General features: G+C 37.3%; 2 protein-coding genes and 1 non-coding gene across 4 annotated transcripts; 1 reads left to right on the top strand and 2 right to left on the bottom strand.

The window, feature by feature from the left end:
* Window positions 1–31,885: 31,885 nt before the first annotated feature.
* LOC108992640 (pyruvate dehydrogenase E1 component subunit alpha-3, chloroplastic) lies at window positions 31,886–35,153 on the bottom strand. Its single transcript, XM_018967238.2, has 3 exons — window positions 34,654–35,153; window positions 33,370–34,150; window positions 31,886–32,481 (listed from the first exon to the last, which is right to left on the bottom strand). Exons 1-3 carry the CDS (start codon window positions 34,891–34,893, stop codon window positions 32,204–32,206), a joined length of 1,299 nt encoding a protein of 432 aa, XP_018822783.1. The 5' UTR covers window positions 34,894–35,153; the 3' UTR covers window positions 31,886–32,203.
* A 4,680-nt stretch (window positions 35,154–39,833) lies between these two features.
* Window positions 39,834–39,905, top strand: TRNAC-GCA. The gene has a single exon. It is a non-coding gene; the product is annotated as a tRNA-Cys (tRNA).
* Window positions 39,906–40,885: 980 nt separating this feature from the next.
* LOC108992639 (vacuolar protein sorting-associated protein 8 homolog) lies at window positions 40,886–69,103 on the bottom strand. 2 transcript variants are annotated; one of them, XM_018967237.2, is made up of 19 exons: window positions 67,449–69,103; window positions 66,526–66,837; window positions 66,175–66,414; window positions 65,954–66,062; window positions 65,712–65,869; window positions 64,910–65,543; window positions 64,278–64,342; window positions 64,092–64,193; window positions 63,851–63,993; window positions 62,595–62,650; window positions 54,264–54,919; window positions 53,964–54,154; window positions 53,553–53,859; window positions 51,882–52,169; window positions 51,685–51,794; window positions 42,561–42,891; window positions 41,540–41,950; window positions 41,201–41,444; window positions 40,886–41,116 (listed from the first exon to the last, which is right to left on the bottom strand). In XM_018967237.2, the coding sequence occupies exons 1-19, from the start codon at window positions 69,000–69,002 to the stop codon at window positions 41,091–41,093; spliced, it is 5,937 nt and encodes a 1,978-aa protein (XP_018822782.2). In that variant the 5' UTR covers window positions 69,003–69,103; the 3' UTR covers window positions 40,886–41,090. The 2 variants fall into 2 exon arrangements, with proteins under 2 accessions (XP_018822782.2, XP_035547741.1); XM_035691848.1 differs by lacking the exons at window positions 40,886–41,116; window positions 41,201–41,444; window positions 41,540–41,950 and having other exon boundaries at window positions 42,783–42,865.
* Between the last annotated feature and the right edge of the window lie 2,986 nt (window positions 69,104–72,089).

The following is a 72,089-nucleotide window of genomic DNA, read 5'->3' as shown; positions in this document are numbered from 1 at the left end:
ATTGTCCATCACTGGACATATAGTCGGTAGTCGATGTGGGTGGGGTTGAGTCGAGCTCTACAGTCATGGTATGCTAAGGCATATTGCATGTCCTCATAGAAATTGTAAATCATATTACCAAAATGTCTGGGGTTCAATGTGCTGCTCGACCTCTTTGTCGTCGTTGTCGGCTACATGACCCTGAACGAGCAGTCATCCTCGATGAGTAGATGACATGGATGATCCTAATGTATTGGGTTCAGGATTGATGGCTGCGACGTGCTCCTCAGCTGCTCGACTAGACTTAGCTCTATCCTGTGACATCGTTGCTCTGAAACTATCTCGATCCATCCACATGGTCGGGTGAAGAGGTGGGTAGCGCTCCTCATGAGGTAAGGCCTTCCTCTCATAGCCTAACCCATTCTTATATGTGTCCATCACATGGGTGTGATAGAGCTCTAGATTCTCCATCTCCTGCCAAATAGGTAGCGTTCTGCCTATCTAATTTGATAAGTCGCCTCCAACGGAGTTCTTCTCTCATCTCTCGCACTTGTTGTGCGGAAAAGGTTGATTTCCTAGCGGTCTTATGTACGCGTGCCATGGAAACTATAAAAAGATATAGTCAAATATGGAAGAAAACTCATAGCACAAATTAAAAACGTATCCACAATAGATCTGCAATGAAAAAAACACACTCTTTATTTGATATCCAAACAAATGAAGTACAATGAAGGTCTGATGCAATGCAACCTTGCACATAAGTGAATATAGAAAGTGGTTGAACTAAGACCATAGACAAAACAAACACTTGACTAACATCCAAACAGATGAGGGTACTTGGCTTTCATATCAGCTTCTTTTTTCCAAGTAGCTTCCTAAAAGATATGATTATGCCAAAGTACTTTGACCAATGGAATCTTGCGGTTATTCAATTCCTTCTCTTTCCAATCAATGATTTGCATAGGTCTTTCCTCGTAAGTTAGGTTGCATTGCAATGGCATACTCTCGGGATATATGATTGCTGGTATCTGATCTCCAAAACTCTTTTTCAGTGAAGACATGTGGAATACATTATGAATTCCATGGAACTCAGTTGACAACTCCAAACAATACACAATTGCTCCCACTTTTTCCAATATCTCGTAGGTTCTCACATATCTTGGGCTTAACTTGCCCTTAACACCGAATCTGCTTACTCCTCACGTAGGAGATACTTTCACATAAACCCAATCTCCAATTTCAAACTCTATACTTGTTCTATTGTTAGTGTAGCTCTTTATCGACTCTGTGCTTCTTTCATCATTTCTCTAGTGGTAAGGACTTTGTCTTTTATCTCCTGTAGGACTTCCGGTCCAATCACCATATTCTCCCCAACATTGTCCTAATATAACAGGGATATACCATACAAAGTTTCAGAGGCTGCCATCTGAATGGTGGCCTAGACGTTGTTGTTGTATGCAAACTCTACCAAAGGAAACTGCTTCTCTTAGTTCCCTTTGTGTTCTAGGACATAGACTCTAAGCATGTTTTCCAAAGTTTGAATTGTCCTTTCGGTTTGTCTGTCTGTTTGAGGATGGTAGGCACTACTGAATTTCAAACTAGTGCCCATCAAACTCTGCAAACTTTGCCAAATCCGATACGTGAAATGGGAGTCTCTGTTTGACATGATAGTCCTCGGTACTCCATGTAGTCTGGCAATCTCCTACACGTAAATCCTCATTAAGCTCTCCAAAGAATCAATGTTCTTGATGGGTATGAAGTGGACACTCTTTGTTAAATGATCAACCATCACCTAGATAGTGTTATTCTCGGCTGTAGTTCTTGGAAAATCCACTACAAAATCCATGGAGACATCTTCCTAATTCCATTCTGAGATTGACAGTGACTGCAACACATCTACTGGCTTCTAGTGTGCTTTAACAAGTCTGCAGACATAACACTTGTTTACAAACTTTGCCACATCATTTTTCATTCATTCCCACAAAAAATGATGCTTTAGATCCTGGGATATCTTCCTACTACCAGGATGAGCTATATAGGGAGTATTATAAGCTTCTCTCAACAACCTATCTCGCAACTCTTGATTGACTGAGATAACTCTCTGGTCCTTGTAGTACAATGTTCCGTCTTCATTGACACTGAAGTCTTTTGGCCGTTCCGACTTCTCAACCTTTCTGATGACTTCCACAAGTTTACTGTCTTCTCTCTAATGACTCTTTAGTTCTTCCGAATCCAACGAAATGAACTCCTGAGCTGCAGTCAGAATGAATTCCTGACTATGGTATTCGATCAATAGTTTCCTCATACTGTTTAAAGATATCTCACTTCCGATGATGGAATAGACGAATCTCCTGCTCTGTTCTTGTGACTCAACGCATCAACTACCACATTGGCCTTTTCGGGGTGGTACTTAATGTTGCACTGGTAGTCACTAATCAGTTCCAACCATCTCTTCTACCTCATATTAAGACTCTTTTGCTCAAAAAAGGTACTTGAGACTTTATTGATCTGTAGAGACTTCACACTTTTCGTTGTATAAGTAGTGTCTTCAAATCTTAAGAACAGAAACCATTGCAGCTAATTCCAAGTCGTGAGTAGGATAACTCTGCCCATGATCCTTTAGCTAACGTGAAGCATAGGTGATTATGCTTCTTTCCTGAATTAGCACATATCCTAGTCCTGCTTTGGACGCGTCACTATATACCACAAAGGGCTTATGAAGCTCCGGTAATGTAAGTACCAGTGCTATTGTAAGTCTTTTCTTCAACTTTAGAAATCTTAAGAATAGAAACCACTGCAGCTAATTCCAAGTTGTGAGTAGGATAACTCTGCTCATGATCCTTTAGCTGACGTGAAGCATAGGTGACTACATTTCCTTCCTGAATTAGCACACATCCTAGTCCTGCTTTGGACGCGTCACTATATAACACAAAGGGCTAATAAGGCTTCAGTAATGTAAGTACCAGTGCTGTCGTAAGTCTTTTCTTCAACTCTAGAAAGCTCGACTAGAAACTATGAATCTCGTGCACATTGGTCGGTCTTTGCTAATTTGTTACTGCTTCAATCTTGCTAGGGTCTAGTGCTACTTCTCCACTGGAAATCACATGACCTAAGAACTTTACTTCCTGAAGCCAAAACTTGTACTTACTAAGCTTGGCATATAACTCTTGATCTCTAAGTATGGTTAGCGTGAACTGAGATGAATAAATCGCTTCTCTAACGGTTCCTCTAACTGCACCTTAAGCTTTTTCAATTCTGCGGGAGCCATGTGATATGGTGCCTTGTGCATCGAAGCCGTCGTAGGTTCCAACTCTACTCCGAACTTCGTCCCTCTTCTCGGTAGTAATCCGAGTAACTCATCAGTGAAAACTTCAGAAAAGTCTTCAACCATGGGTATCCCACAGACTTCTTTACCTTCTTCTAACTTCTCAACAACCTTCAATAGAAATGCTAAGGCACCTTCCTCAATGCACCTCCTGGCCTATAAAGCCGAAAATCGGTAGAAGGGTGGCCTTAATAAAGGCTCCTATGTAACTTATCTTGTCTTCACTTGGGGGTTCAAACACAACTTCTCTCTTTCAACAGTCTGCATTAGGATAAAGCTTGAACAACCAGTCCATTCCCAAAATTAGGTCGAACTCTATCTGACCAAATACTAATAAGTCAGCCTCCAATGTCCTTTGTGACGCCCCCAATCCCCCCTTGGGATGGAACGGAGACTTAGAGTGTCAGGACATGCAACACAAGGTTACATACCCCCGTTCAAGACAGTTAATATGCAATGCATCCTAGTTTGCAACTAGCAGTATGCAATAATCACAGCGAAAAATAAAAGGTTAAGGTAAAAAATATACCAGAATAACTAAAACATCCCAACTTCATTAGATAATCATCATGTTTGAAGTACTAAAGTAGCATCGACTTATATCCAAAGTCATATCATTCTCTTAATGCGATGTAAACTATAAAGAACTTGGACTATGAACATTAAAATTAAGTCCAACTTCCTCTCCAGATCCGACTCCTCCTCAATCATGTGAATCCAGTGCTCCATCAATCTCGTCTTGGTTGATTCCTGACACAACTTCTATCATTCCGAGTGGAATGATAGTAGTCTCATAAAATGGTGAGATTTACTCGAAATTTCAGTAAGTTAAACAACTAACTGACACAAAGATAAATCAATCATGAAAAATGATAAATATGCAATGAATGAGATGCAGAAAATTACTATACATGTCTCCCATCCAGATTCCTCAACATCTTTTAAAAATATGAAGGCACAAGTTTTTACTCAGTAAGTAATTTCGTCATCATTTTTTAAAAGACATAACTTCTTCATAAAAATTTCATCATAAATTTTCTTCATCATAGACTTACATCATTATCTTAATTAATAAGATAACGTGTGGTATTGTTACAGTTCCCCATATGCATTATGAGTACCTGCCAGTGATCGTAGTATAACTTGCGTTGAAACTACATTGTCTATAGACTCGTTCTCAATGGATTTGTAAATAACATAACATCATACAAATTCATAACGTGTACACCCATCAGTGTTAGGTGTCATAAAATGTTAGGTGGCCAAGGGGTGAGGGATGTTGGCTTGGGTGCTTGGTGATTGGGTGATGTGATAGGTGCTCAAATTTGGAAACTTTCCAGATTTGCTTGCATGAGCTTAGGTCACTTGTGCAGAATGAAATAGTGCACTAAACCACCATCATTTCCTCTCCACAGTAGCTGCAAGGGTCCTGTAGATGACTCCAAGTCGTAGGGCATCATTTGGATGGCAGAGGATCCCTCAAACCACCCTTGAAAACAAGTGGATGGAGGTGGTTTTGTGGTGACAGAAAATCAGTTCGGTTTTGGATGTTTTTGGGCAGTAAAAATGAGTCAAAATTCTTCATGATGGTCATGGGAATTCTTGGTGATTGGGTAGAGAAGAAGGTGGCATGGGGTGGTGTGCAAACTATGGCAAGAGGCTGGTTCAAATTCAATCCAAATGGTTCCTACACAAACTAGACCAAGGTGCACCCGGTTTGGTTCTTTGAGTTGGTTGATGCAGCCAATTTTATCCAAGGCTCAAACTGAGTTTGGGAGGGTCTCATAAGGTGTTTAAAGACCATATTACCCTTGAGGAAAAACCACAAAAATGTTGGGTCCAACGGCAAAACAGTCCAAGCATTACAAAGGGCAATGCACAAAATCTATTGAAGCATGGTTTGGGTTTGTTATGTCATTTTTCTTAATGATATGTGGAATGGCTTAGCTAGGGTATTAACATGGTCTAATCATGATTTAAAGTAGTATTAATTCAAGAAAATTTGAATTAAAAAGTTTAAGAAAAGATTAAGCATGATTAAACTTCGAAACATAGCTTAAAGTGCACTAACCTCAAGTATGATGGTTAATGGCCTTAGCCAATTTTCAAAACTTAATTTGGGTACTTTGAGTGTGATTTGGGTTTAAGGAAACCAATGGTATGGTGTATTGGACCTTTGGTTTTTGAATGATAAAATGAGTCCAAACGTGGCTTTGGGCCATATGGGCTTGAAAAGGGCCAAGGGTCCAATCTACACTAAAGGCCTTATGCCTTCCTATACTTGGGCAAAGACTAGCCTTGATTTCCTAAGAGCTTGGTTCAAGGTTTTCTTGGGCTAAGCCCATGAATGCGCTTGGGGTCCTAAAAAACCTCACCAAAATTACTAATGGGCTTGCCTCTCTAATTTTTAGCTCATTAACACTAAGTACCAATATTAATGCAAATCCCACTATCAACCTTAATGAAAGTGATTAACCCAAAAATAAAAAACTTAATCTAGAGTACTTAAGAGTTAATCAAGAGTTAATTAGGCGGGGTGTTACATCCTTCCTTCTAATTTAACGGGGCAGTCCTTAACTAAACGGGTACAAGCCACTGTATTCCCGTCAGGAATAATTACTATAACCTTACAAGCTAATAGTTCGGTTTGCAAACTACAAAAGCAAACGCTACAGACACAAAAGGCTGCGACGCGCCCTAATCAAATAGTGCATAAGCCGTGAACCTTAATAGGTTAACGTTTCCTAATATAGATAAAGGGCGATACTACTATCAATAACTATCCTATCATCTATACTAAAATAAATGCACAAAAAATATAAGAAAATACTAGTGATTCCAACTTCCTCAGTTTCTAATGCGCCAGTGTCAACATCACCTGGAGTTACAACATAAACTTATGCTAGGACGTGGGGCCTTGGTTTGTTGTCACCGTTATAACCAGCTCCACTGCTTTCCGCGACTTTGGGACACTCTTTGATCATTTGTGCAGGTGTTCCACATCTGAAGCATAGGCCATATCCACAACGTCACTCTCCAGCGTGAAGCTTGCCACACTTTGCGCACTACGGGTTGAAAGACAACGTCTATCTCCCCCGTTACTACTCATTTGCCTTTAATCGGACTAGGAAAATATCTCTTATTCTTAGCACTACCGCTTGTAGTAAACAACATGGTCCTCTTCAGTTCAGGATTGATCTGGATGGCCAGACCTCTCTGTTTAGCCTCTGCTATCACAGCCACATTTACCAATTCTTGGTAATTCTCTATTCTGAAACAAGCCAATTGGTTGTGAATCCTCGTCTTAAGTCCTCCCTAGAAATTCTATGTTTGTATCCTCTCTGTAAAATTAGGTGAGGTGTGAACCTCTTTAATACCATAAACATGGTAGCGTACTACTCCACAGTTAGACTACCTTGACAGAGTCTGAAAGGAATTTGTTGTCAACCTCCTCTTTAAATCTTCCCTAGGTCAAAGTGGCTAGGGTTCCCAGCTCCCTCACTAGAAGTTGTTTCTGTGTATCCCACCAAATGCCAACTTCTCCTCAGAAAAGGTACTCAGCGTACAATACCTTTTGATCCTTAGTGCATCTGCAGATCTCGTATGTCCTTTTGAGATCGATAATCCACTTTCTGCCCCCAAGGGCCATTCATTACCAGAAAAGTTCATGTAATGGTGAATCAGAAATTTCTCATACGAACAACTCCTAATTTCGAGTCTAGGAACATGCACTTTCTACTGTTGTTGTCGTCTGAGCAGGTTTGTCAATAGGCGAAAGGCTTTAGCTATCCCTTGTCCATTGGGTTCCAATCTTCTTGATGGTTACCTTCACCATGATTTAGGGGTACTCTACTGCGCGTCATGTGTTACTTCCTAAAACACATGAGTATGTGTATCAGCTCCATATGCTAACTCTTATATTCAAGAAATTCAAGCCTAAGAAAGACTAAAAATTCAATTCTATAATCTGGTACAATTCCTAGGGACATGTGGGTTTAACTTAGACACTTATTGCTCTGATACCACCCTGTAACACCCTTTTCGCTTAGGATTCTGTGAACTTTGAAGCGTTAGGATATGCAACACAAGATTACCTACTCTCATTCATGATAAATAAAGATGCAATGCACCAAGTATGCATCTAATAATATGCAATACTATGCACTAGATATGAAGTATCCCAAATTAACATAAACAAACTTTATAAAATCAACATAACAGATATTCAAAAGTTACAATGTATGTCCAAAGATCTATAACATTAGGAGTACTGGAGACAACGCTCCTTAAGTACATGTAAAGACTACTAAAATATATTAGGCTAGTCCTTCGAGTAGTTCATTCAACTTAACCAAGGAAGCCAACATACTATTGATGAAATGGAGCATCGAGGCTATAAGCTCTGCGTTGTTGCATTGACGCCCAATCGATCTCTTCCAATCGACCCTCGGTTGCGCCTCCTGATCCTAACACATGATCTACCATTTCGGAAGGAATGATAGTTATGACTACTAAGTGAGATCTAATTATAAATTTTAGTAGGTTAACAAATAACTTTAACTAGCAGTGTATAGATGCATGCATGATAGTAAAAATATGAATACTGACGTGAGCATGAATAAACATGATGTGACTTGGCAAAAAGCATAACATGAGCTAACATAAACTGGAACTGATGTTAACTAAACTGACATGACATGAACTTAGATTGTACGTAAAATAATGTGACATAAAAACTGAACATGGCGTGAACTGAAACTGAATTGATCTTGAAACTGAATATGAACTTGGAATCTTGTTCCCATAATAGCTGCTTGATTAAACATGAACTATGGATGCTACACAGGTCCATTTGAGCCATGTGCCTCTATCGATACTGCATCATATCATAGGTATCTACACCAGATGCGAGTGCGATAACTTACGCATCACACCACGAGGATCTACACTCGCTGTGAGTACGTAATGTATGCATCCCATGACAGATAACTGCACTTGCATGAGTGCCTATAACATGAGCATGAACTGTGGTTGGCACCTGATTTCGCTACGACGACTATTTACTTAGGCCCCATTCGAAGTATGTTGATGGTATTTTGTCAACCAAATATTTCACACCAATTTAAACACTCTAGTGTGAACAATGGAGTTCCACCACGATATTTTTCCATCCTAGCACTTAGGGTTGTGATAAATATAAAAGACTCAGCTGACTTGAAAATACTATTTTTTCATAATGAACTCCGTACTCATGACATGAAGTGACGTGAAATGGAATGATAGATGATATGACGTGTCATTACATGTAAGTATGACTAATAACATGGCATAATATGACATGCAACAATTAAACATGGCATGGCATGAAAGAACACATAACAGATAATTCGTACTTGAGAATGAAACATGGCATGAAGTAACCTAACATGTAATTGATAATTTCGTACTTGAAAAAAAAAAGCATGACATTACATAACTTAACATGTATAAATATAAAATCTAACCAACATGAATGATGATTTCTTACCATCATACATACATAAATACCCTAAGAGTAAGTTAGAGGCTAACCTACAGCGATTGACGCATGACGCAATTAAGCATGAAATAACGGAAACTGTAAGGAAACATTTCTAAAGATTAGAAAATCCTTACTAGTATACTTAGAAAATGATAATTTTACCTCTAATTTAGGGATTTCATATCCTAACTAAAAACCTCACAAAAACTTACATTTCTCATGTAAATTTTATCTTAAATCCAAATATCTAATTAGAAAAATTTTAAACATGACATAGCTACAAGAACCAAGCGTAGGCTGAAACACACTAAGGCTAAAATCCTTTATTTTTGTTGCAATTTTTCAAACTCCAACTTTCATGCTAAAATGGAATCATGCAACATACAAAATCCTAGTCTATGCTTTAATATCATGCTAGGATGTTAACAAAACACAAATAAGAAAAACCATAATCTTCTTCATGCCAACATATTAAGTCTTTTGACAACGAAGAACAACTATTGGTGTTCTTGGTCTATTCTTCTTCAAATTAACTCCAAGAACTCCAAGGACTCCAAAAATTTAAAAAAAAAAACATTCTTAACATAACCATAAATTAATCCTAAGAAATAGATACTGGAATAAATAAGTCAAAGATCACAAAAATCCCAAAATTTCAACCAATACGTTTAGTTTGCACATGTTCTCCAAAACCGAGTACCAAATATTTCGGCCTTTTTTCAAACCACTAGACCTAACTTTTTCCATGAACTAAACCATTAATAAACAAGCACAGATGCTTCACATTCAAGTCCTAAGATTGATCTAAGAACTAATTCAATATCACATGGCAAACATTACATAGAACACAACATAAACCCCTGAGCCTCAAGTTTGTGTTTCAACCGGACGTCAACATGCATAAAAATTCATTCCCTCAATATCACAACCATAAATATTCAAAATAAATTACTAACACATATATCAAAGTCTTAAGAATAACATATGTGAATATCAAGACCATAGGAACATGCTTTCATAACAAAATATCCAAACTTACTAAAAACTGAAACTTTTTCACACCTCTAGTTTCTAACTTTCTCATCTTATGCAAAACTCTTAGTAAAAACTCTCAATATACAAAAAACATTAAATCCAACTTGCATGCTAATATGTTAAATATAAACCATAAAAATATTGGACCTAGATCTTACCATAAACTTTATCAAAACAATCAAAGAATCACAGATTGTCCAGATTATCGACTACTATGACCTTTGCATGCTTAAAAAGGCTTTTCACTAGTCAAAACCCCATCCGAAATCATAAAAAATATACCAATGGAAACTAGACTCAAAGAGAAACACATTTTTTAGATAGAGTTTTATGATAATCTACTTACAAAGACTTCAAAATATAAAAAAGGTTAGAAAAACTATCTAAAGTTTCTCCTTGAGTTCTCTCCAAAAGTGACAAAGTCTAAGGAACAAGCCATGGAAGACTCATATATTGATGGAGGGGTTCAGAGGGGATGTGCGAATGAATTTTTGGTAATGGATTGTCAGCCAAAGCCATGCCCAAAGCCATGGGCTATAGTACATTGTTTTGTGCCTTGAAGTTGTCGTGTGATGGGGTGATGGTGAGGTGGTTGATTGCCCTCCCATCAACCACTATTTGGGGCTTACATGGGTAGTGAAATTACAGTCATGGAAGTGGGGAAACTTCATGAAGGAGCCTTGCATAGGTGGTGCAATTCAGTGGGTCTTAATAGGCCTAAACCAATTGAGCCTCATTTGGGGTTTCAATAGGGTTTGGTTTGGGGTTTTGGTTTCTATCAAGTCCAAATCTAATTTTTCTTGACCCAGTGAAAATAAAATGGTATAAAAGAATGAATAATGGTGTAATAAAATGAATTTGAATGGTTAATAACAAGTGAAAGTGATTTAATCAAGTGATAAAACACTAAGCTAAAATTGGCTTCATTTAGGGTTTGGGAAATCATTTAGGGTTTCAATTTCCACAAGGTATTTGGGGTTTTAATTGGATTGCAAATATTTGGGGTTTCACTAGGGTTGAAACTTTTTTTGGTCTGGAATAAAAATGAATGGTTGGGTGGAATAGTGTATAGCTTAGGTGGCATGATCACAAAACTTTATTTTTCTTCCTTTCCTTGACAATTCCATCTCATGGTTTCTCTTGATGCCAAATGTCTTATACTATTCACCATGTGTGGCTAAGATCTTGCCAAGTATCTAAATGGAACTTCTCTAGACTGATTTGGACATTCTACACTATGATCTAAAAACGACTAGACTACGTGCCACATGGTTCTAACACACAAGTTACTATTCACTACAAGAATGGTGAAAATAAATTTGCACCATAAAATTCAAAATATTCTTACAAAATTAGAAGTGCACTTCGTTTTGCAAATTTTAACTCCTAAGTGCCTCGAACAAATCAAAACGAGTTTTCGAACAGTTGTCTAGAAAAACAAAATCGTTTTATTGTGCCATCAAATTCAAAATATTCATCTGAGACTAATGAAGTAGACCATATCTCATTCTCACACTCCTAAGTACCTAAAATAAATCAAATCTTATTTCTGACACTTGAGTGGGCCAAAAACTGACTATGCTAACAAATTCAATTTTACGTGATTGCTTGATTCATGAGACCTTTCCGGAATGTTTAGGACGTTCCTAAAGCATAAATAAATTCATCAACTGAATTTCTGATGGGATGTTACACCCGTGTTGACCTGTTTAATAATTAATTAGAAATGAGTTAAGAAGACAAGACTTATTTCAACCCATTTAATGTAAATGTGTTGAACTAATCCGGATAACTCGTTTGACCTAATTAACATAATTTCAAATAAAAATTAAAATCTATATTTATTAGTAGCCATTATATCTCAAAACAAAAAACAATAAGATTGTCTACTAATAAAAAATATCAATATTTTTCAGATTTTAACCAATAATAAAACTATAATTACAAACCCAACAATAATAAATATGTGCATAGTTCCAGAATTACAATATCAACAATGAAAACATAAGTGTATTGAGAAATACCAATATTACAACCCAACAATGATAAAATTGTAGGTTTGAAATAAAATTTAAACAGGCTATTGCCGGTTGATTTTGGGTTGACCTGTTATTGACCCGTTTATTAATCGATCAACTTGTTTTGACCCAAACTCATTTATAACAAATCCAGACCTGTTAATTCCATATTGTGTTCATGTTAAGTTCACAGGTCGTATCACATATTGCCACCCCTAGAAATAATTACAACATTTGTATCTGAACCACCCTAAAAAAAGGGGCTTTTGAACAATTATTTCTTTTTCTCCATTTTGGAGCCCTATAACTATTTATTAATACATTAAATAGGATAGAACTATGGGGAGGGAGCTTCAAAAAACACCTCAAGACAATCAATGCAATGCGAGAAAAGAGAAAACAAATGGAAAATGTTTGTGATGCTTTTAGTGTCGGCAAGATTCAGTGTCAAGAACCATGGTTATCAAGTTTTTGTTAGGGTTTGTTTGAGCTAGAAATTTACCAATTTATAACATATATATAATTTTTGGAGCATAAGTTTTGTTCCTATTTAGCTATGCAATCCACTCATGCAAGAGTTTAGTTATTTGAGTTAAATAATTTAAAAGGTCAAGTAAATAAATAGTAGATAATTTAATATTTAAGTGTGGTACATTTTGTATTCTTTCCTTCATAACATTGTTGGGGTGTAGGTGAAGACTGATTTTGGAGTTGAAAAAGGTGTTTGCTTGATGTGCGCTCGAGCGAAGCTCAACCCGTGAGTTCGCTCGTTGTGAGCTCGATAGTGGGCTCAAGTAAAGCTCAACCTATGAGTTCACTCAAGTCCCACTCGACAGTGAGCTCGAGCGAGACACAAACTCTAGTATTCGCTCGAGTTCCGCTCGACACCCCACTCGAGCTAATGTTGTTTTGGTTGTTTGCTTGATATGCGCTCGACATGTTGCTCAAGTGAAGAATGCTGATTTTGCCAGATTAGGGTTTCCAGCGCCGTTTGCTGTATATTTGTCATATTTGACTTATTTTATACAACTTTCAACATATTTTGATAGAGAACAATTGTCAAGTGAGTGCATATTGTGTAAGAGAGCAAAAATTCCTAGAGAGTGTGAGTTGAGATTGAGTGATTGTAATCTCCTCTGTAAATAAGATTTTTGCAGATTTGTGGATGTAGGCAATTTGATGAACTACACATATTGTGCGTTGTGTGCTTAATCGTGATTACTTTTACTTTATTTACCATCGTTGGTGTGTGTGTTTTACACAAGATTTCACAACAACTGGTATCAAGAGCCAAGGTTGGATCTCAAGGAGAATGATGGCTGGAGATAAAGTGAACGCACCCGAGATCGAGAAATTCGACAACACGATTTTGGGTATTGAAAGATGCAGATCGAGGATTATCTCTATAGAAGAGGCTCCACCTTCCACTGTTGGGAAAGAAGCCAAATAGCATGGATGATGCTAAGTGGACCCTGTTAGAACGACAGGTTCTGGAAATTATTCGGCTGACCTTGTCTGAAATAGTGGTACACAATGTCAGTAATGAGAGAACCACAGTGGATCTCATGGCGACTTTGTCAGGTATATATGAAGAGCCGTCGGCAACCAATAAAGTACACTTGATGAAAAAATTGTTCAATTTGAAGATGTCGGAAGGTATATATGTGGCTCAACACTTGAATGAATTGAATACAATCACAAATCAACTGTCTTCTATAGAGATTAAGTTTGATGATGAGATCAAAGTGTTGATTCTGTTGGCATCGTTGCCAAATTGTTGGGAGGCCATGAGGATGGTTGTGAGTAGTTCAATCGACAAGACGAAACTGAACTAGGACGACATACGTGACATGGTCCTTGCTGAAGAGGTATGTATGAGAGACTCGGGTGAATTCTCGGGTTCAGGATCGACCCTGAATGTTGAAAATAGGGGCAGTGGATATGACATGTCAAGTTCCAAGAGCAAGGGGAATAGCAAGATGATATCTGGATAGCAGATCACATGCTGGAGTTGTGGCAAGTCGAGCCACATCAAGAGAAACTGTAGGAATCAAGAAAGTTTTGAGGATGATGCTGTGAATGTAGTGGCAGAATAAACTCATGATGCTGTACTTCTTGCAGTGCACAGTCCGATTGATAATTAGGTGTTGGATTCAGGGGCTTCGTTCCATAGCACCTCACATCGAGAAATCATGCAGAATTATGTTGCTGGTGATTTTGGGAAGATGTATGCAGCTGATGGAGAGGCACTGGATGTAATGAGAATGGACGATGTGCACATGACACTTCTAAACAAGGGTGTATGGACTTTACAGCAAGTCAGACGAGTCCCAGATCTGAAGAAAAACCTTATCTTTGTAAGACAGCTTGATGATAGCAGTTTTGCAGCACCGTTCTCTAGAGGAGCTTGGAAGATCACTAAGGGTGCGCTGGTTTTAACGCATGGTAAGAGATCTAACTCTTTGTATTTAACATTACGGTCCAGTGATGTGCAGGGAAATATAAAAGTGCAAAATGGCAGGCTTGATCATGCGAAATATATGAGGAAGCCAAAAGGAGTCAGCTTTGTCGTTCCTCAAGAAAGCCTAGGAAAGTTGGCTGAAGATGCCAAGATCAGTTTAAGACTGGATACTCCTAGTGCAGTGGGAGTTGTGAGTCACCCATTGGATATGCTGACTAAGGAAAATATACGTGGAAGACTAAAGTCGGGTTTGACCTCAATGCATTTTCTGGCTTGAAGACGAAACAATAGGGCTTGGTTGGAAATAGTGGCTGCCATGTGGAGACCCAGTCTTCAAGTGGGAGATTGTTGGCATGTATCTGGAGACTGATTTTGAAGTTGAAAAACGTGTTTGCTTGATGTGTGCTCGACGTGCGCTCAAGCAAAGCTCAACCCTTGAGTTCACTCAACGTGCGCTCGATAGTGGGCTCGTGTGAAGCTTAACCCGTGAGTTTACTCGAGTCCAGCTCGACAATAAGCTAGAGCGAGACACAAACCCTAGTGTTTGCTCGAGTCCCGCTCGACACCCCGCTCGAGCCAATGTTGTTTTGGTCTTTCGCTAGATGCACGCTTGACACGTCGCTCGAGCGAAGAACGCTTATTTTGCCATATTAGGGTTTCTAGCGTCGTTTGCTATATATTTGACATATTTGACTTATTTTGTACGACTTTCAGCATATTTTGAGAGAGAACAATTGTCAAGTGAGTGCATATTGTGTGACAGATATTCGCATAAAAATATATCTATAAGTGCACATAATCGTAACAAGTAGTAAAGTGTTTTAAAGAAAACGGTTATCAAACTCACAGGGAATACTTATGCTATTGAGTATTGCAATTGATTAAATTAATTACTATTTGGAAAATCAAAATTTGAAAAATGGTTTATCTAAATTAAACTGAAGTTGAGAACATTCAAATTAAGATTTTAGAAATAATAAGAATAAATCTAGAGCGTTTGACTTCACCTAGCAAATCCTACACAATTTAATCTTCCTTGTTATAAAATCCCAACTATCCCAAGTTGATGATAAAAATTTCTTAACTATTCGATATTTTTTGTCGAACAATATCAAAAATATCTCCAACTAATAACTTCAGATCTCTATGTGAATTTAACTAATTGAAGATTCATTAAGTTATTTGGATTTTTCTTGAAAATCACACTAGTTGCAGTAAAGCATCTTTGCTTTCGCTCAACTAATGATGTTTAATCTTAGAGCTTTAATCACAAATGACCTCTCGATCTCATTGTGATTCAATAGATCGAATAATAGTTAGCTAGAAAATTGCAAGCATTAAGAACAAGGAATAAACAATCAATCATTGAAATATTAAAAATAAAATAACTTTGAATATAAATTGTGTGTTCAATGCTAGGCTACATCAAAGCTCTAGAAAATATAATTAGTTCATAATGTGATTGAAAAGAAAAAGAATATTTTTGGTGTTCTTCGTTGAAGTCGGTTGATGAAGCATGCAGCTCTCGCCTCTACCCTTCAGTTCCGTCTTCTCAAAAAAACACTTCAAGAATAAATTCTGGAACTCTAAACTCAGACTCAGACTTTAAAACATAAAAACTCTCGACTCCGATTCAGAACTCTCAAACTCAGACCAAGACTAAAACTAAAACAAATATTAAGAACCATGACTCCCTATTAATCTCACAAGACGGGATTAAATAGATGTCAAAATTCAAATACGTAAATAAAATAAATGCAGCTACAATCTAACCTAAAAATCTGAAAAATAGTTTTTAAAGATAGATGTTAACATAAAAGGAAATTATCCCAAAATTATCTAAATTATCTAAAATGGAAGATTCAATGATATGCGGCTTGAATTGCGGAGTTCGAGAGGATTTGGTCACCAATAGATTGATTGCGGAACTCGGAAGGGTCCCACCCAGAAGATGCTGTGTGCATTGAATATAACTGGTGGGAAGGTCACAAATGAACGGGCATGGAGGTTACAAAGACCACACAGCCCTCTCCTCGCCTATCGAGTGGAAAGACTCTCGACCGGGATGAAAGACTTATCTCGCCTTTTCTAGTTGCTGCCCATGATGTCGTTTACGTCGGTCTTTTAAGTTGTTCATTTAGACTAGTCGCCCAATCTAACCGGCTAGAGCTTTGTCGCCAAGTCTTCATGCCTTCTAGACGCACCTTCTGGTCACGAGTCTCCTTTCCTACCAAGAGATAAGTCTTCTCGCTTTTGGGCGAGAGAAATCTCTTTGCTGCCCACGGGACAAGACTCATCGCCCAAATCTCATCGGCTCTCTTCAGATCTTGCTGCCTCTCATCGGTCTGGATCCGTAGTCTCTTATTTTGAACCAAAATGCTCTCATTTTACACTAAATCTTCTCATTGCTTCAAATCCAAGAAAATAAATAAAAATATGAAGAAATAAAATAAAATCAATAGTATTTTAGGGAATATAACATTTTTCATAAATAAAAGAGTGATAAAAATCATATAAAATAAAAATTATCAAATACCCCCAAATTTAAGTTTTGCTCGCCCTCGAGTAAAGAAGAAAGAAAGACAATTAAAATAAGCATTGGTTTGATTCATAAAATTTATTGCCTCAAAGATTGTCTAAAGTCTATAATTCATAGGAATCATTCAAGATTAATCAAGTTTAAAAGTAAATTCAAAACTCAATTCGACCGCATTATCCATCTCCACATTCATGCATACCTATCATTCTCACTTCATCATTAGCTCTTCGGATAGTTTTAGGCAAACAAGTAAATAAATAATGGATCTCTAAAAACTCCATAGGTTTGCTTTTCAAATCACTCTCCACTACTATAGAACATAAACTATCACCAGGGATCAATAGGTCTTTATTAAGCTTGTAACGTAAGGCTAGGGTGAGGGCTACAAAGAAACGGTAGGATTCAAACAAAGCAAGAGAACTTAAATTTGAACACTAACAATATAAATAGAGCATTCTCGCTTCTAACACAAACATCTCTTCTCAATTTTCGTAAATCTCTCAACATACCTCTTTTTATTGCACTTTCAAGTATACCTCTCTTTACCCCTCTATTCAGTAGGCCTGACATTTTTTTTTCTTTTTCTTTTTTTTTTTGGAAATATTGCATACATTTTCGATTGCCTTTGTGGATGACTCTCGTCGACCTTTTCCTGTTGGCCACACAGTAGACGAGTTGACTTTTCACACCCCAAATTTATGATTTTGATAATATTGTTATAATTATTTTACTTGTAGACCTTCTACCTCTCTTGCTTTTCATGCTCTTGTGAGTCTGTGACTTTGTGTAAACTTAGTTCTCTTGAAAGATAAGGATATCAGTGTTTAAGCTTAAATAGGGTAGGGAATATAAGGTTTAAAATAAAGAAAAATATAAGGCCAAAATATATTTCAATAAAGATTAAAGGGGCGACTAGAGATAAAGAGAACAAACAGGTAAGTTTGAAAGGCTCAATCGGTCCAAATAATGCCTTAATCATTTCCCCATTAATATTTTGTTTAGGATTTCGCCTCGAGTATAATCAAACAAGTTCTAGAGTAAGTTGAGATCATATAAATTCACAAAATTCACATAAAATTTCTCTAGGTACTCAAAACAATTAATGATCATAAGAAGCATTTATTGAATATAGAAAATATCAAATTGAGTATGATCAAGTAAAAACTTACAACTAGACTTAAGCAATGAGAATTTTTCCAAAAGATTATAATCAATTTCAATCATATTCTTATCATAGGCTTTTTATTCATCAAATTATATTGTTTTTATCATCATCATCATCATTATTATTATGATTATTATTATTATTATTTTAAATAAATAAAATAATATCCTTTCCTCCAAAACTTAAATATCACATTGTCCCTAATGGCATAAATGAAGAAAAACTAAAGCAAAGAATGAGAGAAGGTAAGAGATGCTCCCCTGATTTTTTTTTTCTAGTCTTCCAATTGAATATTTTCCTTGAAAGTGAAGCCGTGTATTCCTTGGAGATCTCCTCGGCTTCTTCATTTCTTAAATTTGATGGAAGCAGTTTGAGTTCAAGCTTGAGTGTTCCTTACATGGTAGCTTTGGGAATTTAGCTCCATAAGTCTCGTCAGCTATGACCACATCCCAGTCACTTATTTGAAAACAAGAATGTACCGTGAAAGGAAATTTCATAGATTTAAATACATCATAAGTGACCTGCTCCTCGCTAATCCTCAAAATGAGTTTCTCATTTTGGACATCAATTAAAGTTCTCCCTGTCGCAAGGAAAGGTCGGCCCAGTATCAAAGGGATCTCCTCTTCTTCCACCATATCGAGTACAATGAACTTGGTCGAGAAGATGAACTTATCAACTTTCACCAGTACGTCCTCAATGAGTCATCTTGGGTATTTAATGGATTTTTCTACCAACTATAGAGAGACGGTGGTCGGCTTTGCTTCTCCAAGACCTAGTTCCTTAGGCATCAACTTCTTTTATACAATTGCACTGCTCTCCTCGATGGCCAATTGTAGAGAGATCTGATTATCAATGTTATTTCTTCTTAATCTTTGCAGGAAAAAAAATGGTGGATCATAAATCATAAATTGAAGGATAATAAGTGTCAGAAGTAAACTCCCTGGATTTCTTGGATTTTGCAGCCCCTTTATTCTCTCTAGTCTTCTCAGCTTGCTGGTCGGTCGCCTCGCAATTGGTTTCTTTCACCTCGTCCTCGGTTTCCTTCTTCTTGGACTCCACATTTTCGGTAGCTTCTCCATCTTGCTCGGTATTTACCAACTGTGGCTAGTCATATGTTCGTTCACTTCTCAACGTTATGGCTTTGACATGTTCCTTAGGATTGGTCACAATGTTGCTCGATAGAGTCTCTATTGCACTGTTTTAAATACCGTACCATACCGGCCAGTACAGATTAAATATGCCGTACCGGCCATTGGTCCAGTACAGGTATTGCATAGATTTCATACTGGTCCAAATACCGGTCGGTACTGGCCTATATTTCGGTCTGTACTGGCCTGAATTTTGGCCTTTAATTTTTTTTCTTTCATTTTTTCAAACTACAAGCTCTTTTTTTGGCCCCCAATTCGAACTAGACTATTTAATTTATATATAATTTATTCATATATAAATTATTATTTTGGAATATAATTTATATATATTTATATATATAATTTATTCATATATCGACTATTCCGAAACGGTACACAAAACGATACTAGTATTGAAATATTTTGTTTCAGTGCCTTGACCTTTACGGCGTCTGATACAATATTAAAAACTTTGCTATATTGTCTTCTCGATAAGCATGTTTGAGAGTTAATCGATTTGTGCCTCAAGATTGTGGATTGAAGCCAAGTTGTTTTGGATAACATATTAGCCTTTGCATTTCCATATCAGCCTTTTGCATTGCCATATCAGTGTTTTGCATATACTGCATGATCATATCTTCAAGTGTCGACTTCTTCTCCTGCCGTGAAAACTGTTGAGGTGGTCTACCCAGCACTTGGTTATTGTTCCATGAAAAATTAGGGTGATTTCTCCATCCGGGACTGAACGTGTTTGAATAAAGATTATTTTGACGTTGGAAATTGGACACGTAATGGGCTTATTCATAACTCGGTTGGACAAAAGGATTCCTTACTTGGCAATCTACACTTGAATGATTTCCTGCGCAATGATCACAAACAGCATTAGTTTGAATAACATTATGGTTTATCTTACCTATTTGTTTGGATAGATTTGCCAACTGAGCCGCAATTGCGGTAATAGCATAATCTCTGAACGTCTTGTACTCCTGCTTGGCCATTTTAAATTTAGAGGCGATGACCTCTTTCTTCTTCTTTTATTGATCCGACGTAAGGTTCTTTCAATCTTGGGATCAAAAGGTGTATGCTCTAATGATTTAGATCGGGGCATGCACTTCTGATTCTTGAAAAGAAAAACCAAACTGAGATCTAATTTAAACCAAATTTTTAAATAACAAATAACTATTCCTCAGCAACGAGGTCAAAAACTTGTTAGCATAAAAATATATCTGCAAGTGCACATAATCGCAACAAGTAGTAAAGTGTTTTAAAGAAAACGGTTATCAAACTCACAGGGAATACTTATGCTATTGAGTATTGCAATTGATTAAATTAATTACTATTTGAAAAATCAAAATTTGAAAAATGGTTTATCTAAATTAAACTGAAGTTGAGAACATTCAAATTAAGATTTTAGAAATACTAAGAATAAATCTAGAGCGTTTGACTTCACCTATCAAATCCTAAACAATTTATTATTCCTTGTGATAAAATCCCAACTATCCCAAGTTGATGATAAAAATTTCTTAACTATTCGATATTTTTTGTCGAACAATATCAAAAATATCTCCAACTAATAACTCCAGATCTCTATGTGAATTTAACTAATTGAAGATTCATTAAGTTATTTGGATTTTTCTTGAAAATCACACTAGTTGCAGTAAAACATCTCTACTTTCGCTCAACTAATGATGTTTAATCTTAGAGCTTTAATCACAAATGACCTCTCGATCTCATTGTGATTCAATAGATCAAATAATAGTTAGCTAGAAAATTGCAAGTATTAAGAACAAGGAATAAACAATCAATCATTAAAATATTAAAAATAAAATAACTAGGAATATAAATTGTGTGTTCAATGCTAGGCTATATCAAAGCTCTAGAAAATAGAATTAGTTCATAATGTGATTGAAAAGAAAAAGAATATTTTTGGTGTTCTTCGTTGAAGTCGGTTGATGAAGCATGCGACTTTCGCCTCTACCCTCCAGTTCCGTCTTCTCAAAAGAACACTTCAAGAATAAATTCTGGAACTCTAAACTTAGACTCAGAATCTAAAACATAAAAACTCTCGACTCTGATTCAGAACTCTCAAACTCAGACCAAGACTAAAACTAAAACAAAGTGGACAGGTTTGGTAACTAAAACAAAACACAAAATTCTCATCTCATCTCATCGTTACACCTTTTTCAAATCTCTATACAAAATATAATAAACAATTCAACATTTTCAAATCCCAATACACCTTTTTCAAATTTCAAAACAATAATAATATTAAAACATAATATTTTAAACTTCAAAACAAAACACAAAATTCTCATCTCACCCCCCAAACCTATCCTAAGAACTAAGACTCTTTATTCATCCCACAAGACGGGAACTAAATAGATGTCAAAACTCAAATCTGGAAACAAAATAAATGTGGCTACAATCTAGCCTAAAAATCTAGAAAATAGTTTCTAAAGATAGATGTTAACATAAAAGGAAATTATCCCAAGAATATCGGAATTATCTAAAATGGAAGATTCAGTGATATGTAGTTTGAATTGCGAAGTTCGGGAGGATTTGGTCGCCTGTAGATTGATTGCGAAACTCAGAAGGGTCCAGATGCCGTGTGTGCTAAATATAACTGGCGGGAAGGTCACAAATGAACGGGTATGAAGGTCACAAAGACCACACGACCCTCTCCTTGCCTGCCAAGTGGAAAGACTCCCGACCGGGATGAAAGACTCCTCTCGCCTTTTCTAGTTGTTGCCCACGATGTTGTTTAGGTTGGTGTTTTAAGTTGGTCGTTTAGACTAGTCACCCAATCTGACTGCTTAGAGCCTTATCGCCAAATCTTCGCACCTTCTAGTCACGAGTCTCCCCGCCTACGGAGGGGTAAGTCTTCTCGCCTTTGGGTGAGAGAAATCTCTTTGCTACCCACAGGACAAGGCTCATAACCCAAATCTCATTGGCTCTCTTCAGATCTCGCTACCTCTTATCAGTCTGGATCTGTAGTCTTTTCTTTTGTACCAAAATGCTCTCCTTTTGTACTAAATTTTCTCATTCATTCAAATCCAAGGAAATCAATAAAAATATATAGAAATGAAATAAAATCAATAGTATTGAAGGGAAAATGACGTTTTTCATAAATAAAAGAATGATAAAAATTATATAAAAATAACACTCATCAAGAGAGCAAAAAGCCCTAGAGAGTGTGAGTTGAGATTGAGTGATTGTAATATCCTATGTTAATAAGATTTCTGCAGCTCTGTCGACGTAGGCAATTTTCTAAACCACATATATTGTGCGTCGTGTGCTTGATCGTGATTACTTTTACTTTATTGGCCATCGTTGGTGTGTGTATGTTTTGCACATCATTTCACAACAAACACTTCATCTTCTTTCTATATATCATATTTATATACATGATCAAAACTTGTTAGAAATTCTTGTAGACATACTTGTTGTGACAGTGTGCTAACTTGAATAAAACTTCTACAGTTTTTTTTATTTAAAAGAAGGGTTTTCATACCTATGCTCGTATAACGATATTTTTCCTCATTTACTAAGGAACCATTCTGTTCAGAAAATAAAAATAAAAAAAAAAGTAAAAAAAAAAAAACGAACCCATTCATTAGAGGAGTTGTCATTAACATGACCTAAGAGAGAGAGACACAGAAGGATATTTTTCTAATACTTTCACAATAGATCTTTCTCTTACAGTTTTTGAAAACTACACAAGAGACAAAGATGATAATCAATATGATTTTAAACGGGTTTAATTACTTAAATTGGAGTAAGAAAAACCAAGTTTAAAGACTTTCAGAGTTCTGATTGCTGGTACAGTAAGGGCAAACGAGTCATTTGCCATTACAAGTAGGGATCTTGCTTTTGCAAAGGTATATTAGAAGAAGATGATTACAAAGGTCTTGTAATTAACTAGACTATACAAATCTCCAATAGCAGGTTATTTTCTTTTAGGTAGGTTGCCCCAAAATATTTTTCCAAGATTTTATTAAAGGGTTTTATTTTGTCAACAATCTCTTTATCTCTTTATTATCATTTATATTTATGAGTTTTTTAATGCGATCTGTGGTTTATATTTCATAAAATGCTAGATCTGAGGTTTTTATTTGAACATATGCTCTAGTCAATTAGATTTAATTCTCGATGGTTTTTTAACTATCCCATTAAATTGTGTCTGTGAGGTGTCGTACCTCATGTAAAGGTTCAGGCAAGCTTCTGTGATGTCAAGGGTGTTAGCCAGATGGTCAACACCCAGGGTTGATTAGGGTAGGCTTGCCTCACCAGGACGAAATTGCATGTGTGGAATATGGATATGAGTATAAGATCACAATGGAAAAATAAATAAAGTTTTAGTTAGTAACTAGAACTACCAGTACTAGATTCTAAAACACATTTGAAAATTGCACTGTTGTCATTTCGTTTTAACATTAGTTCAAAGTTACATACAACCCTAAATGGTAAGTTCATCGCCTAATAGGTGGCAAACTGAATACAATGGTCACCCCTTCCCAAAGGTAAAGTACAACTCAAAATAATGCATGGTGCCTATGACAAAGACAGGCCTCCGTCTTCATGGTTCGGACAGGTTTGGCTCTTCCTCCTCAAGCATCTTTCTTGGTTCTAACTCTACATCACAGTCAATGGTTTCGAAAGTGAAAACATAGGTAGATTAAGTGCGGCACCCCATTCCTCGTATAAGACTAGGTGACAATCTGTGATACCAAGGATGTTAGCCAACCGATCAACACCCCAAAGGGAATAGAAATAGGTGTGTAGTTTTCCAAAGTTAAATACACATGTAAGATTATTTATAATATCACAGTGGAGTTTAAAAAGGGACATCGCGATACAACGTTAACAATTCAGTACCAAAATACTATACTTTACAAAAAAGGCTTTTGCCCTTCATTAGCCTAAACACATTACAACATCCAAGCACATAAAGTTAGTCGCCATATCGTGGTAGACATAGGCGCTAGGCTTACAACTACACTTCTTACAAAAGGCACAAACAGTTACGACAGGTACTAGTGCTAAGAGAAGCCCTGGACTCTATGTTCAGGACTCAAGTGGGACTGACTCATTTTCCGTAGGCATCATGCTAGGATATGTACCTACATCAAAGTCTATGGTCCTGAGAACGAAACCAAATGTAGGTTAGGCAGCTATGACAAGGCTGCTACAAAGAGATAATACTACCGAAGATGCTATGAAGACTTTTCATGTAAATACTGGACGAACATGTATATGCGCGGTAAGGAATCACCCTCACTCTTACAGTTACACGCCTCCTTAAGACTTGAAGAGGAATCACCCTCTTGGTAAACATATTTATATATATATATATATATATATATATAGGCATGACGAGGAATCACCCTCTCAGGACATTGTCATCTTTTATACAAAATAGATGAAAGCATAGTAGTAATATTGTGGCAAGGAGTTACCTATCTCCACATTAGTTGAAAACTTGTAAAAATCCGTATTCAGCCTATTTTAGCCACATTACATACTTTCACCACACAGGTGCACATCACATAGACATATGCCACACATGCATTCACAGTCGCCACACAGGCTCCCATTCACCACACATGCATTCACATTCGTCACACAAGCTCTCATACACCACAAGAAACTTACTCACACAGATACTTGTTGCACCAGGGATTCTACTCACCCAGCCAGCCAACTCGAGACACCACCACGTGATATGCTGGGAAATCCCCTGTCCTGACTATCATGTGTGGCCAAATATGACATTGCTCCACCTCACTCCCCACGAGGCATTCTCCTTCTCGTGTGATGTACCGTAGCACTTCATGAAATATTCTCGAGGAATTCTCCATCTCGTACCATGATCAGAAGTTCATGCTACACACGCACACACTCTCACATGCCAATATCAAAGGTTCCCTCTCAGGGTTTTAGGATCAAATATTGAAAGCAACGAAACATTGAAACATCGAAATCAACAAGTAAATATAATTAGAAACATAATGCTGTGAATATTTATTCATGCTCTGTATAATGGGAGAGAAAGTACAGAACAATACAATGTCTCTTATACACAACATTTACCCCACATTACTCAGCTTTTTCTTAGAACTTAACCTACCTTCCTACATCGAAAGTTCTCTCATTATCTCTCTGCTCCTTGGTGTCCGCAACAGTTGACTCCACGAGCTCTCTAGTGAATAAGGTTTCAAAAGTGAGATCTTGTCTCATGCCTACATCCTTTAAATAGAGTGGGATTGTCAAATGTCCTTTCTGATGAATCTCTAACTTCATATATGCTTGGATATGATTCTTTCATCATTGTCTTGTCATACTGTAGGATGACAGAGACAGGTGACCAAGGTATGGTGCGCACATCCTTACAGTCTGCCAACTCCTCAATCCTTCCTTGAATGATGGTTCTCCACATGGCATCAAGCCATACTTTTGAGTCCAGACGACACGACTTGTTGTGCCTTCACCCTTCATTGTAGACCTATTCCTAATGTGACCCTTCAGATGGAGTGTGGATTGCTATGTATGACACTAACACTTCCTTTCCGAAACCTTCCGTGTTATCTCATTAAGTTCCCATATCTATTGGTCTATCCTTGATCGTTGCTCCTCTTCATGAGTAATCCTTTCTCGCCTTGGGCGATTAACTCTTCATTCGAGTTCATTAGCCTCTCTAGCTCTTCGTTCTCACCCTTATATTAGGTCACTTTTCTAGCTTGGCTACCATATTCAAAACGTTCATCTCCACCTAGGTATGGGATATGTCAATCGAGCCTTCTACAAGATGCTGCTTATCTAGATGTTGGACGAGCTATACTATACATCTCTCACTACCAATTCCTTAGACTATTTGAGTGTTTCTCACCTTTGCCTTTCCTTCAACTCCATAAATGACCTATCCCCTTTCGCATTAGGCAAAGCCCTCACATCCTCCCCTCCTTATAATAATTTCATCCTTGAAATTTTGTGAGAGTCCTCTCCCTTGCTTGGTCCTCTCAAGGGAGGTGACTTTAGACCAGCGACCTGTCGATGCCTTTGATGATCTTTGACTACATATGGGCCTTTCCCTCAATTTACGTCAGCAGGCTAACCTTCATAATCTAAGGTTGAGACATAAGATGACTCTTCATGTCTCTTTTGTCTTCTTTTTCGACCATGTCCATTGGTCATGGTCTCTTGTATCCTAGTGCTTAGGCCAGGTTAGGCATCATAGGATGTTGTGTAGTAGCCTGCCAAAAATTCAGTGGATGAATTTCTTTAAGCTTTAGGAACGTCTTGAAAACCCCAAAAAGGTCTCACAAATCGAGCAATCGTGTCGGTTTTAGTTTATCAGCTTAGTCAGTTCTTACCCACTTTGGAGACAGAAATACAATTTTATTTATTTAAGGTACTTAGGAGTATAGGATTGAGAAATGGTTTGCTCCATTAGTCTCAAATAAATATTTAGGATTTTATGGCACAATAATACAATTTTCATTTTCCAGATGCTTGTTGTTCAAAAATGCATTTTGATTTATTCGAGACTCTTAGGAGACAAAATTTTTTAAATGAATTGTACTATTAGGTTCATAGGATTATTTAGGATTTTATGTTACAAAGTTATTTTTGTCATTTTCAAAGTGAATAGTAACACCTATGTTAGCACTCAGTCCAGTTGTTTTCAAATCAAAGTGTGGATTGCCAAAATTAGTCTAGAGAAGTGTTATTTGGATACTTCGTAAGATCTTAGCCACACTTGGTGAATGGTATAGAAATCTTGGCACCAAGAGGAACCATGAGATGGAAATGTGAAGGAAATAAAGGAAAATCAAGTATTGTGATCAAGCCATCTAAGCCAAACATTATTCCATCCAACCATTAATTTTTGTGCCAACTAGTGAAATCCCAAAAAATTGAAATCCAATTGAAACCCTAAAACCTTGGTGAAAACTAAAACCCCCAACCATAAATGTTGATCGGTTTTAGTTTAGTGTTTAATCACTTGATTAAATCACTTTCAAGTGCTATTAACTATTCAAATTTATGTAATTACACCCTTATTTATTCTTTTGTACCTTTTAAATTTCATTGGACTAAGAAAAAATGAATTTTTGCTTGTAAGAAACCGAAACCCCAAACCAAACCCTATTGAAACCCCAAATGAGCCCCAATTGGTTTAGTCCCTTTAAGGCCCTCAGAAAAGCTCGACCTATGCATGGCTTCTTGAGGACATTTGCCCACTACCATGAGTGTACTTTCACTGCCCATGTTAGCCCCAAATAGGCTGATGAGAGGTCAATCAGCCACCTCACCACCACCATTCACATGGAAGCTTCCTTGGCTGAAAATCATGTGATGCTACCCATGGTTATGGCTGATAAAACTAGCATCAAGTGGTCACTCACATCCCCTCTAGCCCATAGTTCTATATAAGTCGTCCATGACTTGTTCTTCATGTTTTTGTCACTTTCACTTTGCTTTCTTGGAGAGAACTCTAGAGGAGACTTCAGACAGCTTTTCTGGCCATTCTTGCTTTGATTGTTTTGAAGCCTTTTTAAGTATATTCTCTTACGAAACTACCTTCATATAAGTTGTTTCTCTTTAAGTCTAGTTTCTATTAATATATGTTTTATAATCTTTCATAGAGGTTTGATATGTAAAATGTTTGTTTAAGCATGGAAAGGTCTTATTGGGCGACAATCTAGATGTTGTGTGAAACTTTGATTTTTCTTTAATGAAGTTTTTGGCATTATCTTGGTCCGGTCCTTTTATGGTTTAGAGTTAACATATTAACATGCAAGTTATATAAGTGTTTTTCATGATTTAGATTTGTTGTATGTTAAGATTTTTTACAAAGAGTTTTGCATGATTTCAGAATGTTGGATATTGGAGGTGTAAAAACAGTTTCTGTTTTGAGAAAGTGTTGATCTCTTGTTATGGAAGCATGATACTATGGTCTTAATATTCAAATATTTTGATCTTAGGACTTTGATATATATGTTAAGATGTTATTTTTGGAGAATAATGGTCTTGATCTTGATGAAATAAATTGTTATGCATGCAAAGGTTCGGAGATGGCTTGATATTGAAGCTTCCGGGTTGCTTGATATTTTTATGAAATTGTTTCCACATGATTTTTGGGTTTTATGATAGGATCATGTTTAGGAATTGATTTCACAGCATTGTTCTTTGAGGTTTAGCCATTGAATATTTCAGATTTGGAGTGTGTGAGCTAAGTTAAGAACAGATGGTACTTGGTTAGGACACAAACTTGATTTGCCTTATGTTTTTATGGATTTTTGTCATATGATCGTAGGTTTAATGCTTAGATCATGTTTAGAAGTTGAATATGAGGTATATGTTTTTATTTCTTGAAGATTTATTTTATGAGAAATTCGAATCTATTGGTTTGATCTAAAATCAAAGCATGTAGTACTCGGCTTTGAAGTTAGTGTGCAAGTCGTTTGTGATTTTTGTGGTCTTTGATTTGTTTGTTCAAGCATGTTATTTCTTGGTTGACTTATAAACATGTTAGGAGTATAATTATGAACTTTTGGAATTCTTGGAGTTGATTTCAAGAGTGTTAGACCAAGAACATAGTGGATTGTTCTATTTGGTCAAAGTTTAATGTTTTGACATGTTTATTTATATAGGGAGTTTATAATTTTTATGGAATGTATATTAAGATGTCTTAGAAATATCTCCTTTAGAACCTAAGATATGATTTTTGGAAGTTGGTGAAATAGGTTCAAGCATGAAAGTGTGTTTGAAGGTCAAGTATGCAAGAAAGTGTTGAGTTTGGCCCTAGAATCGTTCAACCATAGTGAAGTTCTTCTAGTTTTGATTTTTTTTTTAAATTTTTTGACTAGATATTTAGATTTATGACAAAAGTTAGGGGTAAAATAGTCATCTTTTCATAAGTAGAGGGGTGAAATGGTTGAGTCAGTCTTTTTATGTTTATAAGTTTGTTAATGAGGAGTTTCTAACTCATAGAAATATCTCCTTTTAGTTTACGCTAATTCACGCTACTTTACATCATGCTACAATCACTGTAAGTTGGCCTCTAACTTACTTTCAGGATACTTGTGTATGTATGGTGGTAAAAAACCATCATTCGTGTTTGTTATGCTTATAAATAAATATATATATATATATATATATATATACACACTAGATTATGCCATGTTATTTAGTCACACATACATGTAACTTCATGTTAAGTTATGTCATCTGTCATTTCATTTCACGACACGTCATTATTCCATTCGTATAGTTGTCACGAAAAACAGTATTTTCTCAGTTAGTCATGCATGGAATACTCGTGGCATAATCACTATGATTGTTCAAGTATCTCCATTGATAATTCACGCAATGTACTTCTGGCATAATCATTATGATCGTTAGAGTGCCTCTACTAAAATACTCATGGTGTAATCATTCTGGTTGCCAGAGTATTTTCATTAATACTACTACTAAGTACTCCTGGCATAATTATTCTGATGGTTAGGGTATCTCATTTAAAAATACTCATGGCATAATCATTCTGATTATCTGGGTATCTCTGATGGAATATGTTGGGTGGAATCATTTTGATTGTTCACCATTCTTATTGTCAGAGTTCATGTTCAGTTTCACGTTCAGTTCATGTTCAGTATCACGTTCAATTCATGTTCAGTTTCAAGTTTAATTCACATTCAGTTCATGTCAATTTCAGTTCATGTTATGTTAAGTTCAGTCAAGTTAGGTCACGTCCATGTGTAGTCACATATTTCAGTCAAACCATGTTATGTTTAATTAACCAGTTCATTTATTGAACAAGATTCCAAGTTCATGTTCAGTTTCAAGTTTAGCTCGTTCAGCTCCAAGTTTAGTTCATGTTAGTTCAATCCATGTCAATTTAGGCCATGTCGGCACATGTCATGCTATTTTCCAAGTCATGTCATGTTCATTTAGGTTCACGTTAGCATTCATGTCTTTTTACTGTCATGCATGCATCTGTATACTGCTAGTTTAAGTTGATTGCTAATTTGTTGAGATTTGTAATCAAATCTCTCTTGGTAGTCTCAACTATCATTCCACCCAAATGGTAGACTATGTGTCGGGATTAGGAGGATTCGTGGAGGATCATCTGGAAGAGGTCGATTAGACCGCAACGCAACAATGAGGAGCTCATCACGTCGATGCTCTAATTTTTGGATAGGAATATGGCTATCCTGGCTTATTTGCACGAGCACTTAGCCTAGCCTAGTAGTTATTATGTTTGTTTTATTATGTACATGAGGAGCCTCGTCTCCAGTACTTGTGATGTTACAAATATTTTAGACAATTACTATAACTTTTAGACGTCAGTTATTATATGCTTATGAAGTACACTTATGTTAATTTGGGATATGTTACATCTGGTGCATAGTATTGCTAAAGAAAAAAAGTGTTCGCTGCGAATAATGCATATTACTAGATGCATGCTAAGTGCACTGCATCTTTATCTGTCATGAACGGGGGGGCATGTAGCCTTGTGTTGTATGTCCTGACGCTTCAAAGTTTGCCAAATCCCAAGCGAAATCTAGGAGCATCACAAGTTGACAAATCTTCACCTTTGCCCTCCTCTTGCTCATCATGTTCCGACACTGTCCTCTTTTCTCTACGTTGTGCCACACTTGTGTCGGCGTGGTTCATCATTTCAAATATTAGATTCCTGGCCTTCTAAGCACTCTCTTGGTTTCGTCGGAATTCCTCCTCCATTTGTTGTTGTTCGGCCTCTCTCCTTTCTTTTACATGTTGCTCAACTACGAATCGAGGTTTAACTTCGGGAGGCATGGCTACCATCCTGACAGTTCTTTTCACTCGCACCATTTTGTCTCTGAAGGGTTGTGGTTTGGAGTTAAGGGTTGATGCCCAATTGTCCATCTTACCCTATCTCGTGCGTTACAGCTTGATCATTATTGTGGCTCGAATAAATATGGGAACTGCTTCTACGTGACCTGCTCGCTTTCTTATGTAAACTCCTCATTTCCTACATTCCCTCATTGAATTTTTACCAAAGGTACAACTGTATATCTCTTTGTACTTATCTCCTATCTTTATACTTATCTATTTGTAACAATTTTCTCTATAAATAACAGATACGGCTCTGCAGCATGTATGAAAGCCAGAGTTTCTCAATACCGAGATATTCTAAAACCAATTCCAAAATTACTCCAATCAGTGAAGAGGGCCAGAGGGTTCGGCTCAGGGGCCTCTCGGTTTGAAATGAAAGGGGCGAGGGGGAAAGGTTCGAATTCATTTTCTTTTAAATAGCAGCACCTGAGTCGGTACAAATCGTCACTAGAAATTTTCGGAGGAAGTAGCATTTTCCATATACTAATTATGATAGAAACGTTGAGATGAAAAAAAAACATAAACAAAAAGACAATCTGCTTCGAGACAACGCATTTTACTTGTGAGCGCATTATGGTAGAGGCTGGCTTTATAGCCCTCATCAACTTTGGTACATGTGGCTGTTCACATGGTACAAAGCACTACGCACGGATTTTTTGTTATTATTATATTTTTAGTAGAGGGGGTGGATCTTAATCCACAAATTCCTAATCAACATCACGCTCCCACTGTCACACGTGGAAACAGAAAAACGAGTGGTCCATCCGAATATTGCCTTCCTTGAGAAATAAATTCCTACCTTTTCCACTAACTGCTAACATGAAAACACACAAGAAAATAAAGATAAACGGGGGACCTGATAAATGCAAAATTATATAATATTTTGCTACAAACAGAGTATGCAAACTGGGCTTTTGGAATTTGCCAATCCAAACACTTGCTTATCTGACATGACAGTCTTTTAAGAAAGGGGCAAAATCCAAAATTGGAAATACATAATGCAACCGAAAGAACAAATCCTGCTTACATTAGAAAAGCTGACACTGTTTCATAAGTTAACTAGTGATAGCTAGAAGTAAATAAATATAAATACTGCAACCATGAACTGAAAGCCAGAAGAAGCAGATTGCTCAACCTCCAAGCTTGAAGGGATTGATTACACATGAGCAGTGCCTTCGGTGAATTTGGGATCTTCACATCTATACCGGCCATCGGGTCCGATTCCAAAACCTTTTGGATCTGCAAACACATTCTCCAATAGCTGACTGCGACCTGGATGAGGGCTCTCATCTGCAAATTCAACAGCCTCCTCAACCACCTCATCTATCTTCTTCTCGATGGCCTTCAACTCTGGTTCACTGACTAGATTGTTCTCAAACATATATTTCTTCAATGCTGTGATGGGATCTCTAGTGGCATAGTGTGCCTTCTCAGCTGCAAAAGTAGAACCATGAATTGAGGCGAACATCTATCATCACTAAGGATAAAACGTGATCCCAGAAAGGAAGATGAAGTAAAGACCATCTATCATCACTTAAATGGCTTAATATGAAAACGTAATTTAAAATACAACTGTAATAATTTGCAAGTTAGGATAACTAAAATTATAAGCAGATAAGGAAGTATGTCGGGAGTAACCACATGCTTGGGCAAGGCTAATCAAGTTCTATATCTCCGTTGTGATTAGGGATGTAACAAAATTTAACACTGGTAAATGGAAAAAAAAAAAAAAAACATGTTTACAGCAACGGACATACCAATAAATAAAAGAATGCAGAAGCCACAGGGCCTACATCATCGTCAACTCCTAGATCGGTTTCTTTATTTTAGAGAAATCATTCCTAATACAGTTATACCAGCTCGTTTGAAGAATCCCAAAACTTGATTTTCTACACTTTTGACAAGAAAAACATTAAAAGTGGCGACACTAAGCTACCATGGTAACCAGCATGAATATTCCAATAAAGTAAACATCCAACAAAAGAACTAGCTGCTCTATCTAGCATTTAAGTAGCTATTCTAAAAACCCTTATGCTCATAATCTGACGCAAGTGATTCAATGCCAGAATATGGAATGTTTCCAATACAAGTGACATACAACCGAGGACAGGGTGGCATTATTTGAATTGGTTTACCCATATAAAAAAATAAAAAGAAAGAACAGTGGTAAAAAGCCATGGGAAAGAGGCAATAACTAGATCTTTGAATGCACAATACAAAACATCACATTCTAGCACAAACAAAAATGAAAGTAAATGTACTGCTCATCAAAAAGGAAATTAGGCATCCAAAATAGGGGAAAAGAAACAAACAAATGCTCACCAGGGTCACGAAGCTCATCTGGATCAGCCAATGAGTGCCCTCTAAACCTATATGTCTCACATTCCACCAATGTTGGCCCTTCTCCTCTTCTAGCCCTTCCAATTGCCTCCTTAGCCACCTCCCTCACTTTCAAAACATCCATGCCATCAACATGAACACCCGGCATCCCAAATGCTGGCCCCTTCTTCCAAATCTCTGGATCCGAGGTTGCTCTCAAGTGTGACATCCCAATAGCCCACAGATTATTTTCCACAACAAACACAATTGGCAATTTCCACAATGCTGCCATGTTCAAACACTCAAAGAACTGCCCATTGTTACAAGTCCCATCTCCAAAAAATGCCACAGTCACATGATCACAATCTGCCTCTTTCAAAACCTCCCTCCTATATTTGGAGGTGAATGCTGCACCCGTGGCCACGGGAATCCCTTCACCAATGAAGGCAAACCCACCAAGCACATTGTGCTCACTAGAGAACATGTGCATTGAACCACCCTGGCCGCGACAACATCCCGTGGTCTTTCCAAAGAGTTCACTCATCACAGCACGAGCTGAGACCCCTTTGCTCAGCGCATGTACGTGATCACGGTATGTGCTGGCCACACAATCTTCCTTTTTCAAAAGCTTGATAAACCCAGTTGACACAGCCTCTTGGCCATTGTAGAGGTGAACGAAACCAAACATTTTTCCCCTGTAATACATCTGGGCACACATGTCCTCAAAAGCTCTGCCTAATACCATGTCTTCATAGAGCTCCAAGCCTTCTTCTTTCGTGATCAGCTGTAAACACAATTAGGCAAAAGCAGAAATCTGAGACTCTGTGTCTCCAGAAAATATAGAACGAATCATATGTTAAAATTATTTAGTTGTTAGACGCTAATATGAGAGAGGAGTGATATAATGAAATTTTCTCCGATACTATCCGGTTAAGGCATAAATCAATAGTATTGAAAACAATATCAAGATTAAAAGAGAGAATGTTATCACCTGAGTACTTCGATTTCAAATTATCAAAATAGTGTCATAATTAAACAAATAGTTTTAATTAGGCTTCAACCAGTCGAATATGTTAGCTTTCCCAGGTTCCAAATACCCATAAACAAAAGCAGAAGCCCTTTTAAAGTACTACTAAGAAATTATTTTATTTAACTAATATTTCTATGCGAAAAAAGAATTCCCAGAAAATCTAGGATCATATAATCGAATTACCATAAAAGCGTTAATATTTATATATAAAAATAAAAAAGAAAAAGGAATGGGGGCAGAGCGGGTGAGGAGATTACCAGATTGGAGGTGGATTTGGGCTTCTTTGCCTTGAGGACGTCGGATACCGCAACCACGGCGGATCGACGATGGATATTAATGTGATTGGAATTCGTCAGAGGATGGAAGCGAAACTTGTGAGTGGATCCGAGAAAACGTGTTGCTTTGAAAGGGTCGAGAAAAGGCTTGTGGTCATTGGATCTAGCGGCGGTTGTGCTGAGAGGGATGGGGTGGGCGAACTTGGTGGTGGCGAAAGACATTATTGTCTCCGTTTCCCCGCGGTACCAGCGTCGCCTCTTGTTTGGGGGCTTAGAAAGAGAGAGGAAATGAAATGGAGATTGAGGGTGGAGGGGAAAATAAGAAGGGAAAGGCAAGGGGGAAGGGCGGAGGATACGAGGGAGGGAAGTGTTGCAATAACCGCCTGGAGCTTGAGAGTTGGAAGCTGTTGGGCGTATTTGTATTTACCGCAGGGGAAAGCCACCCAACTCCAACCAACCTTATTAGTTATACTGATGACACAATTACGGCTGCATCTACTGCTAATGGTGCCCCACTACATTGCCTACAACTTTGGCCTCGTAAACTCAGTTATGTGGGGGGTTTGAACAACGTACTTTCAAATGATATGTTTGAGTTTTGTTACAAATCAGTCACTCTTTATATCATAGACCTCACACGTATAATTTTTCATAGAGTTTTAAAATTTTTTCATAGGATGTATGAGTGTTTTTCGTAGTGTAAAGTATGAAATGATGAATATTGACTAATAAAAAGAATTTTTCCTTTAAGTAATATACACTCTCTTTGTAAAAGGTAGGTAGATTTGAGACCTACATAAAAAAACTCATGTTTTTAACAGTAAATCTTGCTTTTTAAAAAAAAAAAAAAAAAAAATGAATGTGCGGGACTTATACATCTTAAAACTGTATCTAACATTATTGAGTCCAATTCGATATAGTCTCTCTCCATTTTACCCTTTCATTGTTGCTTTCAAGATTTGATGTTAGTTATTAGGTTTTGCATTAGACTGTTGAGTGATTGTTGTAGTGGTAGTGATGGTAGTTGAAATGGTGATACATCCTTCTCTTGTGTAGGGTATTTACTTGTTTTGTCGATTTGTAATGAGTTGGCAAATTCTCGTTTGTTTTCACAATATATCTCATCTCATCTAATTATTATAACTTTTTCAAATTTCTACATACAATAAAATGAATAATTCAATTTTTTCAAATTCAAAAATAATAATATTATTAAAAAATATATATTTTAACAATATTTTATTTAATTTTTAACTTTTAGCACAACTCATCTCATCTCATCTGTAAATACAAACGAGAAATTTTTGAGTTTTCTTAGAGTTCATGGTTCACTTTAACACCCAAACTTCACATTACATGAAAGATATTATACACAACAAAAAATAATTCTAGATTACTAAAACGAAAGTTCCACGTGTTAAATATTATCATGAAATAATACATGTTACAAAAGTGACCACACAATGCAATTTTCAAGAGTCAATCTTCAAAATATTTGGCCATTCTAAAGGCCTCAAGGACAGTAATTTGAAGAGCAATAAGGGTCTTCTCTCCTCCATGAGTAATTTGGTCCCTACATTATCTGCAAAATATAAAATAAATTTGGAAGTGGCAATACTACATGAGTCCACATGAGCTTAGCAAGTGAATACTGACTAATCTGCCATGGTGATTATAAACACTTCAATTTATTACAAAAGAATTCTCTATAGTTCTCAAAGACGTAAATGCAATAATAGATAGCCATATTTCAAGGACTTAAAAGACCACATATACTATTTTTTTTTCTCATTAATATGATTAGGGTTTTAGATAGTAAAATATGGTACCGAAACAAAATGATGTAACACTACAAGAAAACTGTTTATTTGCTGCCAGTTATTTCTTAAAAAAATGATTATTTTCTACTAAAATGAATCTGTTTTTGTCCTAAATAATCTTTCTCGTTATAAATAATCTATCTCAAATGCCCAATTTTTTTTGTAGTGTAATAACTTTAAGAATAGAGCTATTCTCTATCTTAAATTTATTACCCTCAATCATATCTTAAGTGGCTGCTATTTAAGTGGTTGATAAGCCAATAGCATATGGCCTGATGGCACAAGACCCACATCTCCAAAATGGAGATTATGGGTTCGACCCCCCTCCCCATGTATCAAAAAAAAAAAAAAAAGTGGTTGATAAATTAAACAAGTGACTTAAAATATGCCACATTAACGAGTGTGACTGTGGATGACAAGATTTAGGATGAAAACTACATAATATTGTAGTATCAACTATTCAACTTCCACTCGACTTCTAATTAGTTGCTAAGCTTCTTGACCACTTGACTTTTTAGGCGTACTTAACCGAGAGCTATTCATAAGCCTAATATCACGCTTCAGTTATTTATTTTATTTAATATTTCTACCAAGTAGTATCACCCTCCATTTAATGGAGGGTTAGTATGAAAATGAATTATGTTACGTATGATTATTTTTGTATATTCTTTATGCACTCAATTGATGTGATTGACCAAAATAATTATTTTATATTAAAAAAAGTGTGACGTAGCCAATCACATTAGTGTAATACACAAAGGAGTATACAAAAATGACTGCACATAAAATTTTTCTTAAGTTATTTACAGCATATTTATTCTTATTTTCATGGAGACATGTTCTTGAAATGATGAATAAAGAGTTGATCTGTTCTTCTTCCCTATAAAGAGCTGTTTTATCATTCTAACTATATATGTGCCAACAACACCTTTACATTAACTAATGCATACTGATGTTTCGACCTCAACGTTTCAGTCAATCTTTGGTTTTAAGTGCATGTGTAGACCCTATATTCAATAAGAGAAATTCTATTTGTAGTTTCCACTTAGGGACGGTATATACAAACCATTTATTAAATAAGAAAAATCATCATTTTAGGAGGGATGCTTTTGTAATTTTAAAAAATTTTAAAGATAAAGTTGTCTAGGCTTGCATTGCAGTCCTTAAATGAGGAATGTATCTATCATTGCTCATTCAACAAAGACTATAAATCTTTGAATGGATTAAAACAGTCCCCTAAAGCATAATTTTCTCTCAGATCTCGGGCCATCCCCTCACTAGCGGATACCTGTTAAGATCTCAGGTCAACACCTCACTGGAGGATAGCTAGCTCTCCGTTTATGAATGATCAGTACATGAGTGACAGCATACATTTCTAGACCACATATCTCCCCAAATAAGTGTTGAGAATAATCAATTAGAAGCAACCACGCAGTGAGTGCAAAATGTGCACTGCTATAATGGTTTCTCTCTAGCATTACTCTTTCTATTATGATCTGTGTTGACGACATACACACACACACATATATATATATATATATATATATTTATATATATATACACACCATGAATTATTTTCATTGAAAGACAATGGACCTCTCTCCTAATTTCTTCTTTTTTGTTCAAGCAAGTACTCGAACCTCCACTGATCGACACTCTCCAAGTACGATGGCATAACCTTAATGGATCATTCTCGTTATAGGCGTAGTTGGGGCTCTGAAATATTGCACAATCACAAGACCAAAGATTTTCGTTCTCAATCAATCGGTTATGTCAGCAGCTCTGATCCCCTTCTACTCACTGGTCTGCAGCCAAGCGTGTCTTAAGATACACTTGAAGATCAGGTCTACAAATCATGGATTACTTTACTCTAAAGGATCCCTTCAAGTACCATTTGTGTTCTGTAACTCTGGGTCGGGAGTCCAGATAGCTGACAATCTACAACTAGCTAGTTTTGCTATATATATATATATATATATATATATATATATATATATATTTGCTCCACACCTTGTTTCATGGATTGTTAAGAAACAAGCTTTCGTTTCCCGTTGATGCACGAGATCAGCTAAATATCGATTGTTGGCCATACCACCGCTGAAATTTACTTGTTATGCATGCTTTTCAAAGAATTATTATATATTGTCACTCTTCTGATCACATCTGTTCCAATTTCATGGCGTAATAAATTAATAGAATGAGTGCTTCTGCTTGCTATGACATGCATGCAAAGCACATAGAATTAGACTACCATTCTCTACACAAAAAAGGTAGTCAACAAGGACATTTTAGCTTAATTGCTACATGATTACTACCATAGTTGATAAAGTAGCAAATATATTCACTCAAGCTAGCTAGCTAGCTAGCACTTCCCTCTACAAAATTCATGCGTCTACGTGACAATCTTCGAGTAGTGTCACTACTGTGCGCTTGAAGGGCGGGCCGGGTATAAGAGACAAAAAAACAAACAATAAATGCACGCATGCATACAACAAATAAACACATGCACACTTAAATCAACACGTAACCCAAGTGGTGAGTGTTGTATATCTTCAATATTCGCAGCTCCGAGAAATGTTCTCATGACAACAGTAGTCTACGATTATTTTTTATTTTTTATCTACTTCTCATTACTATTTACTATTATTTAATATAATCATTATTTTTTCATTAATATTCACAAAATATCTGATATCACTTCATTATCTAAACGCAACGTAAATCACGTCAAGACTCAAACCAAAGATTTTGTGAGCAATTTGCTTACAAAATTCATGCGATCTAATTTTGTGATGCACATGTAAATGAGGCGGATACAATTGGTATGAATGAAAATTGCTCCTCTCCATCAGTTGTCTTTTTCTTTGAAAAACGAACATCTTCAGTAGTATTTAAAAAATGAGAGCCCTCTTCCAGATCATGCCATAGATGTAACTAATTATGCTATCATTGTAAAATAATATAAATATGGATATTATGTAAACGCATGCATGTAGCTAGGTCGTACAAATATTTATATAAACTCGATCGAGATATAAAATATTCTCTTTTGTGATAAAATTACATCATTATTTCATTTAATGATAATCTATTCGAATTATAAAAATATAATTACTTTATGAAAAGTACTAGCAACCCGCCACTGCGAGTAAGCTGAAAAATGCGAAACCCCCTTTTCTTACGTGGACTTTATTGTTCTCATCCGGATTCAAACGTGGCACTGCTTCACCGGATGAGCCAAGTTGATATTCGTACGATGTTTTATTTTATGAAAATTAGGAAATGTTCTAAAATAAATAAATATTTAAATATTTACCGAAAGGAAGAACGGATAACTATTGAGGGTCCTTAGCTCAGTGGTAGAGCATTTGACTGCAGATCAAGAGGTCACCGGTTCGAATCTGGTAGGGCCCTAACTTTCTTCAATTGTTTTCTCAGTTTTAGTTAGTTAACTTCGTTTTTTTTACATATACTTTTCCACCTACCCCTCTTGTTCTCTTACGCAATTTTTTTTCTTCCATAATTTCTGATACTCAACTCAAGTTTCTCTCCATTCACAGATTCGTTAAGCTGATTCGGGCCAAAAACAAAACTGATATTCCTCCGTCCTCTCTCGGCTTTCCTATCTTTTTTTTTTTTTTTTTTTAAACGGAGCACATTCATTCTTAAAAGCAGACATTATAATGTTGACCAAAAACAAACAATACAAACCAATTACAATTTTAATGGCTTTCCAGCAATGTTTTAAATTTCATACCGTACCGGATGGTACGGCCGAAATTTTTCGTTTTGGCCGGCCGGCCAGTACAGGTACAATATATGTTTCGTACCGGCTAAAATACCGACCGTACTGGCCGATACCGGCCATACCGGACTAAATTTCGGCCTGTACCGGCCTATATTTCGGCCGGTACCGACGGATATTTCGGCCTGTGTTTTTTTTTTTTTTTTTTCGTTTTTTCAAACTACAAACTTGTTTTTTAACCCCTAATTCAGACTAGACTATTTATAATTTTTATATATATGTATTTATATATAATTTATTTATATATAGACTATTATTTTGGAATATAATTTTTATATATATTTATATGTATAATTTATTTATATTTCAGTTATCCCGAAACGCTATTCCGAAACGGTACCGGTACCGAAATATTTCTTTCCAGTGCCTTGACCGATACGATGTCCGGTACGGTATTCAAAACATTGCTTTCCAGCACACTTTCGTGACTGACATGATCTAATCTAGACTGTAAATCTCTAGAGACCTAAGTCTAAGAGATAGCATAACTCTATCCACGATAGAGATAACAAAGCCCCCTATTCCAACTAGGCGGACTAGGGTGCACCACCATTCTCCAGTTGCAAAAAGGGCAGGAGGAATTAGACCATAGTCTAAAAAATATCGCTTCATTAATTGATTCTGTTCTATTTCAATTTCCGTAAAGAATACCTTCACATTATTTAATGCACAGCTTATTCTACTTACAACAGTTGTACATATAAACAAAATTTGAAAAAAAAAAAAAAAAGGAGAAAAAAATGGCATGGTCCTCATCATCTCCAGTATGTTACTGTTCTGTACACGTGCTTGCATTACCGCTTGTTGCTCTTCTCCTTGCCTATATAATAAGTGTTTCCCATATGTTAACACTGAACAGATCAGAAAAGCTTCAACCCCAAGTAGAATTAATATCAGTACTCACCAAATATACTTGATTTCAAAGGTGGGAACCGAAGAGACGATCCCTTTACTCTTAGCTCCCTCAGTTTCCTGTTTTTACTTGGTTTCTCTATTTTTGCAAGGGCATCGCTACTTTCTCCTGTAAAAATATTTGTTCCTTTCTTTACTCTTTCATGATAGACAGCTGGTGGCGCAAGTCTCAGCTGAGGCATGTTTTCTATCTGGACTAATCTCTGGTCTTTCTGCAAATTGGTCAAGATCTCAAACTGCAGCATCCAGTTTTTTATTAGATTTCGATGTTAGTGAAGTCGGGGGGAAACAGAAATGATAGTGATAATTATAAAATAGAAAATCCTTTTACCCGTGAAATTTGCTGAAGCCCATAAGAACTCTCGGATGCATCACCTTCATGCCGATGTAGGATACTTGTTCCATGTGATTGTTGGGGTCTGGATGAAAATTTACTCACTAAACCATTTTCTGGAAGAATCGATTTACTTCTAGCTTTTTGAGATTTCTTCTTCGGCATACAAATTGGGCATCCAGATGAGGCTCCTCTACTCGATGCCTCGTTTTCTGGAACTTCGCATTGGATATGAGTTGCATGGCCGCAATTAAAAACTCGAATGCTGAAGCTAGAGGAATTCTTCGTGAGCAGGCAATTACATATACTACATACAAAACTCCGGGGTGCATATGCATGAGAGGCCCCCTTCTTGAGTAAACTCATGGTATAGAACGTATCATCCTCTATTAAGGATTTGGCAGTGTCCTAAAATAAGAGTAAATAATTTGCATCAATAAAAACAATAACATTTCCCAATTGAAATAATCACGGTTGAGTCATATTATAATAACTAAGGAATAAGAACAGTTATTCATCCCAAGAAGATCAAGAATTAATGTATACAAGTAATAACTTATAAAGTAAATGTACGCAATTAGAAATTACAGTCAGACTAAAATTTCCATTCTGGATGAGAATTGGTACAAAGTTTAATAACTTTACTTGTGTCTAAAACCCGATGCCTTGATGAATCTGGTTTTGTATGGCAGAAATACTACGTGCAACATGCCATGCAACCCTTTGTCATAATTAGATGCACAACTTTCAAATTCATTGCATTAGTTTTCAGGAGATCATAAATTCCAAATTTGGAAGAAACTTTATTCATGGATCTTAAACTATAAAACTCCTTCATACAATCACACCAAAAGACTCGTAATTCAGATGAAGAACCTTTAAAACTTAATCATGTCCGTTGTGAAGTTAAAACTCAATAAAGATGCAAAAAGATCCCTCATACATGAATTCATGCCACAAAGGATACATAAAGACAGACCACGACTGAAGCACAGCATGAGCTTAAAAAGTAATATACCAGAATTCGTCTTTCAAAGCCATATATTCCGAGCATGCCCAATATGGTAAGTTTAAAATCACCGAACTCCTGGCTGCCGTTATCAGCAAGGAGTTTCGACATGATAGTTGGCAGGCGAACAAATCCTATCATTCCCTCAACAATTGCTTTGATGAAATGAGAAAACAATTTCCTTAAGATATGAGCTCCTCTACTGGACTTTGAGATTCTCCACCTAACTATGCGTGCCTCCTCATTCTCTTGTGAGGCTGATGATTCAGTTAGCATTTGAACATGATTTTCTCCTCCAGATAACACATCATTTTCTGAATCCATCAAAGGGTCACAAAACCTGTAATGAATTTTAGTAAATAATTGGCGCCGAAAAAAATGCACATGCACGAATCTTAATTCTTACGATCACAATAGCTTACTTTTTTCATTGGTAAGATCACAATAACTTCCTACTAGAAATTAATGTACAATTTTTTTTTCCCATAACTAAAATAATCTTTATTAAAAAAGTACAAAAGGTGCAACTCAAGCACAGAAACTATAAGAGAGACACTTATCAAGAAAAAAAATCATGCCAGATTTAATCCATTATAGTCAATAGAACCAGTTCACACGAGAATGGTATTGATAATTTTCTTTTAAGTAAAAAGAGATTTTATTAATCCACGTAATTAGGCAATGCCTGAGTATACAGGAAGTATACAAGAATGAGCCTAATTACAAGCTACACACTGCGCGCTGTGAAAAGCAACATAAAAGTCATTAAACCCATAGCAACAATGTATGAAAAAAAAAGTCCCTAAACCCATCCGGTGAGCGTTCCTTATTGTCGAAACAACAACCATTTCTCTCGTTCCATGTGCACCACATTAAGCATAGAGGCACCATCTTCCAAACAGCCGCAATGTGACGATTGCCCCGGATTCCTCTCCAACATGACAATAAATCTATCACCCTCCTAAGCATTACCCATGCAATACCAAGCCAGTGAAGATTTCATCCCATCCCATAAAGGCTTGACTACTTCACAGTGAAGGAGATAATCCGCTGATTAACTATTGTGCTTGCACATGAAGCACCAATCTATTATTTAGAGGCCATGCTTTTTCAGCTTGTCGATAGTCAATATTTTCTCATGGGATGCCAGCCAGCCGAAGAAAGCAACCTTGAGGGGGACATTACTCCTCCAAATGCACTTCCATGGGAAGGCATTGGAAGAGTGAGTCGTCAATACCTTGTAGTAGAATCTGACTGAGAAGTTCTTGTTCCCTGTAGGTGTCCAAAGTAATCTGTCCTCCCTTCCTACCTGTAAATTCAGCACGTATAACGCACTGTAAAATTCAGCAATGTCTCCCACCTCCCAATCCTGTACAGCTCTAATAAATCCCACGGACCATTGAAAGGAATCAGTAGAGATGTCCATGTTATCAGCCACTGAGGCACCCTTATCTAACGCAATCCTATAAAGAGGGGAAAGCATTTTTCAAAGTAACATCACCACACCAAATATCGTACCAAAATGTGATTCACGTGCCCCTTCCCACCTCAAATCTGAAATTACCGAGTAAATATTCCCAACCATTACGGATAAATTTCCAAACTCTCATGCCATAAGCCCCTCTTACTTCATTAGAGCACCAGCCTCCCCAAATGCTTCCATATTTAACATCGATGATGTTCCTCCAAAGAGCATTCCCTTCCCGATGACCATAGCCATTTTCCTAAAAGGGCCTCGTTGAAGGTTCTCAATTTTCTAACCCCTAACCTGCCACAAGACAAAGGGGCGCAAACTTTATCCCACTTAATCAAATGGAATTTTTTTGCGTCCTCTAAACCTCCCCACAAGAAATCACGGAAAATCTTCTCCAGTCTATTCGCCAACCCTGCAAGCAAAGGAAATAAAGATAAAAAGTATGTTGGGAGATTGGATAATGTACTCTTGATTAGGTAAATTCTCTTCCAACCCACCAATTTGCGTTCAATCTTCTCAACAATCACATCCCACATTGCCTTGGATTCATAAGGAGCCCCCAAAGGAAGTCCAAGATACTTCATGGGCAAGGATGACACCTTGCAGCCCAAGATGGCAGCCAATTCGCTTAGATTATTAACCAAGCTAACTAGAACCATTTCAGATTTCGATAGATTCACCTTAAGACCGGAAGCAGCTTCAAAGCAAAGTAGGAGGGCTCTCAAGGAACAAATATGGTCAGAATCCGGCTCACAAAAAATCAGCATGTCATCAGCGAAAAGGAGGTGAGAGACTGATAAGCTACCATGTGAGGAACCACCCACCGAGAAACCCGAGATGAAACTCCTATCCACCACCCCTTTCAACATTCTACTCAGCACATCCATCACTAAAATGAATAGAAGAGGGGATAAAGGGTCCCCTTGTCTCAAGCCCCAAGAGCTATTGAAGAAGCCTTCAGGAGTGCCATTCACCAAAATTGAGAATCTGACGGTTGTAATGCAATGTTTCATCCACTGACACCATCTTTCTCCAAAGCCATACCTACCAAGTATATACACCAAGAAATCCAAATTCACATGATCAAAAGCCTTTTCTATATCCAATGTACATAAGATAAATGGGGTGCCAGCTTTGACTCTACTCTCCAAGCATTCATTAGTGATGAGGACTGAGTCTAGTATTTGCCTTCCTTTAACAAAGGCATTTTGTGACTTCAAGATGATATGTCCCATAACTTCACTCAACCGTTTAGCTAGAACTTTTGAGATGATCTTGTATACCCCACTCACCAAACTTATGGAACGAAAGTCTTGCACCTCCACCGACCTCGCCCTTTTTGGAATGAGGGCGACGAATGAGGCATTAAGGCTTTTCTCAAATTTCATTAATGAGTGAAATTCAAGAAAAACCTTCAAATGTCCTCCTTGACAATGTCCCAGCAGGCCTGAAAGAAAGCCATTGTGAAACCGTCTAGGACCAGTGCTTTGTCTTTGTCCATCCCTTTTAGCAAGCTTAGCACTTCATCCTCTTCAAACGGCCTCTCCAACCAAGTCGCACTTGATTGATCAATTGAATAAAAAACCAGCCCATCTACCTTAGGCCTCCATTAATGTTGCTCCGCCATAAGCTTTTCATAAAAGTCGACAATGTGATCCTTAATAGCGCCACTGTCCGAAAGAACCCTATCTTCCGAATGAAGAACCTCAATGGCGTTCTTTCTTCAATAGGAATTAGCTACTCTATGGAAGAACTTTGTGCTCATCCCCGTCCTTTAACCAAAGGGCTCGAGATTTTTGCCTCCAGGTGATTTCCTCCATAAGAGTAGGGGTGAAAGTTGGTCGGTCCGGACCAGAGAAATTGATTGGAACAGTTGGTTCGGTCCGGACCGGACCGGACCGACCCAGAACCAAGACCGGTCGGTCTCAGTCCCTGAAATAGAGGACCGAGACTTTTTGGTCCGGTCCCAGTCCAAGGGTTTCCCACCCTGGACTGGACCGATCGAATTTAAAAAAATATATATTTTATATATATTATTTATATAATAATTGTATAATTAATTATGTAATTTTCATCTAACCTATCACCATTACAAATATAAAATTTTAAATATGTTATTAACAAATTAATATTCTATCAATTAACTAATTTATAATATCAATTAACTAATTATATAGTAATTATATAAGTTAAGAATGTAATTTTCATCTAATTTATTATCATTGACCATATAAAATAATTTTTTATTGAGTTAATTACATAATCTACATTAATAATTTACTTAATTTTAATTTAGTATTTTAAATAAATTTTTTTATTAATTTATTTAAAAAAATAAATAAATAAATAATTGGGCCGGTCCGATTCGGGAAAAATGATGGATCGAAAATTTCGATCCATCACCACCCTGGACCGGACTGGACCGATTTACACCCCTACATAAGAGTATTTTTTCCAGCTCAACTACTACAACCATTTTCCTTGCCTTGTAATCAGCCGAGACAACCCCATACACCTCTTTTTCATCAAAACACTGCAACTCCTGAAACAGATTGTTCCCCTGGTTGTTAATTTCCCAAAGACTTCCATATTCCACTTTCTCAGATTGTTTTTCAAGGCTTTAAGTTTCCCGGCTTAAAAAAAGCTAGGAGTGCCTGTGAATTTATATGCGGACCACCGCGATCTAACTTTGTCCGTAAACCCATCGGTCTTCAGCCACATGTTCTCGAATTTAAAGTATCTCTGTCCCTCTTGGACCACCACGTGAATTGATAAAAAAATCTTTGAGCTCCCCAAACATTTGTTTAACGACCCGGCCCAATAATTCTAAAGTCAAAATATTGATAATTTTTATTGGGCCTAAATTATATTTAATGGGTCATATTGGATAAGCCCACGAGCGATAAATCATTGAGATTGATTAGGAGGTTTAACTAGGCTCAATAACTAGGTTAAATCCTACTTATTATTTATTGAACGAGTTAAACTCCTTTAAGAATTTAAAGATCGGCCATTAGAAATTTATTTCAATTTAAAATCATCACTGATTGAAGTCTCCTACGCAGTCTCAATCCCTGCTAACCCTACATTGAATCAACTACTACATCATGTTTTTAAATTCAAACTCTCTTCTTGAAGAATCACGACTTAGTCCAACTCACATCGGCATCCTATTCCAACAGAGATGCAACTCTACAAGTCATCTTCACGTTAAAATTCTTTAACCAACTGGATTCTCAAACTCTAAGTCATGCATGTCTCCACCTCTCACTAGGATTCATGCCCCAATAGAACTCTCTTACAATTCTACAAATTATCTTCACATTAAAACTCTTAAACCGACTCCTTATATATACGCTCAGCCCCATGCACTTTACATGTATCTCATTCCTCTTCAAGCCCTAGAGTAGTTTTTGCTTACCCAAAATCATGCAGAGCACCTCTAGCCCACCAACATCCCTCACGTTTTCTCTCTCCTTCTAGTTCACGTGATCGATTTCATGCCGAAAACATTGGATTAACACTGCGAGGTAAATAGCATGATCATACCCTTACACGTATGTACGGTAAACATGTCTTTTATAAAAGTATTATGCATGTACACCCTCCATTGGAAGCCCCTTATTATGCACCCAAGTCATGATAAAATTATGAAAATCCATGATTGTACGTAAATAATTTTGCATCAAAATATTTATGAAGTCATGATTTTATGTGAGTTATGCATTAAAATATTTTGTGAAAAGTCGTGATTTATGTGAAGATTTTATGCATTAAAATATTTATGAAAATTCATAATTTTACGAAATGAGTTATTCATTAAAATATTTATGAAAAATCATGATTTTATGTGAGGAAATATGTATCACGACATTTTATGAAAGAATGCGATTTCAATTGAAATCTATGATATGACAAGTATGCTAGTATGATTAAGTATGAATAATAAGATATGTAACAGCCTATGTTATGATATGAAGATGGTACCATATGTTATGGGCATATTGCATTGCCTAGTTGTACATGCTAGTAGTGAATCCAGTGTGACTTCCTTATGTGTGGATTCCACAACCCCCATGAGTGGAATCGAAATCTACTTAGATTTGCTAACCTTCAAGGGGGTCAACAGTGGATACCGGACTATAACAAGTGAAAAATAAGTTCATGTTCACGTTATTTACGTATGTATTTATGAGTATACATATTTTCAAGAAAACTCTGTTTATTATGTTTATTGTATGATGTGTTGCTCATTGAGTATTAGACTCATTTTTTTATATTTTTATGTTTTAACCACCCAGGTGATGATCTTTATGAGGATGGATCTACAGAACAGGATTTGGCCCAGGGAGGCAAGGCAGAGGCCTATACAGTTTGTGTAATGCGTAGTTTTATGATTTTAGTTTAATAAGTTATTTTGATAAGCACTGAGACTTTATTGATTTTAAATAAGTACTTCCGTAGACTCTCTTTTGGATTTTAAGTACTTAATAAAGATTGAATTTATTTATTTATGGGATCTTTTGTACATGGCACTTCGTTAGTAAGAAAAGTTTAAGTCAAGTTTAGTAACACATTTGTTCTTCGAAAATTTTGAAAATGACTTTATTGGGAAGCGGGGTGTTACAATTTGCTCACACTGTCCCCAAAGATTCTGTTGTTCCTTTCCTTCCAAATATACCAAAAAATGAAAATAGGGTCCATCTTCCACACTGCAGCAATATGTGGACTACCACATAACCCTTTCCAGGAGAAAAAAAAAAAAAAAAAAATCCACAATTCTTCAGGGCTTGATCCAAGCCAATCCAACCTGAATAAAGAACTCCAGTGTACTTGCAATTTTATGATGCAGTAAAAGACGGTCAACAAGCTCCCCACTTCTTTACACATGCAACACCAATCAATCATGACAATGTGTCTCTTCCTTAAATTGTCCATGGTGAGAATCTTTCCTATAGAGGCTGTTCAAGCAAAGAACACAGCTCTCAAGGGATCCTTTGTCTTCCAAACGCTCTCCTAGGAGAATAATTTGTTGACATGAGAATTGAGGGCTTTGTAAAAATAACCAATATTGAACATCCCTTTTTTGGATGGAGCCCAGAAAACCTTGTCGCCACCTCTATTCTCAATCTTGTGGAAGTTAAAAATTCACAAAAAGCTTTCCCCTCCCAATCTTGACCTGCTCTAATGAAACTTATACGCCACTATGGAGAATCACAGGAGGATCTCCAAATTGTCTGCCACCGAAGCATTCCTTGGCACAGGCTACACTGCCTGCTCCTGCCCAGTAGAATCAAAAGCAAATCCATCCAGTTGGGGTCTCCAATCAAGTTGCTCAGTAAACAAACTGTCATAGAATTGCACATTATGATTTCTAAATAAGTGGAGCTTGAGCCGTCAACTGACATCATCTCAATAGAATTCTTTCTCTAATTCAAGTTAGCCAATCGATAGAAAAACTTTGTATGCCTATTGCCTTCTTTCAACCAAGCAACTCTTGACTTCTGCCTCCAGCATATCTAATAATGTAAACCACTCCAATTCACTTATCACTTGATTTTTCCTCACCTTCTCTTCTCCCCTTAACTCACTTTTTCCATCCTATCAAGGCTCAACTCATCCATAAGATCTTTTAACTGAAATTCAACATCGCCAAAATTTTGTTTGTTCCACTGCTTTAAGTTCCCTTTTAGAGCCTTATGTTTTTTGGTGAATACGTTGGAGAGCATTGAAAGTTGTAGGATGACTACCATTGTCTAACCTTATCAACAAAACCTTCAGTCTTTTTTTATTAGTACAAATCTTTATTAAAACCTTCCATGAATAAAGATTTCTTACTAATTAAACAAAAAGGCTTGAAGGTATCAATAAAGACGTCATACTTATCAAAATAAAAAACACCTTCAGTCTTCAAGCACATATTTTCAAATTTGAAATAACATCTACCACTATGAAACGTCTGCAATCCAGAAGGGGAAAACGATCTGGGCAGAAATCTATCCATTCTAGATCAAGATAAAGAGTCACAATTATTTGACCATTTAAAATTTTCACCAGCTAAAGGAAAATCCAAAAGCCCTTGCTCAAGAACAAAATTGGAAAAAGACTCCATGGCGGGGCAAAGATGACCATTTCCCGATCTCTCACCTCTCACTAGGGAAGCACGTAACATTAAAGTATCCACCATTTAACACATAGTACATCCCACTAACTGCCCAAACCCTCCAACTCCTCCCAGAATAATAATCTTTTGCTATCAAAATTTTGTAGACTTACCTATCAAAAACAAATTCGTAGACTCCCACAAACGCCCACAAGAGCAGAAAAATTATCGTGAGAACAAAATAGGAGGAACTGAATATGGAAATATCTTCTCACAGATTCTCATTGAAGACCATGTAAAGGCTAACACTACATATGAAATGACAATTAGAGTCTTGATGATATTCAAGTCTTCCCTTGTTATCTCTATCATTCATTTATTTCCTGATAGAAACTATCTAAATCAACCTTCATTCTGACCAAAGGAAAAAGAGGAAACAAAATTTTGTACCATCGAGCTACGCCGTTATTTCTTCTTTTTTATTTTTCCAATTCACGGCAACCAAAAACAGCATTTACCATGCCGAACCACCAAAGTTTGGTTAAGATCTCACTGTTACGATCAACAAATGATAGTATATGTGGCACAATCTTATTAGTTAGATCTCCAAGTGTGGGTACAAATTATCAAATTTGGGAAGTTTTGGGTGCCAACTGCAATTTTCTGTAGTTTATGATACATACTGCAAAATCAGTGGTAGTTCCAGGGTGCAAACTGTAATTTTTCCTAAAAAGATAGAAAAAATGGGGGTGAGAGAGAGAGACATGTCGGATTTTATGAGGGTTCTTTCTTCAATTAGGAAGTAAATAAAGTTGTCTCCTTAATTGTTTAGGAAATTCCAACTGTTTGGGAGTTCTGGAATAGTCTTTCATTTTTATCAAATGCATTTGTTTACACATTGTAGCTGATACAAGACAGTTGTTGACCATCAATTGTTAACTTATTGGAGGTTTGATTTCCCTACTTATTGGAGGCTTAATTTCCCTTGATTGTAATCATAAACCCTATTTTTCCATTACACATGTATCAAGAGAGAGAACCCTACACCACTATGTTATTTCTCATCTTTTAGAACTCAACTTATACTGAAGCAAAAAGTATTTTATGTAGCAAGTAACCCACTTTTCCATTTCAAATGTAAATTTTGTTTTGACTTGAGCTCATCATCTCACCACTCACCATCACATGTATCAAGGAGATAGACAACCCTACACCACTACCTTATTTCTCATCTTTTGGAACTTAACTTATCCTAAAGCAAGAAGTATTTCATGTAGCATGTAACCCACTTCACCATTTCAAATATAAATGTTATTTCGTCTTGAGCTCATCATCTCACTGTTTACCCCATTGTAATTAAAGCAGGGCCAGTTTATTGAACTTTTTGTTTGTCAGAACTACATAATCATAGAGACAAATTTGATTTCTCCTCCATATTTAGGATTAGCTGCAGCTGCTAAAGCAGACAATTATATACTGATATTGCTATGAAGAAAACAAGTTACGGCAGATATAACTGAAGTAAAAAATAAAAGAAAGATTGATGTTGGACTCACGAGTCAAGTAATCTGAACCAGAGTGTCTCTGACTCCTCAGGGTTCAAACGAGGGGTATTTCGCTGGCACAGTCCAATACAGGCATTCAATATATTGCGTATCTCATTCACCTATATGGGAAATATCAGATTTGAAGTTGCATAACAGTCCTATATGCAAACACAAGAAGCTTAAACGTCTGATTAAAAGTTACAGACCTCCTTCGTATTCATTGCGGTCCTGAGATACTCCGAACCAGCAGCAGAACCTGAAGCCACATTAGAAACTACACTTTCCACAGCAGTATCAAGCTCAACAAACTTGCTATCAAGGCCAGAAAGTGTAAGTAAAAGAGCACTCCCCACATCACCAACCCTTTCTAACAAGAATGCAGCAGCATCAATAATCCCATATTCCTGACACAGGCGTAAACAGTGTTCCACACGGTAGCTATCAAACGTCTCCAGGAATTTCAGCACTGAATTGGGTTCATACTGACATAAAAGCTGCAAAAGTAAATGGTAAGAAACTTATTATCTCATTGCTATCACCCAACATAAAATCCATTAGGAATTGGCTAAAATGACAGATGTGAAGATGGCCATAACCACGAATGTACTTTATGGTGCAAAATCAGCAGATTTTAGAAAAATGAATACAAGAATAAGCATGATATGTCCAAAGAATGAGCACAGTGATGAAACAAGATATTGATTTCCAACTACAAATCATTAAAAGAACAAGAGAAAAACAACTGAGCATATTAATACTTTTGGGTGCAGGGGAGAGGGAAGTGGGAAAGAGGACTTCAGTTACAAAGCTAAATGACAAGAACTTCAAAGACATAGGATGAGATTGAACAAACACATTCATTTAAGATTGGAGAACGAGAATTTTTGTCTCAATTGGATGAGCATATTTCCATTTGGGGCCTTTGGGCTGACCATTAGGATACGAGTAATGATCTCAATTTTGATCATGTCATCCCAAGATTTCAAACCCAAAACAGATCCCAGATTTTGTCGACGACTTGCAATTTGACAAATTAACTAGGCTTCAATGTGGGACCTTCAAAGATGCAATGAGTGTTACTTCTAACTCAAGAATCTCTTTTTTCTCCAACCCAAACCCCTAAACCAGAACCCATAATACTTACATCCATCAGTACCCTTTTGTATCCTAGATAATCTTCTCATCTGGGTTGGTTTTAGAAGGCAAGAAAAACAATGCAAGAAAGCATGACACCAACACGTGGTTTATTCTTTCCCCCATTCTCTCTTCATCAATGCAAGTAAATTTCTTTCACCCAAAAACCAATCATAATCATGGCATGAAATCTGTATTCTCGTCTGGTTTTGTTCGGAAGCAAAGAAAATTGCAGCTCTCCTCACCCTAAACTAAGATTTGGCGTCAACCAAGTTATAGGTGAAGTTTAGGGTTGGGCAGTTAGTGGTGAGGATTTCAGTTTGTGAGCATAGGCATGGGCTTATGGGAAGACTAGGTGGGTGAAAGAAAACTAATTGATGGCAATATTTGCTCTGGGACACAAAACATTCTCTTGTTTTGTTCTCTCCTTTTCTTTTTAAATACCTTTTCTTTCTGTGCAATACCATTTTCACCTGATTTTTCCAGTGACTACTGCACCAAGTCATCATCAAGTACAAAGAGCAATACTCTCATGCATGGGCATTTAAAGTATCCAGCTATGAAATTCCAATTTGTGAATTTGAAATGCACCAATGCATATACATGATCCAAACAACGGATTTTCAACTCGACAAATTTAAATCAGTACAGTGAAATCCTTTCCAAATCCTAAATATACATGCAAGTTACCAAAGGAAATCTCTGTCAATTCATATTTTATATATAATTTTACAAGTGCTCACCTCCAAATAAAGTTCAATCATTTCATCAGTCACTTCAACGGGATTGTTACGTAGGAACTTGGGGAAATTAGAGACTTTATCCAAGTAATCTTCAAGTCCTTTTGACTGATCCTTCACCCTTCTTCCATCAGAAGAATCCACAATATCATCCCCTCTTAAACAAGAAAAGTTGAGGGTACCAGATAAGTGAACCTCAATGACTGTTTTTAAATAAAGGAAAAGGCTTCTTGGATGAGAGCGGAGTTCAGACAGGATATGTGAACTTTCATTGTTGAAATGGTCGATGACCAAGAAGAATGTGGCCTCTCTGCAAAGGATCAGAAATGTATGAGATTGAATGCAGAGTAAATGAGTTTCTTAGTAACAAATGATCCTGCATGGCCTTCAAACAATATTTGCAAAAAGCATTGCCTGCTTAAGTCAACCAGCTCGGGTATCCGGGAAATGACTGCTGATTGAAAAACAGCAAGTTCGTTGCCACTCAGCTCTAATACTGTTTTGTTGATAAACAAGAACGCATGAATCGGCTCATCCACATCCTTCATATAGCTATCCAAAGCAGCAAGATACTGGTGTCTGCTAGTATGAATTACGCCACAAACCTATAAAATTATAATAGAGCTTATATTAAATGTAACTGAAACAGAAAATATGTACATTTTGGCACCATGCTTCCAGGCAAAACATCATAAGTCACATAAGTACGCATACCTGGTAATATTGGGCTTTCTCGCAAAGACCTAACACATGAGAAGCATTCCAGTCAGTCTCAGGCACTACTTCTAGAAGGGCAAGCACCTGTTTCTCTCTTCTTTTAGAGATTGTACGATGTGTAGAAACATTAGGTGGAAAATTATTTTCTGATGTTAAATATTCTATAATCTGACTCAGTACACTTTTCGAGACATTAGCTCTTCTGCATGCAACATAGAATGCTACAAACTCATATATATGACCTATGTCTTTCTTTGAAGGCCAGAGTTCCAATGATCCAACGACATCTTTACCACCAGACCTCTCAGTTTGGGAAATATCTCTATCAAGAATATGAACAAGAGCATTCACCATATCTTGAACCAATAAATTTTTACATCCATTATCATTTTCTTTTATTGCCTCTATATCACCATCTGCTGAATCCTGCAACGAAAAGTTGTGTTTTGGGATTTCATCTTCTACAAAAGCGCATCTCAAAACATCTAACGTAGCTTCAGTATCTAACTGTAAGAGATGATACAAGTTCAAGTATGCTTCTCCAGATAATCTTGAAACTGCTTGTGAATTCAGGGCATCAGAATTTTCTAAGAGAAATCGTAGAAGTTCTATTCTAAGAGAAGGCAAGCGAGTAGGGGGCAGAGCTCCTTGTCCTGCAAAAGGCAAACTTTTTGCTTCAGTGTTTCTAAATCAGTCCCATCCAGCGAATATTGAAATGAAGTTGTAAAAATCTTCAAAACATGTACATTATAAAATAAGCAAGGTATTCTTGTTTGAATGACTCATACTCGATTTCAGGCAAAACATCATGTCATATATGAAGTACTTTGAGAAGGTGTGGTCCACCAAGAGACGTTATTCCCCTTGAGGACCACAGTTACTCGAACCAGTGCACAATCTAGGCACACAAGGTTAATGTGTGTGGGTCACTATAAGTTTAAACCTAAATGTTGTTGACGATGTGCAAGTGAAGTCATGTGTTATAAAAGATGTTATCAAAGAAACCCAAGTTGATAACATTTTTACACTATGATGTGCTACTTAATAGAGTAACGATTCATTTTTGTTTATACTCTATTAAAATGTCCCAAGTAATGGCGAGGACGAGTTTGCAAGCCAAAGTCAAACTAGGAGACCCTTTTTTTTTTTTTTATAAGTCACTATAGGAGACAATTTTGTTTTTTTTATATAAGTTAGTATATGGGCCTTTGGCCTAGCAAAGACTAAATTAATTTTTTATCACATAGGTTATTAGGATTTTACTAGTTCTTGTGTTGCAACATTATGGTTTTTCCTTAGTTTTCATATGTTGGCTTTATTACTTCTATTATTTTGAGGTTTAGTAAAGTGATTGATGGTTTTTGAGGTTTATAATGTTTATAGAATCCTTTATTGCCTGTTACTATAAAAAGTAGTGAATTAAATTCCTATATACTTACAAAGAAGATGGTATTATATCTGTTATAATCACAAACAAGGGGGATAAAGGATCTTGCTGACGTAATCTTACCGGTGGCAATATATGATACGACCCGTGAATCCAACACCAACACAACACGAAATAAGCGGGTTTGGGTTTGATATAAATGGGTTTGGGTCAAAACGGATTGACCAAATAAGACATGATTAATAAACGGGTCAATTGCGGGTCAACCCGCAAAACCAACAATCAACCCGTATAACACGAATAAATTCTATATTCAATTTCTATAAAATGTTTAGTTTATATGCCTTTGTTATTGATAGGATGTAATATTAATATTTGTATTTGACTACTTAATATCTCTCAAACTATTTAACTTTTTTAGTTAATATGGAATTTTATTTTATGAAAAATATTATTTTTCTTATATATTATTGGTTTGGATATTGATCATAAAATATTTTAACATTAATCCAATTGTAATTGTGAATAATTTATATAGTTATCCTTGCATTATATATGAAATTATATTAATTGGGTTAAAAATTAAATATACAGGTCAGCTTAACCCATTTATATAAAACGAGTTAAACGGGTCGTGTTCAGGTTAACTCAATAAAAGTTTATTATTAAACGCATTATGCAGGTCGTGTCGTATTACTCGTTATTTATATAGGTTGTGTTAGGGTTTAATTAAACAGGTTGTGTTTGGGTTAACCCATATAATCTAATACTCATGACTTGACACAATGCAAACATGACCTGCGAACACGAATTTCCACCCCTACGTAAACCTGGTATGCTAAAGAATCCCATAGGAGTACTATTCATAACTACAAAAAAATGCATGAAGAAGATGCGTTGGGCAATCCAATCATCATTTCCTCAAAACCACATCTTCCCAACAAATAAATTAAAAAGCCTCTTTTTTTTTTTTTTGGGTAAGTGATCGTAAGCCTTTTCAATGTCTAATTTTTACAGCACTCCAGGTTTTCCCCATTTCAGTCTGATATCAATATGCTATCAAGGTATTCATTAGCTATGAGAGCGTGCCAAGAATTTGCCTACCAATAACAAGGCATTTAGAGAGCTGGAAATGACTTTCGAAAAGGAAAAACCCAATTACATTCTATTTCTAAGAACTTTGGCCATGATCTTATAAACACCACCCACTAGTCTATGGGCTTCATGTCCTTGATATGACAACCCATGCTTCTTAGGAATAAGGGCAATGAATGTAGCATTATGGCTCTTCTCAAAGTTGCCTTTCATATGAAACATATGGAATACCTACATGACATCTTCCTTCACTACCTCTCGACACACTTAGAAAAATGCCAAGGAATAATCGTCCTGACCCAATGCATTACTGCCATTAATAGCTTTCACAACCTCCCGTACCTCGATATTTTAAAAAGGCCTTCCAACCACTAGGCCTCGGCCTGCTCAATGGAAGCAAAAGAAAGTCCACCAATTGGGCCTCCAAGAGAATTGTTCTGGGTACAAATTCCACTAGAATTGTTTAATCTCATTACTAATCACCAAAGGGCAAAGAGATAAAGAATCGATGGAATTATTTCTTTTATGTGAATTAGCTACCTGATGAAAGTTTTTTTACAATTTTCTCCTTGAAGCCATAACACCCTCAATCTTCACCTCCAACATATTTCCTCCATAAGGATTATCCTCTCCAACTCAAGAATAAGTCTTACCTTTGTGATTCAAGATGCTGAATATAGATGGGGTGGCTTGTACAAAGGCCCCTGTGATTCGAGAGCATGTTGCTGATTTTTTCGATCAAAGCTTGATGGACTAGCCTTTGAGTTCATTGAGTTGCAAAATGTCTCTTGGTTGGAGAAGCACTCTTTGAGGAGACGGTGGTTCACAATGTGGTGAGGATAATGGTCAAAGACAAACCACCTGGTCCAAACGGGTTTTCTATAAGATTTTTCCAATCATGTTGGGATGTGGTGAAAGAGGATCTAATGAATTCCAAGAATTTTTTTCGGTTGAAATTTTTGAGAAAAGCCTCAATGCCACTTTTATGGCACTTACTCCTAAGAAGATTAGGGCATCAAAGGTGAAGGATTATCTGCCCATTAGTCTTGTGAATGGGGTGTACAAGATCATTTCCAAGGTGCTTGCAAACCACCTAGGGAAGGTTTTGGGGAAGATCATTACAAAACCCCAAAACACATTTGTAAGGAGTTGGCAAATTTTGGACTCAGATCTCATCGCCAATGAATGCCTAGATAGTAGATTAAAATCTGACAATCCGTGGATCCTATGCAAGTTGGATATGGAGAAAGCCTATGATCATGTCAACTGGGAGTTCCTACTTTACTTGCTTGGGAGGTGTGGATTTGGAGAGAGATAGTGCTCGTGGATCAGATGGTGCATATCAATGTTGAAGTTTTCTGTGTTTGTGAATGTCAGTCCAGTTGGCTTCTTTAACAGTTCTCAAAGCCTAAGACAAGGGGATCCTTTGTCCCCACTCCTATTTGTCTTTATTATGGAGGCGCTTAGCAAAATGATCTCGGTCTTGGTTAATAGTGGTTTTGTGGCTGGATTCTCTGTTGGTAACCCCAATAGGGGTACTCTTAACATATCTCACATGTTTGCAGATGAAACACCAATATTTTGTAAGGCATAACAAAGCCAGATTAGGGCATTGAGGGCACTTTTACCTTGTTTTGAAGCGGCATCAGGCCTGAAAGTGAACTTTGACAAATCAGAGTTGGTGCCAATTGGTAACGTTCGCAACATCCAGCAATTGGCTAACAATCTTGGATGTAAGGTTTCCTCTCTTCCCATGAGTTACCTTGGTTTTCCGTTGGGGGCAACCTCTAGGGCTAAATCGATATGGAATATAGTGATTGAGAAAATTGAACGTAGATTGGCAGGTTGGAAGAGATTGTACATGTCAAAAGGTGGTAGGATTACCTTAATCAAAAGCACTCTATCTAATTTACCAACGTATTTCATGTCTTTGTTCCCAATTCCAACAAGTGTGGCTACCCGGATTGAGAAACTTCATCGTGATTTCCTTTGGAGTGGTGTGGGGGATGATTTCAAATTCCATCTAGTCAAATGGAATAAGGTATGCTCCCCAATCTCTTCTGGTGGGTGAGAAATAAAAATATGAGGATTTTTAATAGGGCCTTACTTGAGAAATGTTTGTGACGATATAATATGGAACTAAAAGCCTTATGGAAGTCGGTGATTGACTGCAAATATGGAGGTTTGTGGGGGGATTGGTGCACTAGAGAGGTACATGGGGCCTATGGAGTGGGAGTCTGGAAGCACATTGGACGTGGGTGGGGGGTTTTTACTCGTCATTCTAAACTTGTGTTGGGAGATGGCTCTAGAATAAAATTCTGGAGCGACCTATGGAGTGTAAATAACGCCCTTAAGGATTCATTCCCCTTGGTTTTCAGGATTGCATGTGAGAAGGAAGCTTCAATGGCTGATTTTATGGTGTTATTTGGTGATCAAGTCCAATGGGAGCCCAAGATTGGGAAGTTGGCAGCTTTGAGAATTTTTTTAGTCTTCTGTACTCCATGAGACCGAGCACTCAAGGAGCTAACACGTTGTGGTGGGTACCTGTAGGTAAAGGCACATTCTCAGTTAGCTCTTTCTATAAGTCTCTCACACAATCGCAGAACAATTAGTTTCCATGGAGAAGGATTTGGCGAAATAAGGTACCTCCCAAAGCGGCATTTTTTGCTTGGACAGCTTCTCTGGGTAAGATTTTGACGATGGATAACTAATGGAAATGCATGGTGATTATAGTAGATTGGTGTTGTATGTGCAAGAAAAGTGGCGAGACCGTGGATCATCTTCTACTGCATTGTGAGACTGCTAGAGCATTATGGGATGATGTGTTCTCCAAAGTAGAGTTAGCTTGGGTTATGTCCGCCACAGTGGTTGCGCTTTTGGCTAGTTGGACAAATCTAAGAGGTATTCCACAAATCACAGCCATGTGAAAGATGGTTCCTATCTGTATTTTGTAGTGCTTATAGTAGAAGCGAAATGCCCGAACGTTCGAAGACAAGGAGCACTCATTAGAGGAACTTATATCACTTTTTGTTAGAACTTTATTTCTATGGGTCATAGTTGTAGATTTTAATGGCCTTGGTCTTCACGAATTTCTTGTTTCCATTTCTTTTTCCTAAATAGGTGTCACCTTTTGTATACCTTCTTGTGTACTTGGGCTATGCCTATTCTTATTAATACAATCGTTTACTTATCAAAAAATAAAAAATAAATAAAAAAGTCTTACCTCCCTCGACTACTCTTCATCACATAGATGTCTATCTTCCACAATCACATCAAGTCCTTTTAACTCTTCAATAAGAATATTATTTCTTCTTTCTAATGTCGCCAAACACCTACCATTCCAAACACCAAGGTCATCTTTTAAAGCCTAAAGTTTACATGCCAAAGTATAGCTTGGGGTACCTTGAAAGTGGAAAGAAAAAACTTGCCACCCCAATATACCCACCAAACACCTCTGCTTTGCTTTCAATGCAAATCATTCAAAGTAGCCCTATATTTTCAACCTTGAAAGATCTTGCCACCCTGAACATCCCCACAGTCAAAGAAGAATTGGGAAACAATCTGAGCCACAATTCTAATAAAGTAATGCTAGATACAATCCTAGAGTGTGCAAACACCGCGTGCTCCCTTTGAAAAAAAGTGGAGGCCATCATTAAAAAGTGGGTTTTTTCATGTGGGTCCTAGATTTGCCCACTTTTTTCAAAGGGAATGCACGGGACTTGCACACCCTAGGAGACATCAGGAAATAAGCTTCCCAAGATGAGATAGAAAGTGTCTAATCTAAATCAAATAAGAATGTCTCAACTATGTGGCCATGTACAAGCCCCTCCCACCATCCACAAATCAATAAAATATGAAACCTAAGAACTCCATTATAATCGGACAAAAGCAAGCTTCGCCCAACTTTTCACTAGGGAGGGAAGTAACATTAAAAGCTCCCCCAACACCTAAGGCAAGTTCCATCAACTTATAGGACCAGCTAGTTCCTCCTGAAGAAACCTTCTCATATTATCCCAATTGGGGGACCATATACCCCCAGCAAAAGCCCATTCAAACTTGTTTCCATGCTCCAAAATGAACACGCGACAGTAACTTCACCCACGCAAGTATTGATCATTTCCACCATCTGACTACCCCACATCAAACAAGATACCTCCCACAACTCCTCGAGAGTCCAAGCAACACCAATCCACATTTTAGCCACTTCACATGTTCAAGACAACACTAAAGGACACGAGTTTCAATTTTGCTCCCTAAAGACAAACTATATCATCTTCCCAATCTCTAAGCAATTTCCCAAGACAGAATCGCTTATCCCCTTCATCAGTCAGTCCCCCTAAAGTTCCATCATAATATCTTGAGCTTCCTGAACAAACTTGAGAGCCCCTCCCTTTAGCTCTACCACTACTAGAGCAACCATTTTTGAAATCATTATTAATGGAGCATGATAACCTTTCTGACTCCCTTAGACTATTAGAAACTGATTTAGGACTAGAAAATAACACCTTGGGCTTTGAGTTTCTACCAGCTTCAATGTCAGTAATAAGGCCATAAGCTCCTCTTTGAACCCTTCACAGAAGACTCTAAGAGCATGATGGAAAGTTCTGAAACTCTACCAGACCCAATTAGAGATACCTTCCAGCTCACCCTTCAGAGGAAGACACATCGCCCAAGGTTACAACACAACAAATCCTCCTGAATGCCAACAACCCCCAAAAGATCATTTAGTTCCATGAGCGTATTTATAGGAGATCCCAACTCCCAACCATCCCCAAAAGACAATTCACTAGCCTTTCCCTCTAATCGGACCACCCATGATTTCCCCCAATTATGTAGAAGAAGCAATTCCATGAGCCTGCTCCAAAACAGGCACTAATGGTTCTGTGCACAGCCCTGGGATGAACAAATGATCCGATAAAAGACTAACGTGCACTCCAATAAAACACACCCAAGACATTAAAAGATTTTTAAACTCAACTCAATTACAAAAATAACCTTAACATGCCGGATTAGCAATGAAATTACAGATCTTCCAATCTTTGTTTTATTTATGAGTACAGATCTTCCAATAATTAAAAAGTTACATTCAATTAGAAAACAAAACCAAAATTATATTCCACTTACGAACCAAACTATTAAACACACAAGCCTCACATCAATCAGGCAACGCATGCGGGCCCTGCATGTTGAAAACTCTATGCGGCCAACATTGAGACACACATACAAACAACGACTGAGGGCTCTTTGGACACTTAGAATATCTCAGAATATATTTGAAAAGTAGTGAAATGGTTTGAATTAAGATGCTTTATTCGTTTTGGGAAATGAGAGAAAAAGTTCAATAAAAATATTATAAAGTTAAAAAGTTGTTTGAATATAATTTTTTAATATTATTTTTGTTTTGAAATTTGAAAAAGTTATATTATTTTTTGTGTTTTATTTGGAAGTTTGGAAAAGTTGTATCGCGTTTTGTGTTTGGATAATGATTAGATGAAAATGTTGAAGATTTGAAATTGAAAAGAGTTTTGTGTTTGAGTGATGTTTGGGAAGGAAATATTTGAGAATACCTGAGAATACCTTGTTACACAAACAAAGCCTGAATCTCTTTATTCATGTCTGCATCAAGCATGCTTAAAGGATTACATTGAAAATTGGACGAAATTAGCATGATATGTATACACACAACATATCACAGCCAAAGGAAAATACAAGACAACTAGTTACAGATGTGTCTAGTTTTCCATAATCTGTCAGTTCTAGATCCATGGAAAAGTTTTCACGTTCATTTGCACAGAGTATCTTTCAACAAGTGGATTCAAAAATGTCTGCCAGCAATAAATCCTTACCTGGTGGAAAAGCAAGACCTGAAAAGCAGTATCTCAGATAAACAAGCATCCTGTACCTGTTAGCAAGAAAAAATGTAAAAGGTGACTACTTCAAGGCGGTAAAGGGAACCTGATCATAAGAGGCCAAAATGTAAATAATGGGAAATATTATCTCCCTGTAATACCTTTCGGTTAGAATGCTATCAGGATCTAGTAAGGCATAATAGTCACCGCTCTCTGACTCTCTCTTTTTTTATAAGTAAAGGCTCTCTCTCTCTCTCTCATTATATTCTTTTACCTTTGTTTTTCTATTTTGGGTTAGATAGTCTCCTAGGGGAAGGGGGAGGGATTGTAAGACATCCAATTTAAAGAAAAACACGCATTTGAGTCATAAAGTTCTGGTTATATTTAAATTGATTCATCCAATTCTATAACTCTGCAAATATATTTTCTATGGCTCTCTGAACATCATTCTACAAAAAGAAACTTATTTCTGACTATAAAGACACTTGCATAACAGTCATATGCATCAAGTTTTTTTAATAAGAAGTTTAGTACCTTTCCGGTAAATGTTTACCCACTAACCACTTGTGGAATAATACCGAAGTTAAAGAATCATGCTTTGATGCACTATTTGATAGATTTCTTTTTTGATAAGTAAAGATTTGTAACCTCTTAATAGCATGTGCCCCCATATGAGCAGCCTTCACTAAGGTAGAGTTAAAATACAAACAAGTGAAAAGTGTCTTTTACATGTGTTGTCACAAAACCATTTTTCAGTGAGGACTACACATACAATCACAGATTCTAATTAGAAAACTGAAGTGCAGGAGAAAAGGGTAAGGAAAAAAGATGCAAGCAAGCTCTTTGTAACGCTCCAAGGGAGATGAAGCTGCATTTGGGCCATACTCCAAAAGACTAGTCAAGGGTACAATTGGAGCCTCGTTGATCTTTATAAAGAACAAGAACTTCTCCCTCCTAAGTAGTGTAGGGAATATACCACCTGCACTCACTACTTAGTATGGGGTATCACACTTGTGCACTGATAGACAAGTCCAATTGACTCCAACTCCACGCCACATAGGCCTAGGCTGCAGCCCTCATTGAAATCAATTGATTGGAAGCTTCTATAAGTGATTAAACTAAAAACTAAGACTTACTAAAATTGACATGACAGCATATACAAGAGGAGTAAACTAGAATTAGAAAATAGGATACTTGAAATATTCCATGATCAATGAATTACAACACAATGAACACAGATAAAGGCAACATACCCAAGGGCAGCAGCACTTTCCTTTTGACTATTTTGTAAGACCACCAACAGCTCTTCTAAAGGAGCCCTAAAATCATCCAATCCTTTGTTAAAGAGATATACCAGCGCACCATATAATCCATGCTCCCTACATAACCTGACAACCTTCAAGGAAAAGAAAACACCATACAGTCAAGTCAACAAATCATAGCAAATGGATTCAGTTCAACAAGGAAAACAATTAACACAGATAAAAGTAAGACCTGATTGAAATCCAAGGAAGAGATATCCATGTGAAGGACGCATTGTTCAACTCGCTGTAACCACCCCTTGCTGCTATAATGCTCTACAAGTGCTTGCATAATCTTAGAAAGGAAAAAGAAAAAGAAAATATCACAATTGGTTAGTAAGCTCACAATGTGGCCACACACTTGAACATCAGGAAATACCTCAGGAGGTAGAGATCCAAGCATGTCCTTCAATATATATGGCTCCAAGAGCTCCAAAAATGTTTCTGGAAATGTAATGAAAAAAGGTAAATCACTGAAAGGTAAAGTGTAAAGGCTACTAAATGTAGAAATTACTATATGTCACTCCGAAAATATGGAAGAATACACAAACTTCATAGGCAGTCAAACAGCAGCAGACATGAACTATATCAAAAAGAAACACCAAAAGTCGACATGGATTCAAATACTCCCAAGGTGCTAGAAGAAGAGTTGAACAACCTTGCCATCCATTTAATAACTCAAAAATGCATAAAAAAAACAATATATATTGGTAGAAAAAGTTCATAAGCAAGAAAGCCTGCCAAGAATATTGTTGTAGTTGTTCATATTTCCCAAACATCTAAACATGTCCTGTTGCCAGCCTATAGTAATCTGACCTTACAGGCTGTCTGGCCCTATTGAAGATAAAAAAAAAATTTAAAAGAACAACTTTCTATCATTGGGTTTTGAGTTTATGATTGCCACAGATTGATTTACCATATTGCACTAAAAAATGAAGACCTCGAAAGATATTGAAACTTAATAGTAATTGAAGCATTTAACCTGATAATACACATGCATGTGATATATACCTCTCTGTTGAACAGCTAGAAACTTGGAGAAAATTTCATCAAAAAGAATGTCAGTCCTCTTGATATGAACACAAAATTCCACAGCAACTCCACCAACGCGAGTGTATTGCTCTTTTATTTCAGAGTGCACAGAACTGCCTTTATTGCTTGGGTTGTCCAGCTGTTCCATTTTTCCAATTTGGTTGCAAAATGCCACCGAAATATAAGAAAATACTTCATCTACATATGACAATAGCAACTCTACCAGGTATGGCATTATGGCCTCCTGTACAGCATCTAAGCTTCTAGGGAGGTCAATAACACCATGAGCTTGACCATCATAAAGTGTCATTGACATGTTTAGTGCACCCATCCAGTCACCTGCTTTCTTCAGAACCTGAATCCGTTCCTTCCATGGGAGAAGGCGAGAAACAACAAGGTGTGTAGGTCCAAGTATGTACAAAGAAGCCCCTCTAACAGCTATACAATTGTGATAAGCTTTCTCAGGGTTTCCAAAGATATTAATGAAGTGAGTATGATACGTAACAAGATCATCTCCTCCAGAAATATCAACAGAAAAACTTGTTTGGTGAATCACAGTTCCATCCTTGGCAAACAAACAAAGTTGTCCAACCAATGTGAGAACCACCAGCATCTGGAAAAGTATAAAACAATCACTCATCCATATATGCAGAAAAGTAATGCCATACTTCATGCAGACAATTATGGTTTTTTACCAGAAAAGAATCCTGAACTAATATAAGTAAACTGAATAACATTAATAGCATATAAAAGACGACAATATATATACATATATATGTACCTGATCATCCAGCCAAGCCAGACCTATTGCTGGACTATCAAGAGACCATTTCCCATATACTTTTAGCTCTGATTTGACTAACTTTGCAACCTGAACTTTCCGATCCCAAGCAATTGCAAGCAATGAAACTCTCTCTGCTGCATCCGGTGGCAAATTTTCTGAAACAAATTCAAATCTTATTAAGATAAAATATCTCAAAATGAAGTTCACTAGACAAATTCAAAAAATAACAGTAGGCGAACCACGCGATTGTGTCATGCATTTCCATGCAGTATAAGGCATAGAACCCTCCCGAATACCATCTGGCTTAGAAAGTTGCGCATAGACTTCCAATGTTGGAGTAAGCCTCACCTGTGACATGCACGTGGCTTTTTAAACATCTGGACAAGATATACCCACAGAAGAAAAGATTCACAAGACAAAAGGTACATGGAATATGTCCTATCATCTGAGGGCTTCATACCACCAGAGCAGTTTGATGGGTGACAAATATGACCACACCTTCTTCAGCAAAAGAAGAGGCTTCATTAAAGAGTTTCCAGCCGGCATCTCCGCCAACTACACCTCCCATCCTACTACCAAGACTGCTGGAAGAAACCACATTGTTTCCCTGAGAAGAGAGGGAAGCAACTCCAGAGAATTCGTCAAAAAGGAGTGGTGAAGCTGATAGCGCAATTCCCGTTTTTTGTCCATCAAGAAGACACTATTTCAAGCAACAATACGATCATTGATTCGGGGAGGATGTCAACTCATAAGTATATAATCAGATAATGCTACAGTCATAAACCACAAAACAATGCAAACAAATATTTACCTGGGTTTTGATGGAGAACATATTAATCACAGGAACCACTGAGATGGCATGCAGCAGAACCAGACCCTTACTATCACCTGTAACTGCTTTAAATTGACGAGTAACCTGAGAATCCTGCCCCAGAAAGAATGCATGTACAACTGGTGCTGCATGCTCTCCAGTAATAACTTTAGCTGCTGATAATTTCTGAACGTCCCAAACGGTAACATGACCATCACCATAACCAGCTAGGAGAAGGTCCCCTTGCTGATTGAAGCACACGGAAGTTACAGGAGAATGCGATCGATCCCCTTGCAAACCAAGCATCAACATCTGGAACAAAAACAACATGGCTGTTATTTATTTGTTAAGTCAACAAATCTACTGTAACTAATGCAACATGCAATCGCAAAGTCCACGGAAGCTTCATAAATACAACACAGCCAGATGTTTTGCACACTGTATTTATCATAAATGGGAAGATTCCTTGCATAAAAACCCATGCTAATTATAGTCATTTTGACAGAATACATTCATGCTAAGTATACACAACGAAGAGTTCTTTTTTCCCCTCAAGCTGTTACAATGTTTCTTTTTAGTACTATCAAGCTATTGTTTAATTGAAGTATCCAGTAGAGGACCGAGCACACTTGATTTTTGTATGAAATTAATGGGGGCATTTTGAAGATTGAAATAAGCAATTCAGTTTGACATCAATTAGCGTTCTCACAGTTTTTCCAATTTCGTAAACAGGACACTAGAAATTGGCTACTAAATATCGTTTGAAAGGGTGAAGCATTCTTCCTTGATTCCATTTACACAAAATCAATTACCGACACCTGCTCAAGTTTCAACAACAGAAAGAACAAATAACATAAATAAGCAAATAATCCCGAAAAGACAAACCATTAAGAGCAGTATGAGTCAACAAATGAAAAAGCAACCTTTGCATCCATGAGGTCAGCATTATAACTGGAATATTTACTGGGCACGACCACAATGACCCCTTTTGACATTCCCACCGCAATATAATTCGCATGAACAGCCAAGACTTGAGGTGAACCATGATCTCTCCTGAATGCATGTGAAGAAATAGTCCTTGTCATGGTATTATCCGTATCAATATTGAAGTATCCCAATGTGGTCGATCCTCTCCGGACGCCCTCAAGCCTCATTGGCTGAGCAGCTGCACCCTCTTCCCAATGCAAACCAGTAGAAGCATGCTTCTTCTCAAGTTCCTCAGCTAACTCAAGCGGCTTCATTGAAGCCCGTGATTTCTGTTCCGCTAACCTCCTACTCTCCAATTGTCCAATTCTCTCTTCCACAAGTTCGGTGATATCAGACAACGAACTTGTCTCCTCGTCACCGGCAAGATCCGCCTCATCATCTCTCAAATTATGCTTTTCTTTGTCTAAATCTAAATTCCGTGCTTCCAATGCCACCATTGTCAATTCCTGATCAACCTTTCTTTTCTCATCAAATTCATCCAATGAATGACCGACCTTTTCTTCTGAACCATCAGCATCCAAAAATTCAGAGTCGTTACTGCCCACCACAAAGGCATTCTTGTCTAAATTCGCAGTGTTCTCATCCTCTTCACCAATTATCGGTTCTACATTGGTATTTGAAATTGAAGTGCTTGTTTCCACCAATTCTTCCTCACTATCACTAACCCTTGATCCCTTCCGTTCAACGGCATCTTCCGCTTCACTTTTAACCTCTTTACTATGAGAAACCTCACCAGAACCCTCATATTTCACACCATCCAAAACCTCATTTCTTCTGTAAACCCCACCACTTTTATCATTCACCACAAGAGCAGACTGGAAGTCGCCCATTTTCTGATTGTCTTCAACGGCTTTCACATTACGAATTTCATTCGAAGAGCCCAATCCATCTGAACCCACTTCGGAATCGTCGAGAGCCTTATGGGAGCCCCCAGTCCCGGCCCTCCTCGACTTGATCGCAGCCGCGTGAGGAGTCGGCAGAGCCCTCGAGGCCGCCGCCGCAGCTGCCAACGCAGCCCCGGGCTTCGCGTTCGATCTCACCCCGCCGAACAGCGACGGCAACGCTCGCGAGTTCGGGAACTTCTTAAACGGATCCTCAGAGAAACCACCGCCGGGTCGGGCCCGACTGAACAGTCCGGGCTTGGACAGAAACGAAGGGTTTCCATCCGGTCTTAAGGTTTCCGTAATGTAAGACTCAGGGGGTGGTTTAGTGGTGGGGACTGAGACGGCGTCGTTTACGGACTCTGAGACTTCTTGTTTGGGGCCAAAAGGGCGGGGATGAGTGGGCGGTGGGGATGTCGGAGGGGAAGATGAAGTGGATGAATCGGAGGCGTTGAGGATTTCGTCTATGGTGCGGTGAGGGACAGTGTTGAGGTCGTCGTCTTCGTCGCCGCCGTCATCGTCGCTGGTAAGGTGAGAATCAAGGAACGAGTCGAGGTCGAGTTCCATTGCCGGGAGTGATGCCTCGGTGATCGTGAGATTCTTGGTCATGTCGTATTGTTATTAAAGCTATTATAATAGCTTGTCGTTTCACCATCCATTAGAAATTTAGATCGCAGCTAAGGTCGACGAAGAAGGGATCGACTATTGGATCTTTTTCCAACTGGATTAAGCATACGAATAGATAAACGAAGAACTAAAATTTTATTTTATTTTTTGGGTAATGCTACAGGAACGATAATTCAATTCACTCGATAAGTACAAATTTATTTTTTTATTTTTTTCTTCTTTTTCTTTGAATTTTTTTATATATCTTTAAACTTTTTTAAAAAAATACTAATTCATTAAAATTCATTTTTTTAACCATTAAGTAAAAAAAATTAAAAAAAAAAATCAATCGATCACTTTTATCGGTCATTCTTATAGATTCAACTAGCATTTTCCTTATTTTTTATTTATTTTATTCAAAATATATTCTAATATTGAATTTTCTATATAATAATAAAATTTTATTACTTTTTTATTTTATTTTATTTTATTTTACTTTTATTGTATTTTAAATTTATATCTATCATATATTAATTAATAATCATATTGCTATCCTGTCATTCAAGACTACTAATATATTTTATTTTTCAAACATTTTTGGAATTGAGAAAAAAAAATTGTGGGAGTTGAGAATACATTTTGTAAAGGTCCACCACCGATTGTGATCATTAACCTGCAAATCATTAAATGGGCGGCATGGTGCGCCTGTAACGTCTCTGATGCTTAAGTTATGGATGAGTGAAAGATAATAATTCAAGAATGCTTAATCAGATCGATCGAAGGTTACATGTTGCCTCTATATATAGGCATGGAGAATATTGGATGAATATTATAAACTAATTAACTTTACACAATGGTTAGCCATTAGAATGCTTATCCCTAATGTATCGGAATTATCTAATCACCACGTGCTCCATATCCATCATGTAAGGTTAACCCCACCCTAATAGATAGACCGGTTAGGATCTTCGTTAAGTTACACGACTCCTTTAAGTCTTTCATGGGTGATGGGTCTTGGGCCCCCAATTTGGGCCAAACCAATATTAACTCCTCCAGTTACCCCATAATTCCTCTCGCATGTAAGCGTGGGAAATTCATAATAAAGGAATTACAAATATCTTATTTTACTCAGTTGAGAACGTTTGACATCCTAGACTACCCCGCTAGGGATTTTAGATCTATGGACAACCCAATGGCCCATTTATTACTTTACTCATCATTTCCACTTGTCAAGAGACGGGAATTTCAAACTTGGAAAACATGCATACGTTACCCAATAACCGTCGCTGCGTTCTCTTTCAGTCACGTCATTTAGTCAGGTAATAATTGTTTGCAATTATCACCTGCCCTTCATTTCTCTACTCATTCTCATTTTTCGTCGTCTTCTTCTCGATTTCTTCTTTTCTTCTTTACGTTCTTGAGACCCCACTATCTCAAGTTCTTTTATCTGCAACTCTAACCTTCCCCATTTCTTCCTGTCTTTCTGCTCATTTGTCATCCTCATGGCCCAACGTAACACATCCCAAACATTTGCTACCCTGAAGTCATCTTCTGCTAAAGACATCTCGTGCTTTGAAAGTCTTGGGTGGCTCTCCACCCTCACTATCAAGGATTTGACAAATATGCGCCACACCTATGGGATTCCAAGCTCAATACTCCTGGAACTCCCTCATCGTGTCTGTGTTGATGAGGAAGGATTTGCCGAAAAGGTTGCTCTTCCCGTCTGTGCCCTAACCCATGGTTTGCGATTTTTTTTCTATCACCCAGTACGTTACGTTTTTTACCTTCTTCGGCTAGCCCCTGCGCAGCTTCATTCTCATGCGTGGTGGGTCCTTCTCTGTTCTTGCATTGTATTTTGTTTGGTTTTGGAACCAGCTAGGGAAGAATATCTAGATTTAACCGCCAAAGAGTTCTTGGCATTTTATTCTTTGAGGAGCTCTCCGGGCAATATTTGTAGCTTTCGGATTAGGAAGCAACGTTTGGCCCATTTTGAAAATCGTCATTCAAATGCCAAACAATGGACGAGGAAGTTTTTTTTTGTCTCAGGCGTAGGTTGGGAATTTCCCAATTCAAAGGCCATGCGTCGGCAATTCCCAATTAGGGCTACCTGGAGTAAAATTCCTAACGACAAAGGCTTAATGGCGGCTTTGGAACCTCTATCTGAACGAGACCAATCCCATGTCAACATGGCTGCCACCTGGGCAAGTGAACATGAGGACAACCTTTGGATTGAGAATCTCTTGACGCCCACCAATATTGATCATTCTTGGTGATACCTGACTGTTCGAAGGTCAAAGGTTGCTTTTTCTTAAGCAAGGTCGTGGCGCCATCTCCCACAATCAAGCCTTCATTTTATTCTTCTCCCAAAGCTTTGTGGAAGCGTTCTCGCCAACCTACTATGGATACACCTTCCCCTACGGTGAAGAGTGTGGTTGGCCGACCTTTGGGTATTTCACCTTCTACTCCCAATCTCTCACCAGCAGGCGCGCCTTCTCCAGGTCTTTATGACATCAAGGGTTTGATGGGTCAAGCCCTTTCTGACCTAGTGACCGCGTTTGACTTTGACCTTCCTTCCTAACAGTTTGATTAGACATCTAGCCTCCTAGCCTTCGAATTCCCTACATTTGAAGCTTCTGATTTGCCAAGGGAATGCGACGAGGTCAACGTTGATATGGACGCCGCCTTCTAGTTGAGCCTTGCCGACCAGGAGGCCTATGAGGGAAATTGGGGTAGTGGAGGTTGTGCCCTAGGCGACCATGGTGTCCAGGGTGGCGAGAAGGGTGACAACATTCCTATTTGTGAAGAAGTGGAAGAAGAAAGTGAAGGCAAAAGTTCAGCAACCCACTCTTTGCCTACTACTATCTCGGGGGGAGAGACCCATCCACTCGACTTAGGGGTAGGTGGCAACCACATTTCTATTCCCTCTCCCTTTCCCTCCTCCTTCGGAGATGACAGTGAATCTTTTCCCTTAGAGGAGGGTGTTTCTCTGGGCAGTCTTGCGAGTGAGGACATCAATCTTAGGGAGGTTGAACTTGCTTACACCAACATTGTTCACCCGGTGGGATATTTGGGTAAGGTCTTTGAGATTGG

Source organism: Juglans regia, chromosome 7, assembly GCF_001411555.2.
Source record: "Juglans regia cultivar Chandler chromosome 7, Walnut 2.0, whole genome shotgun sequence".
NCBI classification, from domain to species: Eukaryota; Viridiplantae; Streptophyta; class Magnoliopsida; order Fagales; family Juglandaceae; genus Juglans; species Juglans regia.
Note: the sequence above shows the minus strand (reverse complement) of the source record. Positions and strands in the feature narration are given on the sequence as shown.

Coding starts and splice junctions, on each gene's coding strand:
- LOC108992640 (XM_018967238.2), bottom strand. CDS start 34,893: ATGTCTTTCGCCACCACCAAGTTCGCCCACCCCATCCCTCTCAGCACA. Junction 34,151..34,653: donor CCAAATCCACCTCCAATCTG/GTAATCTCCTCA, acceptor TTGTGTTTACAG/CTGATCACGAAAGAAGAAGG. Junction 32,482..33,369: donor AGATGAGCTTCGTGACCCTG/GTGAGCATTTGT, acceptor CTACTTTTGCAG/CTGAGAAGGCACACTATGCC.
- LOC108992639 (XM_018967237.2), bottom strand. CDS start 69,002: ATGACCAAGAATCTCACGATCACCGAGGCATCACTCCCGGCAATGGAA. Junction 53,860..53,963: donor GAGCTGGTTGACTTAAGCAG/GCAATGCTTTTT, acceptor GATCCTTTGCAG/AGAGGCCACATTCTTCTTGG. Junction 41,445..41,539: donor GGCTTCAGCAAATTTCACGG/GTAAAAGGATTT, acceptor TGGATGCTGCAG/TTTGAGATCTTGACCAATTT.